General features: G+C 38.6%; 7 protein-coding genes across 9 annotated transcripts in view; 4 read left to right on the top strand and 3 right to left on the bottom strand.

The window, feature by feature from the left end:
- The window catches only part of LOC135430726 (uncharacterized), a 3,249-nt gene extending 1,647 nt beyond the window's left edge, over nt 1-1,602 (top strand). Inside the window, exons 3-4 of the mRNA XM_064685496.1 lie at nt 46-1,296; nt 1,367-1,602. Coding sequence (XP_064541566.1) covers nt 321-1,296; nt 1,367-1,530 — 1,140 coding nt within the window. The 5' untranslated portion in view covers nt 46-320 and the 3' untranslated portion in view covers nt 1,531-1,602. The remainder of the gene's footprint in view (nt 1-45; nt 1,297-1,366) is intronic.
- Nucleotides 1,603-18,522: 16,920 nt separating this feature from the next.
- LOC135430722 (abnormal spindle-like microcephaly-associated protein homolog) lies at nt 18,523-19,303 on the bottom strand. Its single transcript, XM_064685491.1, has one exon. The coding sequence runs from the start codon at nt 19,129-19,131 to the stop codon at nt 18,667-18,669; it is 465 nt and encodes a 154-aa protein (XP_064541561.1). The 5' UTR covers nt 19,132-19,303; the 3' UTR covers nt 18,523-18,666.
- Nucleotides 19,304-33,881: 14,578 nt separating this feature from the next.
- Mcm5 (Minichromosome maintenance 5) lies at nt 33,882-36,531 on the bottom strand. The gene is made up of 4 exons (XM_064685494.1): nt 36,298-36,531; nt 35,130-36,240; nt 34,153-34,974; nt 33,882-34,087 (listed from the first exon to the last, which is right to left on the bottom strand). The coding sequence occupies exons 1-4, from the start codon at nt 36,450-36,452 to the stop codon at nt 33,971-33,973; spliced, it is 2,205 nt and encodes a 734-aa protein (XP_064541564.1). The 5' UTR covers nt 36,453-36,531; the 3' UTR covers nt 33,882-33,970.
- Nucleotides 36,532-37,597: 1,066 nt separating this feature from the next.
- On the top strand, nt 37,598-39,569 carry Art1 (arginine methyltransferase 1). The gene is made up of 4 exons (XM_064685495.1): nt 37,598-37,740; nt 37,793-38,104; nt 38,373-38,602; nt 38,661-39,569. The coding sequence occupies exons 1-4, from the start codon at nt 37,738-37,740 to the stop codon at nt 39,280-39,282; spliced, it is 1,167 nt and encodes a 388-aa protein (XP_064541565.1). The 5' UTR covers nt 37,598-37,737; the 3' UTR covers nt 39,283-39,569.
- Nucleotides 39,570-42,021: 2,452 nt separating this feature from the next.
- Nucleotides 42,022-56,299, bottom strand: Rbp1 (RNA-binding protein 1). 3 transcript variants are annotated; one of them, XM_064685497.1, is made up of 3 exons: nt 56,163-56,295; nt 44,103-44,475; nt 42,022-42,221 (listed from the first exon to the last, which is right to left on the bottom strand). In XM_064685497.1, exons 2-3 carry the CDS (start codon nt 44,429-44,431, stop codon nt 42,128-42,130), a joined length of 423 nt encoding a protein of 140 aa, XP_064541567.1. In that variant the 5' UTR covers nt 44,432-44,475; nt 56,163-56,295; the 3' UTR covers nt 42,022-42,127. The 3 variants fall into 3 exon arrangements, with proteins under 3 accessions (XP_064541567.1, XP_064541568.1, XP_064541569.1); XM_064685498.1 differs by having other exon boundaries at nt 56,178-56,290; XM_064685499.1 differs by lacking the exon at nt 42,022-42,221 and adding an exon at nt 43,633-43,767 and having other exon boundaries at nt 56,163-56,299.
- Nucleotides 56,300-56,814: 515 nt separating this feature from the next.
- mRpL37 (mitochondrial ribosomal protein L37) lies at nt 56,815-58,359 on the top strand. Its single transcript, XM_064685490.1, has 4 exons — nt 56,815-57,005; nt 57,064-57,411; nt 57,542-57,822; nt 57,883-58,359. The coding sequence occupies exons 1-4, from the start codon at nt 56,830-56,832 to the stop codon at nt 58,305-58,307; spliced, it is 1,230 nt and encodes a 409-aa protein (XP_064541560.1). The 5' UTR covers nt 56,815-56,829; the 3' UTR covers nt 58,308-58,359.
- Nucleotides 58,360-67,039: 8,680 nt separating this feature from the next.
- Nucleotides 67,040-68,080, top strand: LOC135430723 (uncharacterized). Its single transcript, XM_064685493.1, has 3 exons — nt 67,040-67,433; nt 67,611-67,736; nt 67,803-68,080. The coding sequence occupies exons 1-3, from the start codon at nt 67,040-67,042 to the stop codon at nt 68,078-68,080; spliced, it is 798 nt and encodes a 265-aa protein (XP_064541563.1).
- Nucleotides 68,081-71,608: the final 3,528 nt, after the last annotated feature.

Genomic DNA, 71,608 nt, shown 5'->3' with positions numbered 1-71,608 from the left:
TATTCCTTTACAAAAACTGTAATATCTTATTTTTACTTTTAATAGAAGGTGCCCAGAAGAAGCTCTATTTTAAAAAAGAACGTACTTCCCATGTTCCAGTGCGACAAGATAATGGATCAGATGAGTTGCATGAAATCGAATATGTAAAAAAAACTGATTCACTTACTAATATTAATGAAATTAATGAAGATAGAGCAGATAATGAAACAGATACTAAAAAAGAACACAAGCTCCAACCTCAAAATGAAATTCAAAGTTATTTGGATACACTGGATAGTACAACTTTGAAATTATCGAGAGCAGATAAAATAATTGAGAAAATGTCACAACGACGCTCTTACAAAACTCGAGAGAGTCTAGAAAAAGAAGTTTTTCCTATTGCTGATGCAACATATGAAAAGCCTTTTGTTTCACCCACGAGCTCCTTGCAAGAACAAAATTCATTCGATATCGAGGATGGTGATATAATAGTATATAATCGCCTGCAGCGCGAAGAAACCCGTGAAAGCTCAGCTCAAAGTGAATCTGTTGTATTTGGAAATACTGATGACGACAAAGCTCTTACAAATGACGCTGAAATTGCCAGATCACACCTATCACGGTATTACACAATTGCCGGTGACGATCCACATAGTATTTTCAAATCAGTGACAATAGTTGATACAGTTAAATATATTGACGAGGGAAATGAAGACGGTATCAATGAGCCAAACAGCAGCAGCAGTTTATGTTTAGACGATGAAACCTCTGAAAACATTCGTAAAAAGATAATGGCGTACTCCCTGTCAGAAGCGGACTCTGATTACTACGATACTAACAAAATCATTCAAGATGATTATCATATAGACACTGCAATGACAGATGTTATAGACACATCCACAGAAACTGAATCGACTATTGTATCAGCAGCTGCTAAAATAAAGGCAGGAGCAGGAGGATTTTTATCTAGACGAAGGTTACGTGGTGCCAGTGCAGGTACAAAGTCATCGACCCAAGATACAAAGGCATCTTTTGGGAACGATGCTTTAAGCGAATCATTAGAACGGTTTATTGAAGAGGAAGCTGCTAAGAAAATCCAAATAGCATATCGCTTGTACATAAAAAAACCCAGGAAACAAACTAAAGGTTTCAAAAGTGTCAGTTTGGAAAACAGTTTGGCAGCCAAACGACAAACACTGCAACGTGGCGACGCACTGCAAAATGATTCAAATTCTACACCAGAGGATGAAAATACCGATATCACTACTGTCGACCAGCTGCCAATAAGTGTGCGGAAAAATGATGAGCTCAATAATGGTAAGCTACTAACATCATTTGAAATAGTAGACAATTTCAAAATTTTCTTGTCATACCCTTTTTACATTAGAAAGATGCACAAATAAGACCACCGATATGCGCGTAACCTGGCCTGCCTTAAGGCAAAACTCCATGCCCGTCCAAATTGAGTGTGAAGTTCTCAGAATTATTCCCAAACACAAGCGAAGACGCATAAAAAGTGCAGAGGCTGGAAAGCAAAATATTAAAAAATAAATTTTAATTAAGAATTCTAATACTGTTATATACAAAAACATAAAGCTGATCCGATAAAAGGAGCAGTGTAAACTATCACATAATTTATGTTATTTATTAAATGACAATCTATCTCTTTATATAAAACAGTTTGTACTGACTGACTGACTCACTGATTGGTAATCAACGCACAGCCCAAACCATAAGAGCCAAAAAGATGAAATTCTTACTATAGTTATCTTATGTAATCGACGTGCACGTTTTAAGAGGGTTTTGGGAAATTCAACCCGCAGAGCGAAAAATCGCGAAAATATCATTACTCCTGAAAATGGGGTTCAAAGAATTGGTGTGTGGGAATTCTACTGTTTTTTACAGAATGCAAGACTCCTCTTTGCACAATGCGATTCAAAGAGTTTTTGGGCGACGTTTTCACGCAGTCAATCAGCTGGTAAATTGCCTATGATTTGGCCTAACAGTCTTGACTTCTTTCAGTAGTAGTGTCCCTTAACATCTTTATTACATGCTTCTCGAGAATAAATAAATCAGATTTTCTGTCGTAAAAGCGAGTCCATAACCTTGATGCCGGCATGGTAATTCCTGAGGTGAAAGTTTGAAGAAAAAACTTCAGAATAAGAGATTTTGAAGACAGCAATATGAGAACTTGGCTTCATATGGAATGGATGCGTTTTTCTCTAATTGGACTACCTGCACCAACTTTTGAAAAGCCAGTTGCTGCTCCTGTGATGAGGAAACAGACTCGGGTCTTAATTTATTCGCTTGGAGAAAACGGTTGATGTATGCAATGATGCACAACAATTAAGTGAAAGAGGAGCATATTTCGATTAGAGTCGCGGTTTTATTAGACTAATACGACACAAAATCTTTTTGAACTCGGGCGATTGCATTCCAGAGATATTTTGAATTATTGAAGTTGCGGACATTCACTAGAGGCTTGTAGAAAAAATTCAGGACCAGTGCGGCAAACAAAACTATCCACATCCGTGCCCCTAGATACAATATCAGCTGGATTTGCTTCTGTAGCATATTACGCCTGCGAACACCAACAGAAAGTTCTTGTATTTCTGCTACTCTGTTGGCTGCGAAAGTTGATAATAAACTAGGGTCCATTTTAAGCCAATAAAGTACTCTCAAATTGTAACGAATAACATCAAGAAGCGGATCAAATGGGAGTCCGCGCTGGCATCGGCTGTCACTCGTCGGCATGAAGGTGGGATCTCTAACTCGAGTACTGAATGGGGAAGAGGGAGAGGAATGCGGGTTAGGGGATACAATAAGATTAGCAAAAAAAGGTAATGATAGGAAAGTTATAACAGGCACTACATATAATCGAACCACTAAAGATAGCCCTGTTTTGACTAAGTTACCTCCATTAAGTGATGCATGGTTAAAATAAAAAACAATTATTTACTCAGTCATTATAATAATTCATTCTAGGTTGACATTTAATAACAGAGGGCATGTGGGACAATGCTTGCAATTTAAGAGCCCACATTGCTAATCTCAAACTCACATTAGATTAAGGCATGTGCGATTTTAACGACGCATGATAGGTGTATATGCCGAATGCATGTCCTTCTACATATGTACGAAACTTCATTGCGCACATAACCGCTGCGCTTCATCTAACCACAGAAGCTTACTTCGCTGTATGAGTGTATTAGATATAGGTGCAGCAATACCGGCATAATTTTGAATAAATTTCTGATGCCAGCCTGTTGTTCCTAAGAATCGCCGAACTTGCGAAGCTGACTTGACTTACTAGAAAATTTTTGATTGCTGATTCAGAGTCTGTTTGGATGGTACCATGCCCTATTACATGTCCGAGATATTTGACTTCCTGCAGACAATACTTGCACTCTTCCACATTGATATTTAGGCCTGCTACTGATAGTCGGTTTGCAAATTGTTTCAGCACTGTTATATGTATTTCGAATGAATACGAGATGACTAATAGATCATAGATACAACTCTCATTACGTAGTTCATTAGTTTCGACATGATTTGGGGGGCATTTGGTAATCCTAATGGCATGACCGTGAATTGATATAATCGCCGTGCAGGGACCACGAAAGCGATTTTTTCTCGTGCTCTCACAGACAAGGGAATCTGCCGTCTTTCAGATCAATGCTTCTGATATACTCTGCCCGCGGTAATCTACTTAAAATGCCTTTTTGATCGTCACCTTATTTACTTTTCGGCTATTTAGACAAAGTGGAACTTTTCCTTGGTTTTTGTACTAAAACAACGGGTGAACGCCAGGACTATCGGACTCCTCAATAACTACTAACGCCAGCATCCTTTCTAGCTCCTCATACATAAGCTTCTTAGTTGCAGGCGACACTGCATAATATCGTTGTTTTATTGGCTTACACTCAATTATGTCAATATCATGAGTTAGCCATTTTGTCTTGCATAAGCCTTTTGAAAAAGACGGGAGCTGCTGAATAGTAGCTAATAATTCGGACTGATAAAGGTAGCTGCAGAAGGTCAGTAAGCTTTAAACATGCGACACTTTTTATATAGACAAGATAAATTAGCAGTGTTTGGCCAAGAAAATCGATAGACGTGCTAACTTTACCAATTATTTCTTGATTTTGGCCATCGGCAGTGCGCACAGTTAATTTAATGTGCTAACAGTGTGTTTTGCTTGAAGCTAATTCTCTTGCTAAATTGCCCCCTAAACTACTTATACTAGGGGCTGTGTCCACGAGGCCAGCTATAGACTTGCCCAGTATTATCACTTGAGCATAAGGTCTAAGATCGCTAGAGCTATTCACTACTGATGATATAATGGCCCTTCTACAATCTACAATCCTATGTGCTGATCTGCGCTTCTGATTTCTAGATGTGGGGGATGATACTGTTGGGCTGTGTGTCGAGACAGGTAGAGGATCGAGTGAACATGACGCATTGTCAGTTACTCCGAATTCGTAGCTTGGGAGACTAGCTTGGGTGCACTTGTCAGCGGTGCACGCAATCACCCCTTTCGGTTTGCACGGTGAGATTGCTGACATGGCGTCGCACCACAGTACATTGATTAATTGGAGTTGGTTGAGATATATTGTTTATTAATCTCTGACGCGTGGCACTATGTGCGGCAACTGGACAGTATTCAGAATATATACATGTAATATCTCGTGCTGAATCAATGTAGTAAATTGGCTCGTAGCACTTCTAGTATAGCCTGCTTGTTCATGGAGTGAAACAACCTATCTGCGAGTTCTACTATCGCCATCTTTAAAGTAGGCTTCTAACGGCTGCCTCGTAATTTAAGAACGTTTGACGAGGCAGATTAGGTGGAGATGGTCAGGATCATTTTCGCCTTGCTTCCGAATTGGCAATTGTAGATTGCAAAGCAATTCGCTGATAATCACTTTCCATTACATGAGACAAAATCTGTGTTTACTGAGCTACGTCAGCGGTCATTGCAATCGTTATTGCATGTTGCAAGTTGTATGTTATAAAATATTGTGCTACTGTTGATTGAAATTTTGACTGATTAGTTTCAGCTTGGGCGCTTGTACTTGGTGTGTGCATCTCTTCTTGCCTGCGACCTAGTTTCGGGTGCCTGATTAGGCATTGAAGTCTGCTTTGAATGAGAAGCATCCAATTATTCGGTCAAATTCAATACAGATTTAATGAGAGAAGTGCGACAGACTGGACACAGATCTTGTGCTCTGTTTGTGTATTAAGTAGTACGTTTCCAGATCGTGCGGCGCGAAGTAGCTCGAAGACACAAACGATATTTGTGCTATTGAACCGAAGTATGAACTTTGTGTTTGATGGTCGATGCAGTAGTTCCCAGTGTGTCAATTTTCAACAAAGCATCTGCTAAGTCCTGTGATATAAAGTTGATTTTGGGATCCATCTTCTAAAAAGGCTCTTGCATGCTGGAAGTGTCCAAATCTATCTTTTAACTTTACTCCAGCTGTGGCTAAGATAATGTGACTACGATTAATGACTGAACAATAGCTGCATTTATATACTGCCTTTTGATCACCTATGCTTCTCTGCTAATTATAAATGCTACAAATGGGTTTAAAATCGAACCAGGATGTACAAACCAGCCATCAACATCTAGTCTTCGCCCCACAAGACAAAGCATAACAAGTAAGATGTTTTAGTCCGGAGCTCCCGACTAGGGGAAACCGTGAACCCTCTTATTCCAACAGGCGATAGGTATAAAATGAAAGATACTTGATGTATATATACTACTCTAAAAGCTACATGTCAAGTTTGGTGACTCTAGCTCTTATTATTTGCCAAAATTGCGCAAAAACAGGATTTCGATATCGATTTTTATCGATTATTTGGAAATGGGGCAAGTTATCGAATATCGGAAGCAAACTCGATCTGCGCGGGGACTAGCAGGACCTACATTTCAAGTCCCTAGCTCCTTGAGATCCTGCGTTCATACATACGGACGGACGGACAGACGGACAGACAGACAGACGGACATGGCTAGATCGACTCGGCTATTAATGCTGATCAAGAATATATATACTTTATGGGGTCGGAAATGTTTCCTTCTGACTGTTACATACCTTTTAATGGGTTCAGAGTAAAAAAACGGTATAAAAACCAAATAAAGCCAGAAACGCAAACCAATTTATCCTCCTCCCAAATAAAAGCCTCTTCACTATGGAGACTTATGGAACGCGGATCGCCTAATCAGAAAAATGTACGAGTTAAGGACATTTCTCGACTTTCTCATGCGACTAACGGACACGCACATACACATGTGTTCCAAAATCGAAATCCCCGGATATACGGTATATATAACACATCATCCCTAAAACTAGAGGCGGCGTAGGCATTTTACTCCACCTTAATTACCAACCGCTTAAACTTGATTTTGTTCCAGACCAAAGCCAGCAGGAGTTAAAAATGCAATTTTGAGTTTCTGATAATAACCCTAGGACAAATGTTAATTGCTGGAGGGGACTCGAATGCCAAGCACAGGATATGGGGAAACTACAGAGCATGTACGCGAGGGTAGAAACTGCACGTAACCATGTATTTGCGTTGTCTGGGCAACCGTGATTCAACGCATTACGCATATCCGTCTTTACGCAAACCATGCGCCCTAGACTTGTTCGTCATGGTGGCCTAAGGCAAGACTTACCCTCCATCGATACTAACTATAAACACTTATCGGAACATTCCTATTACCTACCTACTTCTGGCAGTGAAAGACTACGAGCTTGGCAAGGACTACAAGCGCACTGGTGACTTTAGGTGATTTTCAGGTAGCGTACGATAAGCCGAAGCATTGAGAATCAAGCAACGATTTTTGATTCCAGGCCACCTGCTAATCGGTCTCTACTTTCGCTGCAAGCTCATATCTATAATTTTTTTCTATACTATATGTAAAACTACTGATTGGTGATAAACGCATAAGCTACGAAGCTGAAATTTTCACTGTAGTGAAGGTGCACGGTAAGGCGGAGATATTGGTAATCGCACCCGCAAGTGTGAAAAAATCGCGAAAAATATTTTTTTTTGCTTACTATCAGATTAGCCTAAATCTTATTTTCAAAGCACTTCATAAAATGCAAATAAATACGTGTTTATCTATTTTGGAAATTCCACCTGTTGTTTACCATCGGAACGGCATCAAACTCATTTTCAGAGATCTCTGTCAAAATTAATTTAATCTTGGATGGTAAATGCGGTAAATGCAACGAATGACCGTTTATCTTTCAGCTTCAAGATTCTCAGGAACTAACAGGGACAGAATCGATTCGAATTTATGATTCTATATTCAATGGGCTTCAAACATATATTTAAATAATTGAGTTAAATTTCCACGGGAGGAAACTGGGAGAAAATGTAATATATATAATTTTAAGCACAATGGGGTTGTAGATTTGTATGTTGGGTTGGTTGGGCAAGTACGCACTATTATAACTAATGCATAAAACATAAATATTTTTAATGGGGGCCAACCATTTAATGGACGATTAACGAGTCTTAGCGGACGCCTCGCTTACAACAACCTGTACCCACCATCCGAAATAGGATTCACATGGCTTGTCTGGCTTTATTAATATTTTTGTACTAAGGTTAAGCTTCATTTCAAAGGAAGAAATTATCATAATGTAAACGGTAAGGTAAGGATGTCTTCGGCACACCGAATATTCTATGCGCTTGTAGACGATTTCCTTTTGCACATATGTGAGAATAGGGCAGTTCGTCTGTCTTCCTGTTACAGATAGTTCATATATCGAAACCGGCCGGATCGAACCACTATTTCATGTAGCTTTCATAAGAATGATCGGATGAAAATTAGGTTGTTGCATTAAAAACTGTTTTGTTTATCAAGACATCTTAACCTAATTCGGTAGTTGTAAGTGTCACTAGTTTCAGTTTTCATATGTATACCGAATCGTATTAACAATATGCCATAGGAACGATCGGACGAAAAATAATTACCTGTATTTATTTTTATAAATTTCACCATGCTTCCTAGTATATCAAAATTTTTCCACATGTGCAAATGTATGTGACAAAGAGAAGGAAAGCATCTCCGACCCCTTTATGGGGTGTGTATTCTTGCTCAGCATCCATAGCTAAGTCGATCTAGCAACCGATAAATATCGATATCGAAATTTAATTAAATCTCTTAGTCTTTAAGACTAGAGTCACCCAACATGACATGTAGCTTCTAGAATATAAGCTCATGCTGTGTGTATATAGAGCTAGAAATTCAGAAACTTGTGTAAGTGTTCGTGCATGGCATGCCCAAAACGCTTTCATGAACGAGCTAACATGGTAAAATTTCGCATTGACGTGGCAAATCCTTACTTTAATTCATATTAGTGGCTCCTTCAAAAGAGAATAAATGCGATGGAAATTTGAAAAAGTGATGGTTAAGATGGTATTAAGAGCACTGAGAGTAAGCCATAGCAATTTCCAGTAGGGGGAGCGAAATAAATAGCGATACCGTTCTATCAGACAGAGCATATGGCTCTCTAACTCTCTTGCTCTGCACACGTCAAGCTTTGATCAACGAAATAGACAAGACATTACCTGAGTTTGATCCGACAGATGAAAATGCCATTTTAGTCAATCAGCTCATTGATCGTGTTAACAAAGAAGTTGAAGCATATCGGTGGGCCGAGAAATTTATATTGCTCGCAATATACTATCTACTCAAAGACTTAGCCAAATACTTCAAACGATATGGCACGACTTTGGAGATGCCCTTTGCGATTAATTTAGTGTTACACCACATGAAGTAGAGATTAACAAGGCCGTGGCAAAATCGAATATATGACCAAAAGAGGCAGTAAATATATTAATTTAATCTTAGTGAGCCAGCTGTAATATGATATACAAGATCAGGCCTTCAGCACCGTGAGCAGCAACAAAGTATCGCAGAGATGCGAGAAACGGGCAGTCAAAGACAATCCTGTACAGCAACGTTGAACTAAAGCCAGAAAAAGGTTCACAGACAATAAAACCAAAGGCAACACTCAAATGTTACAATTGCAATGAATTGGCAAATCAGTGCCCTATACAACAGAAATGTCATTGTTGTACCAATTGCAACAAGTTCCACCCGAGTAATGTCAAGTGCAGGTCCGCTGAATTATATATAGTCGTCTTGACGCTATATTTTATATTTTATAAATAGGAAATCGTCCAAAATCAAATGTATATAGCTTTTATTAATACTGGTAATCAAGTTATTTTTGTCCGCAAGTCGGTCACCCAATTTATTATTGCCGAACGTAAAATAAGCTCATTAAACACAAAAGGGAAGGATCGTTATCGTAAGTTTACATCGCAGATGATGAGCTTCTTTATATACCCTGAAAAGGGTATAATGTATTTGTGCAAATGTATGTTACAGACAGAAAAAAGTATCTCCGACCCCATAAAGTATATATATTCTTGATCAACATCAACAGCCGAGTCGATCAAGCCATGTCCGTCTGTCCGTCCGTCCGTCCGTCGGCCCGTCTGTCCGTATGTATGAACGCAAGGATCTCAGAATCTATAAAAGCTAGAGACTTGAAATTAGCTGTAGGTTCTCCTAGTGCCCGCGCAGATCGAGTTTGTTTCCGATATTCGATAGCTGGCCCCGTTTCCAAGTAATCGATAAAAATCGATATCGAAATCTTGTTTTTAAAGCAATTTTAGTAAATTATAAGAGCTAGAGTCACCAAACTTGACATGTAGCTTCTAGAATAGTATGTATATATCTAGTATCTTTCATTTTTTTTTACCTATCGCCACCTCCTCGCTGCCACCACATAGCCATAAATCATGTTAGTAAACCAACTTGTATTGCCTACCTATTTAATCCACAATTTAAACGCAATTGTCTCTTTGAGAATGCACTAATATTTTATAGTATTATACAATAAGATCTACTGCTGAATTTTATCAAGATCGGTTAAGAAACACAAAAGTTATGTGCAGCTAGCTCAAATTCCAAGAATTTCTGAATACATGACAACACACACATTCATGCGCGTCTGTTTTAGATTCTATCAACAGCATTGCAATTGCGATTGTTTTGTTTTCTTTTGTGCTATTTTAATTTGTTTTTTTCTCATTACGACTTAATTGTTTGTGTGGCAATTGAGTAAAGGCGGCGGAAAGTAGCGCCATCGAGTTCCCACCCTACCCAGGAAACTATTTTTTTGGCTGGGGTGGCTGTTTGTAGAGGCGGCAGCAAGTAATGCAGTCAGTTGCGAGTTCAAACCCTGTCAAGGGAATTTTTTTTAAATTTATTTTTATTGCTACTTAAGTAAACGAGCGCGTAGCGCGAGCTGCATTTGATGTCGGAAGAAGAGGGTTCAGGGTATCCCCTAGTCGGGAGCTGTTGAGTAGAGGCGGCAGCAAGTAATGCTTTTTTTTTTAATTTACCTTTATTTTTTTACTTTTATTTTTTTATTACTAAAGCAAACGAGCGCGTTGTGCGAGCTGCATTTGGTGTTTGAATAAGAGGGTTCAGGGTATCCCCTAGTCGGGAGCTCCCGACTAGAACCTCTTACTTGTTTTTATTTTTTAATTTCAATATATGTTTTATTGTGCGTTGGAATCGATTAGTGCCTTCTGATCTCTACCAATCGAATATATAATCGAAGAATGTATAGTTACTAGTATGTAACTTGTATGATATTAACAATGAAGTTTTTTACAATGATGGGGAAGGAGATGTTTAAATAATACGCCTCGTATTTAGGTCGTCGGGTGTAGCCTTCGCAGGCGCCTCTCCCTGGCGGCCGCGTTTGGGTGCTGCAGCAGTTTGTTGGCGTATCGGCTTCTGAAGAAGTTTAACTGATCTCCGACATTTGTTAGGCGGAAATCGCGTTCGATGGCGTCGGTTGACACGCATCATGGCAGGCCGGCAACCTTGCGTGCTGCCTTGGCTTGTGCCACTCTTATGCGAGCTGGTGTGCTGACGCCGTGCCCCAAACTTGGATACCATATGTCCAGTTAGGGGTTACCTTCGTTAACAACTAGCAGTGCCTTCGTGGAAACATGAAGTTTTTACAGGATGCTATAGTAGAAGACAATAACACGTTAACCTTTATAAATGGACAAACGGTTTTTAAGAGCAAAAGAGCAGTTTAACATACGGTAACAAGTAAATCCCATTTTGCTAAACTTATTAATTATTTTTGATCATGACGCTGATATAGTCGGGATGCATACATTATTTGAAAAATACACCGAAATGTTTTTAAGTGGTCTAGAGGGAATTGGCTATACAACCATCATGCAAGCCAGTATCAACCTTAAAAGAGGACACATTGTTTCTCAAGCATTATACCGCATACCCAAATCAAAGCAAGATATGGTGATTATGTGTAAATTATCGTCGTCTCAACAAGTTTATAAAAAAGGAAAACTTTTCAGTTCCCAACATCGAAAACGGTTTTTACAATCTAAATATTTTTATCATATGATATAAATAGCGGATATTATTAGCTTGAAATAGATAGTTTCAATTAGACGCATTCATGATTTTATATGCACATTATATTAAATGGACTTTTTAAATTCGAAAGCATGCCATTTGGATTGAAGAATTCGCTAGCTGTTTTTAACTGACTTAGGGCAGAAATTCAAAAACTTGTTCTTAAGGGAGATATGCTGTACTTTATGAATGTCATTCTTGTTGGAAGCAGTTCATTGCGCGCAATGCATGAAAAGCATGTGCGTGTTCTACTAGTTCTGTAAGAATGCGGTTTGACATTTGTAAGAACCGTCAGATTGACTGAGTGATCTTAGCTTATACAAACATCGGGAGTGTATACGATAGTTTGATCTTTATAATCTTTATCGCCTTCCTTCTTTACTTATTGGCTTGCTGCTTAGCTTCCCACTCTAGAGATGCTTAACTCGGTACTTGTTCGCCTAATTATCGGATCGCTGCCGGAACGAGGTTGCCAGACGCTCGCGAGATGTATTTGCTTGGTCATCAACGGAGTCATCATCCTCGTCGGGCTCCTCTGGCGGTAGCTGACACCATTGTTTGATTTTATCGGAATAATGCCTTTGTGTTCGCTCAGCATTCGTTATATCCTCAACAAGATATCGGTCCTTTGGCAAAACTTTGTTGATTATTTGCGGGGCGCGCTCGTGTCGCATGGTTCATTTTCGAGAAGAAAAAGATCTCCAGGCTTATAAACTGTCGCCTTGGCGTTTCTGGCGTCAAATCGTGTTTTAGCTCGATTATTATTGACGCGGTTGGCAGCGTCTCTTTATAGTTGTTGTAACTCGACATCTGTCAGAATAGTAGGATCCTGGTTTTGGAGCAAGTTCACTAAAGTGTTTTGTAGTATTTATTTATTTATTTATTAATGGTCGACAAGACGAGTGTCTTCCTTATTATTTAAAACACTATACATACATTATAAGAATTAAATGCTAAAAGCCTAGTTAGAATACACAATTTTCTAATAGCCTCACCGACCGATGGAGGTGTTTTATTTGCCCGTCCGGCCAGCTATTCCCCTTTTCACAGCTAAATTTGTCAGTAACGCTATTAGAGCCTACAGCTTAGAAGAAGGGTGTTAGTAGAGAAAATAGTGTTCTTAAGTTATATTAAAAATATTCTTAAATTACTTTATAATTTAAGAAAAAACAATAAATAGGGAAAAAGAAAAAAAGAAGTTATTAATAATGTAAAGAGATTTAAACAAGTTATATAGAATTTTAGGTAGATAGGATAGAGAGTGGGTGGGGGAAAATGTATAGCCTGTCCGGCAAGCTATGCCCCTGCTCATAGATGGGAATCGTCAATGGGGGAGAGAAAGTTCGGTAGAGAAAACGTGATGCAAACAATTGTTATTTTCCATCTAGGACCACTTGTAGACATATAAGTGAATAATCAATAATGCGTGCATCCGGGCTTTTTTAGCATAAACAGAAAAAAAACGAAGCAAATTCGGTTTTGCTCTACATCGAACACTTTATTTCGTAGCAAATGTGTACTCTGTTTGGGCTTTTGCTTGAGCAATGCCGCTGTTATGTCTAACAGTAAGATCTTAACAGGACATATTCGGTCGGTCGCACAGAATTGTGTGTTATTTGAAGAGCAAAATGAACAAAGTGGAAGCGAAAAAAAAAATTTCTTTACCAAACACGTCGCATTGCATTGAGAGTTCACAAAATATTATCACATTTCAATTGCTCTGACAAGTAAATTTGCTTGTATGCACAAAAAGGGATTTCCCCTTAATTTGTGATATGAACATATTTCGCATATGAACATATTTAAAATAGTGCTAAATGGTTCAAAATCGTGTAAAACATGTATTTTTTCTTTTTTTCAAACCGTGTTAAATCAAAACTGTGTAAATACAGAATTATGTGTACTTTAGAACAGGGTCGTTTTTGACTTTACATTGTCTACCTCGATTGGCAAAATCTCACATCTGTTTCATTGTTGAGTTGATTGCTGCGATACTCTGATGCAGCTCACGGTGCTGAAGGCTTGATCGTATATACCCTATTCCAGCTGCCTACCAAGTTTAAATCGAACTCCCAGGGCGGACATACGAAAACAATATTTCTTTATTGACTATTTTGGACGTCTAATCAGTTTTCATTTGTTGTGACACCGAGTTCGTCGCGGAAGGCGTCTGCAAAGTCGTGCAATGTCGTATCAAGTATTGGCGAAGTATCAGACCACATTGTGTTTGTGCCTTTTAGTGGATTGTAGATTGCGAGCAATAAAAACATCTCATCCCAATGATATACCTCAACTATGTTGACATGATCAATGAACTGATTTTACTGAATTAACATTCTCATTTGTCGGGCAAACTCAGGCAATGTGTTGGCAATTTCCTTGACCGAAGCTTGACGTGTGTTTGTACTTATCACCCACGTTGTTTTCTGCATCTTGCACTGGTTGCGAATTCATGTTCCACATGTCGACAATTTTCGCTCTCCCAAAAGTAATATTAGCTGATCAGCTTATGAATCTCCTATCCTTTGCATATTTTTAAATTTGTTATTTTCGCTTTCCAATTTCTTTAGGAAATGCTCATAGAAATTTTGCCTCCTCTTCTGTCAATTGCTTCTCTGCAACAAAAATCGCAAAATGAGCTCAAGTTGTGAAATTCAATGGTGAACTCCCCTTGTGAAATTCAACAACAAATGCGCGCATACAGGGCTTCTATCTGTACATATTCTCACAGACGCGGCAAGAAACGTATTCCAACTTAGGAAACAGTCTGACGCCAAGATCTAGAGAACATATCCCAGGTTGCAGTATCCGTTGTAGCTTAGACCTTTGGGCCCACTGCAAACTTCTCATCCAGACTTCTATTTGTTTCTTCTCTGCATGTGCTTGTTTACCAATGTAAGCGAACACGGTATGCATATAAATATCTCACTTTTGAACTGTAAGAACCGTCAGGTTGAATAAGTGATCTCAGCTTATAGAAACATCGGTAATGGATAGGATAGTTTATTGTCATTAAATAGTGGATTAGATATGTATATTCTTAAGTATCATCTTCCTTCTTTACTTATTGGTTTACAGCTAAGCTTCCCACTCTACTCGCGCGAATCCCGATGCAATGTACTGCATCCCACCTCCCGCCAAAGAGACCGATGGGCGACACGAGTCGCGAATTACAAACGAATGCAAACTACGACTATATGCTAAGACTATCTACTTGCTAAAAAGTTAAGGATAGAAGACTTTACACGAGGAAGATAAGACTCTGAGCAAAATACTCTATATTGTTTGTTATAATCATCACAGACAACCCTAAACGGTTCATGCAAGGCATAGTAGGTTGAACAAAATTGAAGCGATGAAGGTTTATAATTACGTGTTAGTCTAGTAAGCTTATGAGCTTATCACCCATAATAAGCTTATTAATAAATATTACACCAAGCATGGTTCTACGATTAAATAAGGAAGGAAGATTAATCATCAGAAGTCTAATGAAGTATGACGGTAAACGCACACGAGGATCCCAATCTAAGCCACGTAGACAAGCAACAAGAAATGTTTCTGAACAGATTCAATTCTGTCCTGATGGATAGAGTACTGTGGTGACCAGATTCATACGGCATACTCAAGTATAGGTCGTACCAAAGATATATGAAAGGTTTTTGGCGTACGGATCGTCAAACAAAACAATTCTGGCCTTATTGTGATCTTAACATGAGAGTCGAATTTAAGTTTATGATCAAGAATGACACCTTGATTATTAACTTCATTACAGGTACTGTTGACACGCTCAAGCGGCAAGCTATCAAGGACGTAAGAAACCAATTGAAGAGGGCTTCTATAGAAAGTCATTATCTTAAATTTAGAACAGTTTAAATTTAAAAGGTTGGCTAGTAAAAGGCATAATTTCACATCATCCGCATACATTAATACTCGAGAGTGAGACAATATCAAGGATAGGTCATTGATAAAAAGAGTAAAGAGTAGCGAGCCAAGATGACTACCTTGAGGAACACCGGAAGTCACAAGAAAACGTCTAGAAAACGAATTTCTGAAAAGAAACTTTTGCATAATTTATGAAGCAGTAAAAGGAGTGGTTAACAGGGTCAAAAGCCTTACTGAAATCAGTATAGATGACGTCAGTCTGCATTCTTTTCTTAAAACCATCAATTACTAGCGAAGTAAACTCAAGAAGGTTAGTGTTATGTAGAATGTAGTGAATGTTGCAGTTGAGATGTTATGATTCTCTCAAAAGCTTTAAGTACAGCGGATCATTTAGAAATACCTCTACAGTTTTCGACATCCAACTTACTCTCTTTCTTATGGAGAGGGATGATGTATGATTCTTTCCAACTGGTCGGAAAAAATAAAGTGTTTACAGACAATTCAGAAAGTTTTAAAACAGGTTTACATAGTGCTACAGCACAGTACCTGAGCACCCAGGCGGGAGCACCATCATGGCCCGGTGAGTATACCAGCTTGATTGTATTAAGGTCGCTAAGAAGCGAACTTTCCGTAATAATAGGATTTAAAATGCAGTTTGGCCTCTGTAACTGATAAGGATAAGATTGATTTTAATTATACCTAGGGTAGTAGTAGGTAGTTTGAAAAAAGTATGCGAACAGATCGGCGATGCCCTGATCAGTATTCGCGCTCTCACCTGCAAACCTAACCAAACTTGGAAAAATTGCTTAGGATTATGTGCAAACTAAAGACGACAACGGCGAAGGTGATCCTTATAGCATATGGAAAATCACATAACGGGGGAAATCAGAGCGGTTTCTCGTTTTCTTTTTTTAACACCTTGACTTCACATTTTTTAATCAGACCTCGCTGGCTGCTTAAGAGGGACGCAGATATCAAAGAGCGTGTAGAAGGTATCATTAAATAGTTAAATGGCAACATCAATATCTGCACAATTGTACAGTTGGGACCAATCGACTTGCAGAACAAGATCATGTAGCTTATGGAAGTAAGCCTTACGAAAACAACGGACACGATCAGCTAATTCCAATTCCATGATAGGCACTCGGACTGGCAGATCAACGACAATGTCCAGAGTTAGATTAAAACGGTGTTCAGGAAGTGTAAGCGGGTCAATCCTATGATCAACACTGTCGAACGAATCAAAACAAAAATCAGATTAAGAGATCTATTGCTTGAATTGCGAATCTAACACAAATCGATATCTGGGAGATTAAAGCCCCTTAGAACAACTAGGTGGTCTCTATCCGAAAGTAGGGAGGAGATAGATTTAATAGAGTTAAGATGGCTTTGATAAATAGACATTTTAGATAGTGGGGGAATATAGGAACATGAAATAAAGATACAGAAACTACTAAATACAACTTTTACAGCCACCAACTCAATCTCCGAAATGGGAAGTTCAATACGTTCCGACGAAAGAGCAAACTTAACAGCTATGAGTACTCCTCCTTCGATACAGGAAGCTCGATCCCATTTATAAGTGGTTTATTTGGAGGTAAATATTGAGGAATCTGGGATGTCTGGTTTCAGCCAGGTCTCAGTAAAAGCGAAGCGAAACAAGTTTAGATTTATGACCTCTCACGTTCTGATAGGCGTTCTTTAGAGATGCTTAACTCGATACTTTTTCATGAACTACATTCAGAAGGTATCAGTCCACGTGAAATAAATACCAACGCCACTTTCAAGCAACGTTACTGAGATAAGAAAATTCTTGGGTCTCAGCAATGATCTCTGAGCCATTGCGTATTCTACAAGTTCCATTGGTGGAAATTGGCCAGGTGCAGCCAATCGCTTACTTTAGTTGACGAACTTCTAAGAACGAGAGACACTTTCATAGCTATGAACTTGAAGCATTAGCTGTGGTCGAATCCTTGAAGCGCGTTAGGTTATACATTTGTGGAAAACAGATCAGGTTAATATAACGCGTTAAGAACTTCAATGGTAAATGGAACGACTTGCACGATATTCGCTGCGTATCCAAGTGTCCGAATTCAAAATAATTTATCGATCGCCGGATCTCAGTCGGAACATGGCGACGTCTTAAGCCGTGCACGCGAGATGAAAACAGCCAACTGAAAGATATCCGTTAAAAGATCCCCTAGTGACCGCGCAGTACCAGTTTGTTTCCGATATTCGATAGCACGCCCCTGTTCTTCGTATTTATCATTTGCATCCTAGCTATTAGATTCTTTTTTCTGAAGATGGACCAGAAACGAAAAAGAGCTAGCCACTTATTTTCCCTACGGATTTCTATTGAGAACCTGAAGAAAACAAAAGATGCCCTTTATCTTAGAGAGGAAGGAGTTAACACATATGGTCTATAGCCATTCGACGGCCATATAGAATAAGAACAATTTTGTCCATGGTCACCAGTCTAAGCGGATGCCTCGTGTGCGGATACAATAAAATAGCCGTGCATCGGAAAAAATATTATCGTTTACATGCACTGGCTATCCAAAATTTTATCAGCTTGGAGAAAGATCTGTTACAGCTAATATAAATCTCAGGACTTCCTTTGCTTTAAGAATATATTTATTATACTTAGGTTTAATTTGATTTGAATAGTAAGCCAAAACGCTAATTTATTTCATTTATTATTTTGTAGCATTGCACAAATTGGAAGATCTGAGAAAGTTTAACCTGCATATATTGTAATAAATGCGATCTTTTCGTGCACTAAGAGGATCTACGTTCTAGATTTCAAATCGCTCTATAAACGGATTAACGGACGAATAGACAGACACACATGACTAGATCAACTCCGTTGTTGGTGCTAATAATATATACTTTATGAGGTCAGAGTTCCTTTTTTCTCTGTGTTAATGTTAGCATTTGCAGATAACCATTATACCCGGTTTGTCCACTTACAATGAATTCAAGGTATTACATTATTTTCTTGGATTACTATGCTACACGCATGTATATTATAAAAGACGAAGATTGTAAGACATTAGCAATCCCATAATATATGTATGTATGTATGTAAACATATGTATAGTATATTTGGGTGACCACAAACACATAAAAGATTTTTAAATGTACTATATATAAGTACTATTACTTAACAAAAGTACGTTTAAATTTATTTTGTTTATCTCATGACAATAATCTACTTCTATATATGTACAATATGTATTTGCATGCTACAACACACAGAACTAGAATGTTTATAAATAAATTTAAATTATACACGTTACGAAGATTACTCTTCAAAACTACGGCTGCTTAAATTTTTCTGCATCCTTGCGTGCCTTGAATTCACGAAAGCTCGACTGTATTTTAACTGCTGCATCCGTCGCAATTTTCTGCTTCTTCCGCACAAGAAAGCCTCGAAAGCCGGCTTGAATTTTTGTAGCAGAACGGTTCTCCACCGAGCTTACGTCCGTCATGACGGGGGCCGGCTGGCCGTCAGCAGTTTTAGGCAACTGTTTTCGATTCTCATCCATGAAGTCGTTAATGTGGGGATGCTGTTGACGTTGCTGACGTCGAGCACTACTCGAATGTTGATTTGCGTAGCGCTGAGACAAGTGGCCGTTGGTACGAGAACTATTAGATTTGGATAAACGGTACAGCTGTTTGCGAACACGATAGCCACGAAAACCAGCTTGTATCTTAATGGCTGCACTTTCTTCGGATTGTAAAGTCACCTCTGATTCGGGCGAGCTTGGATATATGTACATGATATTAAACAGCACCAAACACAACTGTTTTAATTTCCAGGCAATTAGGTAAGGCAGGGGTCACATTTACAATCAGACAAATAGACAATAGGTTTTCTCTAATAGTTTTCTGATTTCCCTTAGTAGCTGTATGAACTGGCTCTTACGAGAGCTGCAAACGTACTGACGTATATATAACGGAATTGGCTGCTGTGTGCCGAGAATTTTCATTTAATTTTTCCATTCACAAAACAAAAGGCCCCACTCATCGTTTATGCTCTCGTACATAGTCACTTACCCCGCCGATGTATTACGTATTTGTATCTTTTATATTTGTGTACATTGTATACAAATACATTTATGAATATATGTATATGTATGTATATATGTATGTACATATACGTATGCCCACTCTTGTATGTTAATATTGAATTTACAAAAATGTATGTATATACACATATGTATGTATGTGTCGAACATGGTTTGTATATCTTTGTATCTTATTGTATTTGTGAGTTTACGTATTCAAATCTATGTCCTATGTAGCCTATGTAGTATGTATGCAACCAGATTTGTGTGTATCTTTTACTCTTTTGAAAAACTCGCGGATGTTCATGACGTTAATGATTGTACTCTGTTCCCAATGGAAATAAACAGTATATTGGAAGGCATATTCGTATTTAAGGTCGTATACAAAATTTGTAGTATGGAAGTATAACAGTTATTCCTAAAATAACAGAAAAATATTTTAAAATGTATTATACAATTTGAAAGCTCCTATACGTGCCAAAATTGGGTTTGGAATAATGTTGGACTGATATTACTTAGAGAACAGAGTAGTGTACAATTGATAACCTACAACTGTATCGTTCTTTATGTGTTTAATTGAAAAATATAATCAAAAATCCCGACAGTTATGTGAACTAGTCTTGCATGTTCTTGCAATTGCTGTGTCAATTATGTATTTACATACATTTGATTCGAAATGGCATATGGCATCCTTATCTGCTTACGCTAACCTCTTTACTTTTTAACTGGTTGGTGATCAGCACACAGCGTTACCCGCAGAAGCTTGGAAGCTAAAATTTGTATATCAACAGATTCACGCCTATTTTTTTATATTTCCAAATGTAAGACACGAAGATTTCTTAAATGAGCTTTCAGCTTTTTGGGAGAAAAACATAAATGTTGTAAACAAACCTTTTCCACCAGCTTTCTACAAAAGCAGAAGGAATTTACCAATTTAATTTTCGTGCCCTTACATCACATACAGCAACTTTATTAACAAATAGTCAGCTTCCTAACTGATCACCTATTAGACGGTAAAATAAAAGCATTAAATATATTTATTCGTAATTTAATTATTACGTTAAATCGTTCTGTATTTATGTTTCCTTAACCTATAAAATGTTGGCACTACATATAATAAAAAAATGTTCGGTACATGACAATTAATTTGTCAATTTTGTATACACTATCCCAATTGAAAATTTGTAAAGATACAGCTGCGTGCATGAAAACTGTTCTGTGGACGGTACCGTCACTAAGAGCCCCTGCAGTTGATTGCCGGCCGCTAACTTAAGTCCTATATGCTATCGGCTATTGAGTAACAAGTACATGGGGTGGGCAATTGGATCAAAAGAAAATACTTCGACAGGGTGCATATACAAATTGCAAACTAGACACCCAGCTGCCTACAGTTACATACTTATGTATATACTTCTGCTGTATCCTAAAATTCAGACAATTATTGGTGGAGCTACATATACTAATGCCCGTGTACAGTGTTCAATCAAAGTAAATTTCGCAGCCTGCCCGAAGCCCAGCCTATCATCTTCAAAATAAGTTATATTAGAAACAAAAACTATCAAAATTCAATAGAAACACCTCGAAATTGAAAACAGAAACAAATTTAATCTTTGCTAAGTAAATATATTCTTTGTTTATTTTATTATTTCTTATACCCTGAACCCATTAAAAATGGGTAAAAAGCGTATAATGTATTTGTGCAAATGTATGTAACAGGCAGAAGGAAGCATCTCCGACCCCATAAAGTATATATATCCTTGATCAGCATCAATAGCCGAGTCGATCTAGCCATGTCCGTCCGTCTGTCTGTCCGTTCGTCCGTCCGTCTGTCCGTCTGTCCGTCTGTCCGTATGTATGAACGCAAGGATCTCAGAACCTATAAGAACTGTAGGTGCTCCTAGTCCATGCGCAGATCGAGTTTGTGTCCGATATTCGATAACTTGCCCCGTTTCCAAGTAATCGATAAAAATCCATATCGAAATCCTGTTTTTCTCAGCAATTTTGGTAAATAATATGAGCTAGAGTCACCAAACTTGACGTGTAGCTTCTAGAATAGTATATATATATCAAATATATTTCATTTTATACCTATGACCACCTCCTCGCTACCACCACATAGCTATAAGACAGGTTAGTAAACCAACTTGTATTACCTACCTATTTAATCCACAATTTAAATGCAATTGTCATTTTGAGAATACACGAATATTTTATAGTATTAAACAATAAAATCTACTGCTGAATTTCATCAAGATCGGTTAAGAAACACAAAAGTTATGTGCGCACGTGTTAGCAGCAGCTAGCGCAAATTCCAAGAACTTCTGTATACATGTGCACACACACATTCATGCGAGTCTATCTATCAACAGCATTACAATTGCGATTGTATTGTTTTCTGTTCTGCTATTTTAATTGGTTTTTTCTCATGAAAACTCAATTATATGTGTGACTCTTAAGTAGAGGCGGCGGCAAGTGGTGCGGAATGTTGCGAGTTCCAACCCTGCCAAGGGAACAACTTTTTTCGGGAGCTCCCGGGTAGAACCTCTTTCTTGTTTTATTAATGGTCGACAAAACGAGAGTCTTCCTTTTATTCAATATATCATTGTAAAAATTAAATGCTGAAAGCCTTATTAGAATACACAATTTTCTAAAAGTATCACCGACCGATGGAGATGTTTTATTTGCCTGTCCAGCCAGCTATGCCCCTTTTCACAACTAATTTTGTCAGCGACTCTACTAGAGCCTACGGTTAAAAAGAAGGGTGTTAGTAGGGAAAAAAGTATTTTTAAGTAAAAATTAAAAACAATCGTAAATTGCTATATTATTTAAGAAAATACAATAAATAGGAATAAAGGAAGAAAGAAGTTATTTAAAAAAGCAGAGATATTTATAATAGATATATAGAACGTTAAGTAGATAGGATAAAGAGATAGTAATGGGAAATCACCGACTCGGTGAGGGAAAATTTATGGCCTGTCCGCTAATCTGTGCCCCCACTCATAGCTGGGAATGGTCAGTGAGTTCCCGAAGGTAACCTGAAAGTAACGATTTTATTAGGGGTAGAGAAAGTTCGATGGAGAAAACGTGATGCAAACTATTGTAATTTTTGTATAACACGCGAAAAGAATTCTACATAGCGTAATCTGTTGTGCACGTAGGTAGAAATAAGGGGCGTTAATTCCTGGTCGGTCTAGACGGAACTGAGAATTGAAGACGAGAAAAGAGAAATCAATGTCGCCAACAATCAACTTTTGCAGGAAGACAACACCGAGGATTGCCCTACGGTTGGTTAACGACGGAAGATCAAGAAGAAGAATTCTGCTTGGGTAGGATGGCAGCCGAAGGCAGGAATTGCTTCTGAGCAGATTCAATACGATCCTGGCTATTGTTATTCTGCGGAGACCAGATGCAAGAGCAGTATTCAAGAACATGGCGAACAAGAGAGAGGTATAGGACTTTCGTTATGAAAGGCTGATTAAATTCCTTAGACCAACGTTTAACGAATCCAAGTACACATTTGGCTTCATTAACGATGGTATGGTAGATTAAAGCAGAGTTTAAAATCAAAATGAACGCCTAGATCCTTAACTGTTAGTTTACGTGGGAGTATTGACAAGATAAGGTGTAGTACGATTAAAGTTCAAAGTACACTTTGAACAATTTAGATGCTATTGATTAGCCGAACACCAAAGTTGCATAGTGTTCAAATAGTGTTCTTTTAGACGAGAATAATGTAGGGAATTAGTGTATGAAAGAATAAGTTTCACATCGTCCGCATACATAAGTACACGGGCATGTGATATAACCGAGGAGAGATCTTTTATAAAAAGAGTAAAGAATAAAGGTCCAAGATGACCACCTTAAGGAGCATCAGAAGTAACGTGAACCTGTTTTAAGGTAGTCAGCCTCAGCATTATTCGTTTGTTCCCACCTTTTAGAAAAGAACAAATCCAAAGCAAAAGAGGCGGAGGAAAACCTAAAAGGTTAAGTTTAAGAAGTAAAATAGCATGGTGAACAGAGTCAAACGCGTTACTGAAATCAGTGTAAATGACATCATTCTTGCATTTTAGAAAGGAGAGCATAATTTACCAAGGAAGTAAATAAGACTTTATATGATAGAGATGATGAGAGGGCTGTGCGTTGATCACCAATCAGTCAGTCAGTCAGGACAAACCATTTTATGTATAATTATAGAAATATTAATTGTTTTTTGAGGTATTACACGTTTTTAAACCCTGAAGCCATTAAAAATGGGTAAAAAGGCTATAATGGATTTGATGAAATGTGTGTAACAGGCAGAAGGAAGCACCTCCGACCCCATAAAGTATATATATTCTTGATCAGCATAAATAGGCGAGTCGATCTGTCTGTCTGTCTGTCCGTATGTATGAACGCAAGGATCTCAGAACCTATAAGAGCTAGAGACTTTGAAATTTGGAACGTAGGACCTCCTAGTGCCCACGCAGTACAGGTTTGTTTCCGATAATCGATATCTTGCTACGTTTCCAAGTAATCGATACAAATCGATATTGAAATCTTGTTCTTCGAGCAAATCTCGTAAATTATAAGAGGTAGAGTCACCTCACTGGACATGTAGCTTCTAGAATAGCATATACATATCAAGTACCTATCGTTTTATAGCTATCGCCATCTCCCTGCTACCACCACATAGCCATAAATCAAGTAAGAAAACCAATTTGTATTGCCCATCAAGATCGGTTAAAAAACCCAGAAGTGATTAAAGAACAAGTAAGAGATCTTGATGAACTTTTCTACATCTTATTGTACTATAGAATATTCGTGTATTATCAAAAAGTCAATTTCATTTAAATTGTGGTTTATAGTGGTGGGCAGTGAAATTGGTGTTTTTACTTGATTTATACCTAAGGTAGTAGCGGGGAGGTGATGATAGCTATAAAATGAAAGATACTTGACATATATATACTAATAGCGGGTATAGCCCAGCCTTGCCCGTGGCACGTGTAAAGTAAATGTTCTCAAAAAGCTATGAAAATGATTTTGAAATTGATCGGATGGTCAACAAACAACTTTCATACAAATGATTTCCGCCAATTTACCACTGTTGCGGGTGAAGTTTCCCAAATCGCTTAAACACGTTTTCATAAAATTCTTATCCAAAGCTTTGAAAATAAGTTTGAAGCAAATCGGACAAAACTTAAAACTTCACGCAAAAAATCTTTGAATCTCATTTCTACCGAAGAAGTTTCAAATCTCAAATGAATTTTCATATAGATGTTTGGAAATGAATTTGAGGGCGAGACGTCACCCACCACGTTTTTGACCCTCATCCACCAAGGAGGGATGAATTTCCCAAAAAGTGCGAAAAGTTCCCAAAACCCTCTCGTAACGTGCACCTACATATCATAACGTACCACAGTGAAAATTTCAGCTTCTTAGCTCGTACGGCTTGAGCTGTGCGTTGATCACAAATCAGAGAATCCAGAAGCTACATGTCAAGTTTGGTGACTGTAGCTCTCATTATTTACTAAAATTGCTAAGAAACAGGATTTCGATATCGATTTTTATCGATTGCTTGGAAACGGAGTAAGTTATCGATTATCGGAAAAAACGTACTGCGCATGGACTAGGAGGACCTACAGCTAACATCCAGCCATGTCCGGTTGTCCGTCCGTAAGAATGATCGCAAAAATCTTGGAACCTATAAGAGCTAGAGAGCTGAATTTTTGAACGTAGGTCTTCCTAGTACCCGCGCAGTAAGAGTTTTTTTCCGATAATCGATAACTTACCCCGTTTCCAAGCAATATATAAAAATTGATATTAAAATCCCGCTTTAGATCAAATCTCTTTAGTTTTAAGAGCTAGAGTCACCAAACAAGTATCTTTCATTTTATACCTATCGTCACCCACCCGCCACCACTCCAAAGCTACAAATCAAACAAATAAATCAAATTGAACTACCCACTAATTGAGGTCATAATTTTAATGCAATTGTATTTTGGAGTACATACCAATATAGTATTACACAATAAGATCTACTGTTGAAAATTTCAAGTTCGGTTAAGAAACTCAGAAGTAATCAAAGGAAGTGTCTGCTTATATTTATTGACAGTGTTTTCGGAAGCTGGCGCATTTTTGTTAACACACATTCATGTGCTTCTTTATTTAATATTATCAACAGCGTTGCAATTGCAATTTTATTTTATTCTGTGCTGCCATGCAGATAATATGGCATTAAGCAAGTTACCAACAAATAAGCTCACACAGTTCCAAATAAGAACAACAGGAAGCATTGCAACACCTCATAAGAAGTGCATCAAAATGCTGATTTAGTGTCTGCCCCATTTCCTGCACGCGCCGATCGGCAACTGCAAAATTTCCAAGAAGAATTGCCCAACGGACCAACCTCATCGCCAGCGACGACGCTGCCAACGCCGCTGCCGTTAAGCCACAGGATTACTAGGAATATATTTGATTTAATTTCCCTCGGTAGGTCTCGAACTCGCAGCAGACCGCACTACCTGCCGCTGCCTATACCCAACAGCCACACCAATTATTAATTCTTAATGAGAAAACAATTAAAATAGCAGCATAGAAATCAATTCAATCGCAAGTGCAATGCTGTTGATAGAATTCAAAGAAGACGCGCATGAATTTGTGTAAATGTATATTTCGATATCGATTTTTAACGATTACTTGGAAACAGGGAAAGTTATCGATTATCGGAAACAAACTCGCTCTGCGCATGGACCAGGAGGACCTAAAGCTAAGATTTCAAGTCTCTAGCTCTTTTAGGTTCTGAGATCCTTGCGTTCATACATACGGACAGACGGACGGACATGGCTAGATCAATTCGGCTATTGATGCTGATCAAGAATATATATACTTTATGGGGTCGGAGATGCTTCCTTCTGCCTGTTACATACATTTGCACAAATACAATATACCCTGTTTACCCATTTTTAATGGGTTCAGGGTATAAAAATGGGTCGCTATTCAAATGAGCTAAAAATGTTGTACGTTTTTACGCAAGTTAATCAGAAGCGCCTATTAAAACTGTGGCGCATTCCCAAATAAGAAAATTTTTTTCCTGTTTTCGATAACTTGTTTCCGATATTCGAAAACTTGTCCCGTTTCCAAGTAATCGATAAAAATCGATATTGAAATCCTGTTTTTTGAGCATTTTTCGCAAATAATATGAGCTAGAGTCACCAAACTTGACATGTAGCACCTAGAATAGTATATATATATCAAGTATCTTTCATTTTATACCTATCGCCATCTCCCCGCTACCACCACGAAGCTATAAATCAAGTTAATTATCCAGCTTGTATTGCCCATCAATTTAAGCCACAATTTATATGCAATTGAATTTTTGAGAATACACAAATATCCTCTTTTCTATTCTACAATAAGCTAAACTGTCGAAAATTTCATTAAGATCGGTAAAGAAACACAAAAGTTATGTGCGCACGTGTGTCATGCGTGTTTGCTTTGAATTCTATCAACAGCATTGCAATTGCGATTGTATTGTTTTATGTGCTGCTATTTTAAATGGTTTTTTCTCATTAAAGCGCAATTATTGGCCCTTGAGTAGAGGCAGCGGTAAGTGGTGCGGTTAGTTGCAAGTTCGAACCCTGCCAAAGGAAGAATTTTTTTTTTTATTTTCATTTTTCTTTATTACTACTAAATCAAACGAGCGGATAGCGCGAACTGCATTTGGTGTTGGAAGAAGAGGGTTTAGGGTATTTCCTAGTCGGGAGCTCCCGACTAGAACCTCTTACTTGTTTTTTTTTTGCTGGTGTGGCTGTTGCGTAGAGGCGGCATCAAGTAATGCGGTCAGTTGCGAGTTCAAACCCCTGCTAAGGGAACTTTTTTTTTAATTTATCTTTATTATTACTAAAGCAAACGAGTGCGTAGCGCGAGCTGCATTTGATGTATACAAGAATAAGAGGGTTCAGGGTATCCCCTAGTAGGGAGCTCCCGACTAGAACCTCTTACTTGTTCATCTTCACTTTTCGTTCAGTTTCGAAAGCGATAAGTACACTAACTTGAAGAATTTCATTTGTTTGGGTTCATATTATTTAAATTAACCAAAAGTGGGACGTGCAAAACCATTAAACAATGAGGAAACAGGCAAAATCAAAGCTTTCAAGGAGTGCGGCCTTTCTATACATGAAATTGGAATAAAAATTAACAGATGTCAAAAAAGTCAAAGGCAATTCTGTACGGAATCCACATGGCTATGGAAATTAAATGAAGTTTTGATGTGTGCATCTAACTCGCATGGCTTTGCTGCTATATTAAAGGAAAAATCGAGTTTTATTGCCAGTGTTTCTACAGTTAAACGGTTTATTTGGAAGGCAGGACACCTAAAACCTTAAAAACTAAAAACAAGTAAGTGGTTCTAGTCGGGCGCTCCCGACTAGGGGATACCGTGAACCCTCTTCTTCCAACAGGCGATAGCTAAAAACAAAAAGATACTTGATATATGTATATATACTATTCTAGAAGCTACATGTCAAGTTTGGTGACTCTAGTTCTTATTGTTCACCAAAATTGCTCAAAAAACAGTATTTCGATATCGATTTTATCGATTACTTGGAAACGGGGCAAGTTATCGAATATCGGTAACAAACTCGATCTGCGAGGGGACTAGGAGGTCCTACAGCTAAAACAGAACAGCTGAACCCATCAAAAATGGGTAAAATGGGTATTATGTATTTGTGCAAATGTATGTAACAGGCAGAAGGAAGCATCTGCGAACCCATTAAGTATAAATATTCTTAATTAGCATCAATAGCCGAGTCGATCTAACTATGTCCGTCTGTCTGTCCGTCCGTCCTACTGTCCGTCCGTCCGTATGTATGAACGTAAGGATCTCAGAACCTATAAGAGCTAGAGACTTGAAAGCTGTAGGTCCTCAGGTCAACCTCAGTACACAACATGCGTTCATATGTGAATACAAATTTGGGATAGGTCGTGCATAATCAGCGCTAGAAAATTAACAAAATTTATTTCTTAGCCAGCCAAAGCTAGAGCAGTGAATAACAACACATTAATACATACTCTGATGTAGCTATGCATGCCTAATTCACACATACAAACATAGGTGCTTGCACGCCATTGGCTGAGACAAGAACTTCTCTCGAGCATACACTGTCCAAAAACAAAAGTAAAATCAATCTATGTGTGCTATTTTCTTAACATAGTTATTGCAGATGATGCGCTTTGTAAAAAAATTATTTTGTTCTTAAATTGTACTGTAAAATAAATCGTTAGTATCTAGGGTACTGTATCATTTAAATAAGCATGCAATTCATGGATAAAGCAGAAGTACTTTGCGTCGATCGTAAGTTTAAAAGTTTTCGGTCAATGTACTTCGAAAACGAAGCGACACAAAGCTCCTTCGACCAGCTTTGCTGAAGGCAGGCTGGCGACTAACTCCGTTGCTCGTGTCAGCGCATCAGCAAGCTGCGACTTCGGCATTCGTTCGTCTGAACGAACAGCCGTCGGCAGGCATGTCGTGCAAAGCCTCAAAGACCAGATGAAACGCCAGCCTAGAAATTTTGCGTCGCATGCAAATGTATGGGCGTTACTCATCGTAGTGTTTAGGGTATCTCCTAGTCGGGAGCTCCCGACTAGTACCTCTTGCTTGTTTAAATATTGTTTTCAGTAAACTATCGTTTTTATTTTCTGTTATTTGGTGAATATTTAATTATAATTAAAAAAAAAATTAAATGAAACTTGAAAGCTATTTTTTTATAGAAAAATATTGAAAATATTGAAATATATAGAGGTGCTTTCAAGTGAGCGGCAGTGTATGCCTCGAAAAAGCATTAGACACCTTTGTAAAAGGATTGAAAGGATATTTACCACGGATCCTCGGAATAAAGGAACCAGTAGATCTTCCTTCGGCTCTTCCCTATTCCCAAACGCCAGAAAACCAAATAAAAATTTATAGAGGTGCTTTCAAGTGAGCGGCAGTGTATGCCTCGAAAAAGCATTAGACACCTTTGTAAAAGGATTGAAAGGATATTTACCACGGATCCTCGGAATAAAGGAACCAGTAGATCTTCCTTCGGCTCTTCCCTATTCCCAAACGCCAGAAAACCAAATAAAAATTTACCACCACCTGTACTGCCACCCCGAACTGCTCAGCCTTCTTTCACCTAAAATTTTATGGGCACCACCTTCAAGTTTCAGGCCCCAACTCTCAGTTCGGACACCTTGGCCGACCAACACAGACTGTGAACCGCATGCGTAAAGCAATACGGGACCGGGACCGGGACCGGGACAAGTACACGTGCTGCCTAGACCTTTGGCACCAAAACCCCAACCACGTCCTGAACCAATGGAAGTGGACCCAAGCATCCGCACAAGGATGGTTAATTACATGAACAGACCCAATTTCGAAGCAGGGAAAATACCTTCACCACTAACGAACCCCTTTACAAAAAACGGAGAAATTTTAACATAAAAACAGGAGAAGACGTTCCCGAGACCGAAAACAGTGACTGCTGAGTGACAGTGATTGCTTGGTTCTAAACTACACCCGACAAGTAGAATAAGCACATGCCGAACAGCACAACCAGTACGAACATTCAGACATCAACTTTTTAGAATAAATAGCTTCTCTTTTTTTTTGTAGAATATAAGATGGGGAGCGGAAAATTACTTAAAATATTGATAGATACAGGATCAAATAGAAATTATGTCCAACCCAATTACGTGTACGAACCTATTCCAAACGAAAACCAATTTGAAGCCGTCACAGTCGGCGGAAACATTAAAATCACACACCACATCTTCGCTTACCTTTTTAATAAAAAATATATGAGGGTAAAATTCGTTATTTTATCCACACTAAAACATTTGACGCCATATTAAGCAACGATAGCCTAAAAAGTCAGGTCAGGTCGAAAGGTTTCATTCAACGCTATCAGATATTATGAGATGCAATAAGAAACAAGTAAGAGGTTCTAGTCGGGAGCTCCCGACTAGGGAATACCTTGAACCCTCTTATTCCAACACCACATACAGCACGCGCTACGCGCTCGTTTGCTTTAGTAATAATAAAGACAAATTTAAAAAAAGAAAATTGTTTCCACAGTAGGGTTCGAACTCGCAACATACCGCGCTACCTGCCGCTGCCTCTTCCCAACAGCCACAACAATAATTGAATCTTAATGAGTAAAAAACGAATTAAAATAGCAGCACAGCAAAACAATACAATCGCAATTGCAATGCTGTTGATAGAATTCGCAGACGCGCATGAATGTGTGTGTGTACATGTATTCAGAAATTCTTGAAATTTGCGCTTGCTTCCGCTGATACAAGGAAAGTCAAAACATATTTTCTTTAATAATTGTGTTTCTTAACCGATCTAATCGAAATTTTCGATAGTAAGTCTCATTGTTATAGAATATTTGTGTATTCTCAAAAAGTCAATTGCATATAAATTGTGGCTTAAATTAGTGGGCAATACAAGTTGGATTATTAACTTGATTTATAGCTATGAGGTAGTGGCGGGGAGCTGGTGATAGCTATAAAATGAAAGATACTTGATATATATTCTAGAAGCTACATGTCAAGTTTGGTGACTCTAGGGTTATTATTTGCCAAAATTGCTCAAAAAACAGAATTTCGATATCGATTTTTATCGATTACTTGGAAACGGGGCAAGTTATCGAATATCGGAAACAAACTCGATCTGCGCATGGACTAGGAAGACCTATAGTTAAAATCAAGTCTCTTGCGTTCAAACATACATACGGAAAGATGGACGGACGGACAGACAGACAGACAGACGGACATGGCTAAATCGACTCGGCTGTTGATGCTGATCAAGAATGTATATACTTTATGGGGTCGGAGATGCTTCCTTCTGCCTGTTAAATACATTTGCACAAATACATAAATCCCTTTTTACCCATTTTCAATGGGTTCAGGCTATAAACACTTAGAATTCAACGAACTATTTCATTGTAATAAAACAATTTATTGCCTAAACGACATTTGTAAAAGATATCATAATATTACAATTTTTAATAGATCAAAAATTGTAAGCTCTGCCACAATGTGTGTTCTCTAACTAGGCTTTTACCATTTAATTTTCATAATTGTATATATTTTATTGAATAATTAGGAAGACACTCGTTTTGTCAACCACAAATAAATAAATAAAAAAATAAACAACTAACTGAATACCTAAGTTATTCAGTGGAGGACAAGCGCTGTGCGCCGCTGTCGACTTGGTGAACGACTTCAACGGCACATTTAAATTGCGAGACACGCGTAAGGTAGCACCTACATGATACATTTCTGGAATGAAACCTTGTTCATCAACAAACAAGAGTTTAGCAATATAGAGGTCACAGTCATGACATCAGGAAATCCCACAATACAGATAACACCAATGGAAAGCAAACGAATTAAGATTCTTTCTCTAGAAGCGCTTGAAGAGTTGCATATCAACAAATTAGAGGCTCTAGTCGGGAGTACCCGACTAGGAGATCCCCTGAACCCTCTTCTACCAACACCAAATGCAGATCGCGCTACAAGCTCGTTTGCCTTATCAGTAAAAAAATAATCTGACAAAAAATTAATTTTTTTCCTTCCATAGGACTCGAACTCGTAATATACAGCACTACTTGCAACCGCCTCCACTCAAGCCACACACCAATATTTGAGTCTTAATGAAAAAAAAACGTGAAGACACGCAGGAATGTATGTGTGTATATGTATACAGAAATTCTTTAAATTTGCGCATGCTGCCCCAAACTCGTGGCCAGCCAAAACACGTCTTTATTAATAACTTTTGTGTTTCTTAACCGGTCTTGATGAAATTTTCTACAGTACCTATATCTTATTGTGCTATAAGATATTTGTATATTCTCAAAAAGTCAATTGCATTTAAATTGTGGCTCAAATTGGTGGGCAATACAGGTTGGTTTATTATCTTGATTTATAGCTATGTGGTGGTAGCGGGGAGATGGCGATAGCTATAAAATGAAAGATACTTGAGATATATATACTATTCTAGAAGCTAAATGTCAAGTTTGCGGACTCTAGCTCAAAAAAACCTAAGGGAATTTCTCAAAAAATAGGATTTCGATATCGATTTGTATCGATTACTTGGAAACGGGGCAAATTATCGACTATCGGAAACAAACTCGTACTGTGCGGGCACTAGGAGCACCTTCAAGTCTCTTGCTCTTATAGGTTCTGAGAACCTTGCGTTCATATATACGGGCGGACGGACACACGGATATGGAGATGCTTCCTTCTGCCTTTTACATACATTTGCACAAATACATTATACCCCTTTTTACCAATTTTTAATGAATTCAGGGTATAAAAACCAGGTAGTGTGCTCTAGTTGGGGTTGAGGGTTGAGCTTCATTAAGAAACATCTTAGATTCTTCTTTACGTCAAACATTAATATTTGATCTAGATTTCGTTAAAGCAAATGTAAATCAGTTTTCGGGACGAGCATTTTCCTCACTGGTTTGATTTCGTGAACAGTCGGAACAGCTAATTAACTGGCGCAAAACTAAACAAAGGCGTGACTACGACTATTCAAAATAATTGTCTGCTTGCAGATTATGTATTTTTTTTAATAAGCTACGAATTTTCCAGCTTCTTTTCTATCACCATCTTCCTTAACTTTTTTCATGCATTAAATAAATAATTACTGCATTGGTAACACTTTCTGGGCACACTCCAAATTTTGAATGCAGTAGCTTTCAACAGGTGATCTACAAAATTTAAATCAGTTTCAGGAATTTGTTATACAATTTTTTTTTGTTTTTGAAGAGAATGAGGGAGGTATCCAAAATTTTTTAAATATGAACATATATACTATATGCGAACCTACATTCCAAATTTGCTGTATCTAGCTCATATGAGCTTCGATTTACGCTTAAAAAAACTAAACTAGAATATATTTCAGATTCCAAGCCTTTAGTTTTTGCATTTTCATAAATCCACGAATTCACACAATTGACTAAGAATATATGTACATTTAATGGGGTCGGATATGAATCCTTCCGACTGTCACACCCATTTGCAGAGTAAAATTATACATTTTTTTAACCGTTCTCAATGGGTTCAGGGTATATCTTACTCCGATTAAATAAATAGTAAATTTAGGTAAAATCCGCTATATAATTCACCAATACACAAGAGAGAGGTTTTAATGGTCCTCATTTTATTGAACATCTACATCTATTTTAATCACAGCAATGATTTTGGCTGCAAACAGGGTTTAAAACATTTTGGAAATTCGAATTTTTACCAATGTTATTATAATGTTCGTGAAATACCTAGTCATCCTGATATACTTATTAAAAGTTCAGCATAATTTAATCAAGGGTGAAAATTTAAGAGATTGAGGATATAATTATAATACAAAAATTACCCGCTGAAATTAAAATGTCCAATTTATTGAGTATACCTGGTATTAATTTCTTTTAAAAATGTTATTTGTTGATAAGAATATTTTTTTAATAAGTTGATTAAAAATTTTTATTTTGTTTCAATATTAATAATATGAAAGATTTGTATTTGTTCAGCAAATGCGATACAGCATCTTGCGTTGCATTCTATGTTGAAGCTCTCCGCGGCGAATCATCGTATGAATGACTTTCATTACAGTTCGCTCCTCGTATTTTTGACGCAAGAAATCCTAAAATGCAAAAAATATATTTGATAAATTGATATTTTATGGTGTACTGCTGTACTGCTAATTACCTGCATAATATTTTGTTCAGAAACTTGCGATCCGATAGCAAAGCGCCTTTTAAGTTGCTTTTCTATGCGGTTTAAAGTTTCCTGGTCTTCCTCAGTGGTAAAACCCTCAGCACCAGCCAGGCTGCCTGTCATGGCAGCATCAAGAGTAGACACTTGAAACAGACGAAGCGCTTCATTTACATGGTCATCCATAACAAATGGAAGTAAACGCATTTTCGCCAATGACTCAGAAATACGAATGACAGCTTCCAACTGACGCACTGTAATTGGAATACAATGACGTTTATCTGCCGACTTTTCCTGCTGGCCAGCACCACATCGCATCAAAACGTAACGGCTTTTAAGTTTTTCACCAGCAGCTTCGCTTAGACGCGGACCGCAACGAGTGCGACAATAATGGATGTACTTTTTAAACATAGGCAAAGAAATTTCACCTTCTTCTGGCTCAAAGGGCGCCGACTTGTTTGAGCTCAGATGAACGTTTATTATGTGCTTGGCTAAAGTGATGTCTCGAGTCTCGTCGTGCACATCTTTTACAATAAAGATCATGTCAAAACGTGAAAGAATTGTCGGCATGAAGTCAATGTTCTCTTCGCCCTTTGTATCATCCCAACGACCGAATATAGAGTTGGCAGCTGCAAGCACTGAGCAACGGGAGTTCAATGTGGTTGTAATACCAGCTTTCGCAATCGAAATCGTTTGCTGCTCCATGGCTTCATGAATGGCAACACGGTCGTCCTCACGCATTTTGTCGAATTCATCAATGCAAACTACGCCACCATCAGCTAGAACCATAGCTCCACCTTCCATAACGAAATTACGCTGAGGGTGAAAGAATAATCTTGAATGATTATTTACTACAGTTGAGATTGAGTATATAAGTATTAATATCTATTATGGTAATTAGTAGCTGATTACAAAGTATGTAAATATGTTTATATTTAATTTTAATATAAATCATATGTACTAATACTCACAGTGTGCGGATCCTTCATAACAGATGCCGTAAGACCAGCTGCGCTTGAGCCCTTTCCAGAAGTGTATACCCCAATGGGGGCTACTTTTTCAACAAACTTAAGAAGCTGCGACTTAGCGGTACCTGGATCGCCCAAAAGTAACACATTAATATCGCCTCGACGACAAAGTCCGTCTGGGAGACGTTTTCGTGAGCCCCCAAATAACATGCAAGTTATTGCCTTCTTAATGTCGTCGGAACCAAATATGCTCGGTGCCAAGGATTTTGAAAGACGATCATAAATATCTGATGAAGCGGCAATACGCCGGAAGTTCTCCTCCTCTTCATTGGATATGTTAGTATAACGCGAAACAGCGCCTGCTCCTTCTGCATCAACGGTTATGCCAACCACGCGCATATATGGCGCACGCACTCCGAGAACAGCCTTTTCGCGACCATCTTGTCGCGACGGCTTACCAATCTTACGTATTGAATAAATGCCTTGTATAAGCACTCGATTGCCGGGAACAACACGTTCGCAAAGTGAACGATCACAAAACAATTGCAAATGGCGTGGAATCTCTCCTTGCGGCACGAAATCTGGCAGCTCTTGAAGCTTGAGAGTTTGAAAATCAACGCACTTACATTTGTCCGGCATTATGAAGAAGGGATCCAAAGGACATTTGGGCCTGCCGGCCTGTTCGGTAGTACACTTTCGTGGCAGAGCATACCCTTCAAGTCCAGGATTGACTTTCAGGTTCGGTATAACAGTACTACATGAACGACACATAATCGACATTCGCGTTGCCTTTGCCTGAATGCCTGAAGCGGCCACTATTATACCGGCAATTTTAACCAAACGCGATACACTATCTGATTTTAATTCACGTATATTTGTGGGATTCGCACTTGACATAAGCAATATTTGAACGTCGTGCATCTGCTCTTCATGCTCGGGACGGGGTGCTGTAATTTCATCAGCTACTTCACGCGCAGCCTCTTCAAAGATTTGCAAGTGCTCAGTAGGCTGTTTATTTAATTTGTCGGCAAGCGTTTCATCAAAACCCACCACATCCTCCATTTCAATCTCCAAAAAGTAGCGTCCATTAAGATAGTTACGCTTTAAATTGTCGCTATATAGATATAAAGCTTGATAATAATAATTTTCCAAAACATAAGGCGAAACTTACCGATATTTATAATAAAAATTGTCTTCATTAAAAGTACGAATGAATTCCTTGTATTTTTTTTTCACGGCTTGTAAGTTTATTTGGGCGCCATCTGGGGTTTGATCATTTCCAAAATTGTCTGAGAAAAATACGCCAGCGTCATCGAAGCCTTCCATTATGATAATGTACCAGTTCAAATATATAGATTACAAAAATTGATTACTTCCACAAACGCCGCCTTAAACACAATGTGAAACAAGAACTGGCCGCCAAAAATATGTATGCAATCGATATATTAAAACCGATTTAACAATATGGCACAGCATTGCTTTTCCGATATTTAATTTCATTAACAACAGTGGGCTTACTGCAATTAAATAAAATCGTAGTTCCAACATGATCACACATTAGTCTCAATTCGTTTAGATTTTACAAAATAATTAGAAAAATAATATTCGTCAAATCGTTGTTATATATATATATTGGGGCCCTAGCTCCAGACTTTATACATATATATATATATATATGTATAAAGTCTGGAGCTAGGGCCCCAAATTCAATGCATAGACTTCTTATAACCTCTACAATAAGAGCCAGAAAGTTGCGGCCACGCCAAAACCGCCTATGACAACTTTAAAGTCACTACCTTACAGCTAGTCTGAAAGTCACTAAGTTATTAATCAAAAAGACTATTTTCGATTGATTGACTCGGTAATTACGCTATGAGCCGATCATTGCGATGGCAGTTATACCAGACTGCATCCTTGTTATTTGTTTTTAACCTAGCTAAGAGAACGATAATTTGTCACGGAATGTGTGCGACGTAGAAGATGACAGCGACCTCATTACGACTACATATACTGTATTAACAGTCTTCGATAGCTTAAAAATAGCTCGCTTTTGTTAGTTATAATTGTTTGCCAACTAACTACATTTTATCCCACAGTTTTATTGTTTTTTTCACAAAATAAGTCAGTTTATTTACTGATTGCTTCCTTAAAAGATGGAGCCAAAAATATTTTGTCTTGCCGACTTCCGTTTCCACAAATCGCATAAATCGATATAATGTCGCAGTTTGTAAATTACTGCCTTACTTACAGGAACACTGCGCATCTATTTTACATATCTCTCTTAAAAATTAAATTGAACAAATAAGTATTGTTGTATATGTATATCACAAATAATATTTAGAAATAAAATCAAACTGCGTTTAGCATAGTGAGACTACTCCCATTAAATACTTATTTTTTAATAATTGAGCATTCTTATCGATATTTTCAGTAATTTTATAATTCATATCGTAAATTTAATTTTCAAATATCGATATGCACTCACCATCCCTAGTAGTGGACTGCTTGGTAGCACTTTTTCGCGTGTGTTTGGAGGGAAGCAGACTGGTATCTTATACATTGCTTAATTTCTTTCAGTTGTCGCAAGTCACGCCAAGTAAAATTAAAAAATATGGTAAGTATGTCTTATTGAGTTGCGGAATGATGACTGAATTGAATTTTTGCAGTCGTCAACAGATATAGCAATGGAGTCGAGTGTTGAGCTCGAGAGCGCGACCGCGACCGGCCTCATACCAATCGGAATTGCTAACTCGAACAATGTATTAAAAAAACTTACCCACGCCAACGCCAGTGGCGGTGGCACGGCATCTCCTAGCCCTGGCGATGCAAGTGGTAATGCAGACGAGATGACTTCGAGGGACTATTATTTCGACTCGTACGCTCATTTCGGCATCCACGAAGAAATGCTTAAAGACGAGGTCCGGACCGTCACATACCGTAACGCAATGTACCATAACAAGCATCTGTTCCAGGGAAAGGTAAACTATTTTAATTGGAGTATGACACAAGTTGGTATGTTGAGTAATTTACCAAAGAATAATGTACCAAAAATGGATGTTTTCCCTAATCCAATATTGATATTTTTTTTAAAGAAAAATACATATTTCTGGTTGTTCACCTTGCGAAAAACCAACAAGTTATTTGAATTGTTACAATTTTGCATATTAAATACAACATCCAACAGGTCTCATAACCACATTAAGAATGAAATAAATTTAGACGAGCTATACATTAAATTGTTTGCAGACTGTTTTAGATGTTGGATGCGGTACTGGAATACTATCCATGTTTGCTGCTAAGGCCGGAGCCGCCAAAGTTATTGCTGTTGACTGCTCCAATATAATAGAGTTTGCTCGACAAGTGATTATTGACAACAATTTGCAAGACGTAATTACAGTAGTCAAAGGGAAAATCGAGGAGATTGAACTTCCAAATGGTGTCGAAAAAGTGGACATTATTATTTCAGAATGGATGGGGTATGTGATTGTTAATAATAAACTAATATTAACTAAAATTACTCCATCAAAACTTTAGGTACTGCCTATTTTATGAGTCAATGTTGGACACGGTGTTGTATGCGCGTGATAGATGGCTAAAGCCGAATGGTATGATGTTTCCTGACAGGGGCACACTTTACATCACAGCTATTGAAGATCGCCAGTATAAAGACGAAAAAATTAATTGGTGGGATGATGTGTATGGCTTTGATATGAGTTGTATACGTAAGGTGGCGGTTACCGAACCACTCGTTGATGTTGTGGACCCAAAGCAAGTGGTTTCCACGGCGTGCATGGTAAAGGAGGTAGATTTGTACACAGTGCAAAAAGCCGATTTAAACTTCTCTTCAAAATTTAATCTTACTATCAAGCGTAATGATTTTGTGCAAGCTTTGGTCACATACTTTAACATTGAATTCACTAAGTGTCACAAACGTCTTGGATTCAGCACTTCCCCTGATTCCACATATACACATTGGAAGCAAACTGTCTTCTATTTGGATGATCACATAACTGCCAAGAAAAATGAAGAAATTAATGGAACGTTTCAAATGAAGCCAAATGAACGCAACAATCGAGACTTAGATTTTGTCATCGATATAAATTTCAAGGGCGAGTTATCTGAAATTCAAGAATCAAATACATACCGCATGCGCTAGAGTAACGCCATTTTACCAATGTGGCCTTAAGGCTACTTGCCTTCTTTAGACAGAGGGAATTTAATGATGACTAGACGTAAGATATAATCCAGTGCGAAATATGCAACGAATTTGTGTTGCGTCTTCAACTAAGTTTAAAGTGTACCTTTTTAGTATACATTATATTTTTACAAGTGTGCGCCTGTTTAAATTATGATTCAAGAATACTTCTAAGAAAATTGTACAGTGGCACATTAAGTCTCACATAAACAAAATAAAGTGTGCGCCAAGCACACAATTTTACTGGATTTTAAGCGCCTTCGCTGTTTAAATGTTTTAATTGCTTAAAGATAAATTGTGTGCATATTCATACCCTGAACCCATTTCGTTTGTATTTATAATGGCGTCGCTCTTGAAACGCTTGTGAGCTAGAGCCTTGAAACTTTGAACGTATATAGTTTGTGGAATCGGAGATGCTTCCTTTGGGCGGTTACATACATTTCCACAAAACATACCCACGATAAATTTGCTTACGCATCGTCTCATACCTTACAGAATAATTCAGTTTCGACGAAAAAAAATAGAAAGATACTTGATTTGTGTATACTATTCTAGAAGCTACATGTCATACTAGGTGACTCTTGTTCTTAAAACCAAAGATATTTGATCAAAAAACAGGACTTCGATATCGATTTTTATCGATTGCTTGAAAAAGGGACAAGTCATCATTATCAGAAACAAGCATACTGCGCGGGCACTAGGAGGACATACGTTCAAGTCACTAGCTCTTATGTTGACTAACTGACTAAATAGCGACAACACTCAGCCCAAGCCGTACAAGCTGACTAATTGGCAGTCAAGGCACAGCCCAAGCCGTATAAGCTGGGATTATGATATTTTTACTTTAGTTATCTTATGTGACAGAGGAGCACGCTGATTCGGGGCTCTCGCCATTTCCACTCGCAAGTGTGAACAAATCGCTTGAAACAGTTGCTTGCAATTTTTTGTTTGCCGTCATATCGAACTCACTTTCAAAGATCATTGTTCAAATTAATGTGAGAGGTATTTCCCACTTTTCAGAAATTCCACCCTGTGCAGGAAATTATTTAGGGAGAGTTGTACAGAATGTCATTCCTATGCATTTATAACAGTGAAGATTTGACACCATTCTTATAATAGATGACAGGAAGTCACATACGATATGCAAGGCACAACTTCACATTATCGACAGACTTTAGTACACGAGGGAAGGTCATTTAAGAACATATTGCAGAGTATTGGTTGGAGATGACTGCTTTGGGGAATCCCAGAAATCAGCTGGCTACATTTAGAATATGCATTTCGTAAAAGAACCCTTTGAGCTCTGTTACTCAAGTACTTTAAAACCCAGCTAAGAAGAAGGAAGGCATAATATGAATAGTAACAAGGAGTGCTAAACTGCATCGATGCCCTTACTTAAATCAGCATAGATGACGTCAGTCTGCATTCTTTCCTAAAACTTATACAAAGGAATACAAGAAAATAAAAAATCCCTCTACAGATCTATTGCCTTTTTAATGAAAATCCCAAAAAAACCTTTGTATGTAACTTTTTTGTTTACCATCCGATCGGCCTCAAATTTATTTTCAAAGGTCTTTGTTCAAATTCATTTGAGGGGTGTTTCGCACTTTTTGGAAAATGCATCCCTCCTTGGTGGAAATGGGGGTCAAAAATTTGGTGGGTGACGTTTCGCCCTCAAATTTATTTCCAAGTATCTATATGAAAATTCATTTGAGACGTGTTTTTCACTTTTCGCAGAATTCAAACTTCTTCGGGGGGAATGCGATTCAAAGATTTTTTGGGCGAAGCTTTAAGTTGTGTCCGATTTGCTTCAAACTTATTTTCAAAGCTCTACATAAGAATGTAATGAATACGTATTTCAGCGATTTGGGAAATTCCACCCGCAACAGTGGTATATTGGCGGAAAACGGTTGTATGAAAGTTTTTTGTTAACGATCCGATGGGCCTCAAACTTATTTTCAAAGATCTTTGTTCAAATTCATTTGAGGGGTGTTTCACACTTTTCGAAAAATTCGTTCCTCCTTGGTGGAAATGGAGGTCAAAGATTTGGTGGGTGACGTTTCGCGCTCAAATTCGTTTCCAAAGATCTATAAGAAAAATCGTTTGAGACGTGTTTCACACTTTTCGCAGAATCCAAACTTTTTCGGGTGGATTGCGACTCAAAGATATTTTGTGCGAAGTTTTAAGTTGTGTCCGATTTGCTTTAAGCTTATTTTCAAAGCTCTCCATAAGAACTTAATGAATACGTATTTCATCGAATTGCGAAATTCCATCTGCAACAGTGGCAAATTGGCGGAAAACGGTTGTATGAAAGTTTTTTGTTTACCATCCGATCGGCCCCAAACTCATTTTCAAAGATCTATGTTCAAACTCATTTGAGGGGTGTTTCACACTTTTTGAAAAATCCATCCCTCCTTGGTGCGAAGATTTGGTGGATGACGTTTTGTGTTCAAATTTATTTGCAAAGATCTATAAGAAAAATCATTTGAGACGTGTTTCACATTTTTCGCAAAATCTAAACTCCTTCGGTGGAAAATGCATTTCAAAGTTTTTTTTTGTGAATTTTAAGTTTGTTTGATTCCCGTCCGATCAGTTTCAAAATCATTTTCAAAGCTTTTTGAAAACATTGATTTTATAACATACGTGCCACGGGCAAGACCGGGTAATAGCCGCTAGTATTAAATATAATAGATGTTTAAATGCATGGAAAAATGTTTACTTAATTCAATTACTTAAGGTTACTTAGTTCAAATAAATGCTTGTTTTGATCCATTAAACACAATTTTGATTAAAACTAAATTGTTAGTTAATGTTTTTTATATCGATCACGTGAATTGGAACGACTTCTATTATCTCTAGAGAAGCTTCGTGGTGTCCGAGAACGCCTTGGTGAACGGGATCTGAAAGAGTATGTGCAGGAAAACAGTATTATTAGAACACCAATTAATATATTTAAAGTAGGTGCCGTTGCTGGAAACAATTAAATCTGTATACCCTGAACCCATTAAAAATGGGAAAAAAGGGTATAATGTATTTATGCAAATGTATGTAACAGGCAGAAGAAAGCATCTCCGACCCCATAAAGTATATATATTCTTGATCAGCATCAATAGCCAAGTCGATGTAGCCGTCTGTGCTTATGTATGAACGCAAGGATATCAGAACCTATAAGAGCTAGAGACTTTAAAGCTGTAAGCTGTAGGTCCTCCTAGTGCCCACGCAGATCGAGATTGTTTCCGATATTCGATAACTTGCCCCGTCACCTAGTAATCGATAAAAATTGATATCGAAATCCTGTTTATTGGACAATTTCGGTAAATAATATGAGCTAGAGTCACAATTTATATGCAATTGACTTTTTGAGAATACACAAATATTCTATATTCTATTCTACAATACGATGTAGTGTCGAAAATTTCCATAAAATCGGTTAAGTTATTTGCGCACGTGTAAGCAGCAGCTAGCGCAAGTTCCATGAATTTCTGTATACGTGTACACACACACACATTCATGCGCGTCTGCTTTAAAGTCTATCAACAGCATTGCAATTGCGATTGTATTGTTTTCTGTGCTGTTATTTTATTTGCCTTTTTTCTCATTAAAGCTCAGTTATTGGTGTGGCCCTTGAGTAGAGGCAACGGCAAGTGGTGCGGTTAGTTGCGAGTTTTTTTTTCTTTTCATTTTTATTTATTACTATTAAATCAAACGAACGCGTAGCGCGATCTGCATTTGGTGTTGGAAGAAGAGGGTTCAGGGTATCCCCTAGTCGGGAGCTCCCCGCATTAAAATACTGCCAAAAAACTTTCAGTACATTTTTAATAGTTCTTTCAACATGTATTTTTAAATATTTTTGTCAAATATAAACCTTATCGGATGAAAATTATATAATTTATTGGTGCGTCCAGCTCGACATATTGGTTTGAGGTTTGAGATAATTGCGTTTGAAAGTTTATATTTTAAATGTCGCGTGCCGAGAAGCCTTGCACAAAACTTCTAAAATAAACTATTCTTATCGCACATTGTCCTTCAACATGTTATTATTCAGACCCTAAAGCACCATATTAAGCAAACAGATCGATTTTTTTGTAAAGCTTAGTTGTCATAGCGCCTTAAAGTCAAACAAATAGAATCTTATTGAGTATGATGTGGTGATTCCATGTACCCAAAACTGGATATTTATTTATCTATTTGTTAACACCTTCATGTCGAAATAGGCTGATTTTAAAAAGTATTTTATATACGTTTTTATACATCGAAAGACCTAAATCATTGAATTAAAGTTATCAGTGTTTAATTAAATTAAATGCTACATTCTTAATTTAAATTTTATTACTGTAAAAGGTTTTGCCTTTATCACAAGGTATATTCTTGTTGTGGTCATGGTTGCAGTGCTGCAATTAATTAGTGACGCTTAGTTTTTTTTTATTAATCTTGTCATCTACAGATCTGGAGGGGCGAGATTTGTAATATTATATTATTATAAGTAGTGTTTAAATTTGAGCCATAAAAATGTCGGTTTTGTCAACAGTTTAACAACTACTTAACCTTACAACTATAGCCAAATAACTGTCTACACACCAAAATATATTTTTAGATGCAAAAATAATGAAAAGGAACTGATTTAAGTAATCTAGATCATTTACATAAAATGTTTGCATTTCCGAAGTGTACACTTCTCTGATCGCATCTTTTAACAATCATTTTTAATCGTCGGACAGACATGGATGTCAATCGATAGCAGTAATATTTTTATTAAAATAAACATGACTTTATAAAATTACCTAAATCGTCCATTGCCGCGCCCACCACTATTGCCGCATCCTTCGGCAACGCCACGAAGAGCTCTGTCGCGAGAGCATCCTGAAGACATTACTACACGGATTGCAGTGCCACAGCAGCGTGTTCCATCAAGTGCTCGGGTGGCATCTTCAGCATCGCGCCGATCTTCGAACTCAACGAATGCAAAGCCAGGCGGATTGCGTGCTATCCATACGTTACGTAAAGGTCCATATTTATTGAATGCAGTTTCAATCTCAAATTTTGATGCTGATGATCCCAAGTTTCCAACATATACTTTGCAGGCCAAGTCCCATTCCCGATAGCGTGACATACTGGCCAAGTGTTGATATCTTTTTATTTTTGACTATGTACACCCTTAAAAGGGAAATGAACACACCAAGGCAGTTAAGAAGTAGTAGAAGGTTTAATACTCTTGTAGATACATGGCTTATAGTTGTTCAGAATGGTGGAACTTGTGAATGTTTAGTTTGGTGAAACACAAAATATGTTGCCATTAAATGCTAATTTTTCGACAGATTCCTTTAAAGTTTTGCGATTTTGCTAAGATTTTTCGGACGTTGCTCCCGCTAAATGCGTAAAGGTATTATAAAAAAATATATACATATATATTTCTATTCCAGCGTCGCGCTCGCATCCACCGAGCGAACTACTTGCCATCGAATCATACATTACAGCCATGCGAAGAATTTTAATGAGAAAACAACTGATCTAAATTAGCAGCACATTCACACAGCACAGCATACAATACAATTCGATTGTTTGTATGTAGACTTTATTGCGCTTTGCGCTAGCTGCCATATGGCTTGACAACGGTCTTATTGCGCCCTAGAATATTCGCAGATTCACAAAAAGACAACAGCTTTGAAATTGTCGGTTAATTTTTTGTGTATTACTTTTATTGGTTGATTTTGGCCAACTAGCCAAAATAGTGACCCTGAACGTCAAAGAGAAACATTACATGGAAAACGAGCACTACTTTCTGAAGTCCAAGTCCATAAGGCGCACATTTCCTGACTCTGACGAGTTTTTGTAGCGACAACCATGGCGACGCAAGATAGCGATCTTAATGAAGAGCTTCAAGAATTAATGGCGCAATATTGTCGCTGACCATCGCAAGTGCAACTTGGTGTCGATACACTTAGAGAAGGGTCTAGCCCTCACCATCGAAGATCTCATCACACATTCACCTCTGAATAACAGATACGGTGTATTGAAGAAACGGGTGTTCAAAACAATTGCGGATTCAGAGGACTCAAAACTAAAGAGGCTTCTGCAGAGTCGCGACATGACAGGCATGAAGCCGTCGGAAATCCTTACACACATGCCTCGTTTAGCACCCGCTAGTAGCTGTGATGCCGTTGTATGCACTCTATTTATCGCCCAGATTCCAATATCGGTTCGACCGATAATTTCTGTCGGCGAGGAAACTTACCTTAATAAGCTGGCAAAAATAGCAGACAAGATGCTGGAAACTAGTGTAGTGGAAACAACTTACGTAATGTTGACACAAACTGCAACTGCTGAGCAAACCCAGCAGAATCTTGACGCGGTCAGTAACCATAGCCCCAATTTAGCCCCATAAAGTCGATAACAGGACGAATCCCGTAGATAAAAACAGTCATATGCACCACGCCCACCAAAGTCCGAAAACGAGGAGAAGGATGGAGACAAAATATCGCTCTGCTTCTACCACAGTAGTTTGTTGATCGCTCCCGTAAATGCCAACCGAGCTGCCCAAGTTAAAAACAGTTAAACTAGAGCGGCTGCCGTTTACTCAGCTGAGGGGCGGCAGCATTTCTACGACCAGTCACCATTCAGCACATGCAACGGGGGGCAAGACCACCGGCAGTTCAATCAGCTCTCAGCATTTCAAAGCTGTAAATAATGCACAAGAACCACACAGCCGTAGTCGTAGCGGTCAACGCGACCATCAAATTATGCGAAAATCCTTTATCACATGCAGTTCGCCACTACAGCTGGATCACCAGTAGCAGATCGTCCACCGCGACTGACGGGTGAGAAACTGGCATCTGCAAAAGCATAAATCCATCAACTGATCGACGAAGGAATCTGTCCCTATTCCAAAAGTCCATAGCGTAGTAAAGACCATGGTAGCATGGTAGTACATGGCGAGCATGTGGCGATTACAGGAATCTAATCGCGATAACAAGTCCTGAACATTATCCGATACCGCAGATACTCGAAAAAAAAACCGTTTACATGGTAAACACATTCTCCCGACTTTGGTCTTAGAACGTGCATACTATCGAATACCGATGGCACCAGAACACATCGAAAAAACATACAGTTTGATTTGATTGAATTTGTTTACATGCCGTATGGATTCAAAAATGCAAGGCATGGACCAATTTTTCCGATGTGTCGACTATGTGGTATGCTACATAGATGATACCCTGATCATGTTAGTTGAGGAGCACAAGCAACACGTGAACAATGTCCTACTAATCCTGCCAGCAAACTGCCTCAGTATTAACGACAAAAAATTCAATTTTCAACAGACTGAGGTTTTATTTAAAAGCTATACAGTAAATGGCAACCGTGTTAAACCTCCAGATGAACACATCCGATGAATCGGAGAGTCAATTGGGCTTTATATTGCAGTACTCTACAACTATCCTACATGTAAGCGGCAGCGACAACGCCCTCTCCAGGTTCAATGCCATAACGATGAAAATTAATATCGATACAAAAAGCATTGAAGCGGCCAAGCAACGGACAGCGAGCTGACAAGTATTTTAAATGAAGTCACATCGTTACAACTACAGTCAATGCAAGTCAACAAAAAAACCTTTCTGTATTGCGACGTATTGATAGGAACTTCTAGATTATATATTCCACTTCCGTTGAGATACGCCGCATTTTCAAATGTTCACCAACTCTCCCAAATCACGGTTTGGGGTTCCTTTGAAATTCACCACCGATCAAGGACCCTATTCGAATCTGCACTCTTCAAATCACTGGCCAATTTACTGGGAAGTGGACACATCCACACGACAACATACCACCCTCCGTAAAGCGGCATAGTCGAACGTTAACATATGTCTATGAAAGCCGCTTTAATGTGCAACCCGCAGACCCCGTCGACCCAACTACTGCCAACTTTAATGCTTGGTCTCCGAACGTGTTTCAAGGAAGATCTTCAAGCATTAACTGCTGAAATATTTCACGGGTGCTTCGCCTTTCCAACCAATATTTTTGTGGGCTGAACGCACCCTCGAATCCATGTCAGTCAGTTGCGCACCAAAATTCAGGCAACACTTTCTGGACAAAGCCATACCTGAATGGTCACATGCATTCGTCAGACGCGGTAAATCAGCTGTTGTGGCCTCCATACTCAGGACCTTATGAGGTGTTATCCAAGCCATCAGATCTGGTCTTCGTCGTGCGCATTAATGACATAGAATCACCGTTGTGGAAAACAACCTGCATTTATAGCAATTAGAAAGGCTGACGAAGCCGTCCCCACGAATGGCAAAACTGGTTCCGCCGATTACGGAGCTTTACAAATCAACGTTCCATCACTTCACCCTTATGAGAAGCAGCATAGTACTGGCCCTTACAATCTACGACTTGTCTAGGGGGGAGTACTATGGCAGCCCTAGCTAAGATCTATGGGTCACTATATATCGGGCCTGCCTCTGAGCTGCCCATCACTGTGGAGGACTGGAGTCCTGGAGCGCATCACATTATTTCACAATTGTTATCGTTTAATGAAATAACTAATAATACAACTATTCATTACCCAACTAGCCAAAGGTCTACTACATTGAAACAATCCGCAAAAATCGAGTTCTTGTATGAAAAACTTTTTTGATTGTCATGACCAAGCTCGGCATTTTTAGTTTCACTACGCTCCTTCCATATGAGCGAAATCTTATGAAAAGTAGTATCTTGAACTCCACGTCAATCTAAAAATATGTTTAAAATCCATTGAATACGAAACCAAATGTTGGGATCAATGATTTCCGTCCGTGTCTTGTGGTGAGAATCTCGAAGCCGAAAAATAAAATTTTGTTTTTTAAGCCTTTGACCCGCATTTCCCATTCAAGACCGGTAGATTTTGCAAAAGAACTAAGCACAAAATATTTGCAAATTTTGCTTATCAAATTTGATAATAAACAAAACGAGAAGGAGGAGCTATCTTCGGCACGCCGAAGATTTAATACCCTTGCAGACCCAACCCTTTCATAATGCTCATAGTGCTTTGCCCGTATCTAAGAAGCACAAGGAAAATAGTTAATGGCAGTTAATTAACCGAGTAAGGTTAAAATGTCTTAAAAATCAAAAAAGTTTTCCATACAACAACTTAATTTCGACCTATCGTTCCTATGGCAGCTATATGATATAGTTGTCCGATCTTAATAGGATTTTGCATATATATGAGGAGCATAGTAAAACTAATAAATGCCGAGTTTGATCAAGATATCTTTAAAAACATAAAAATTTTCCATACAACAACTTAACTTTCGACCGATCGTTCCTATGGCAGCTATATGATATAGTGGTCCGATCTTAATAGGATTTTGCATATATATGGGGAGCATAGTAAAACTAATAAATGCCGAGTTTGGTCAAGATACCTTGAAAAACAATACAATTTTCCATATAACTTAATTTTCTACCGATCGTTCCTATGGCATCTATATGATATAGTTGTCCGATCTAAATAGGATTTTGCATATATATGTGGAACATAGAAAACCAAATAAATACCTCTAAAATTTCAAGCCTCTAGCTCTTATAGGTTCTGAGATTCTTGCGTTCATACATACGGACGGATGGACGGACATGGCTAGATCGACTCGGCTATTGATGCTGATCAAGAATATATATACTTTATGGGGTCGGAGATGCTTCCTTCTGCATGTTACATACATTTGCCCCTTTTATCCATTTTTAATGGGTTGAGGGTATAAAAACCAACTACATATATCGTTGCATAGACCAAAATTAGTATGTTGTTCATGCGAATGGTAATTAATCATTTAGCAATAAAAGACTTGTAAGACTTATCAGGAAAATTTGAGCTATGACACAGATTTGAATTGTAGTCGCCGCTATATTTATGCCTTTAAATTTATATCTGCGATATAGTTATCAATAGAACAGGATCCTTTGTGGTTAATAGCCGGGATTTGACGTCTGTCTAGAAATCAGGTCTTTGTATTGATTGTATTGCATTGATCTCCAAGGGGAGTGGAATGATGTCGGGTACCGCACAGAAAAAGGAGTGAAAGTCTAGAACTTGTCATGTGGGTGGCAAAGCAAAACAGCATAAATTGTTTGAATTTTAATTAAAAAAGATATTACAAATAAACGAGAGTCAAATAATAATGATGAGTTCCCTGATCCAGGTAGTTTTTGGTGGACAAGGGAATAATTAGCTGGCGGATTTATCTTATATCTTATATCTACAAAGACAAGCATCATGAAAAGTCTCAAACGGAACTTAGATAGGACAGAAAGACCCGTAAAAAGTTGAATATTCTGAATTACAAATTCCCAACTATCCGTGAGAGAAAGTTAAAAAAAATTAATCAAATTCAAATCATCAAAATTTAAAGAATTTAACACTTGTGCAAGAATTGATTGTTGAATTGCAAGTACAGTTTAGACTATAGTACGCGCGCTGTTAAAAGCATTCTAAGAAGGACTTAAATGTATTCTTGCAGGAATTAGCAGACATTCACATCCCCGTATGGAGGATTCGAGATAAGAATGATTGTACCAAACTGCGAATTCATTTATACGATGTTTGTAGAAGGTGAATTTTGAGATACCGTATGTCTTGATATGCATGATTAAATACATTGTGAAAAGGTAATGGTATGCATTAGTGTACATCCAAAGATGAATGAGGGCTATAGCCTTATACAAGTTATTACAAGAATCCCGATAAAGCAATTAGTGGTTTCAAAATACTACCGGAGTATTCCTTGGTTACCAATTTGCTGGTCCAACCAATTTGGTAACAGATAAAGGGTGTATGCTGGACATATCTATATGTGGTACATCTCCAAGACAGTCTTGGTATGGATAAATCCGCTCATCGGGCGGATGAAATATTGGAAGTCTTAACAATGAACGATTGGAATTGGGTGCCTAGAAAGGAGAATCTCGCGAATTTTATACTGTAAAACGTTGCACAAAATTGGGATTGGAGATTGTGTGCACTGATGGCAGCCCGCCTACAACCTCAGCAAGGTGATGGCTAGAAACAGATATTTCTTAAAAAAATCTGGCTAATGTAGCATAGCACCCTACGTGAAACATAAAATTACCACTAAAAAGCAACCAAAACCAGTAAGAGGTTCTAGTCGGGAGCGCCCGACTAGGGGATACCCTGAACCCTCTTCTTCCAACACCAAATGCAGCTCGCGCTACACGCTCGTTTGCTTTAGTAGTAATAAAGAACAAAATCTTATTGTAGAATAGTATAAAGAATATTTGTGTATTCTCAAAAATTCAATTGCATATAAATTATGGCTTAAATTGATGGGCAATACAAGTTGGATAATTAACTTGATTTATAGCCTTGACGTGGACGCAGGGAGGTGGCGATAGATATAAAATGAAAGATACTTGATATATATATACTATTCTTGAAGCTATATGTCAAGTTTGGTGACTCTAGCTCATATTATTGCCGAAATTGCTCAAAAAACAGGATTTCGATATCGATTTTTATCGATTACTTGGAAACGGGACAAGTTATCGAATATCGGCAACAAACTCGATCTGCGCATGGACTATGAAGACCTACAGTTAAAATTTTAGGTCTCTAGCTCTTATAGGTTCTGAGACTCTTGCGTTCATACATACGGACAGACGGATGTACGGACAGACAGACGGACATGGCTAAATCGACTCGGCTGTTGATGCTGATCAAGAATATATATACTTTATGGGGTTGGAGATGCTTCCTTTTGCCTGTTACATACATTTGCACAAATACATTATACCCTTTTTACCAATTTTCAATGGGTTCAGGGTATAAAAATACTGTATTGCCTCGAAAACGGAAATAAAACGAAGATTAACGAGCTTTTACCCGAAATCCGATTAACTGTTAAGTTTTCATATAAAAGCCTCATATATACACATGTCTTAACGGAAGGCACGCTACACATTGCCAAGGATGAATTCCTCGAGCCTTTGGAATGGCTGTTAGGCGATTATTACGTGGAAATTGGAAGGTAAGGAATCTTTGGACAAGGGCTGGCTTTCTTAGCTTCCGTCGTATATCCTTTATCGCCAGACTCAGCCAACTACTACAGGGCAACTCACCGTCCCCTATAATATTAGCAAACAATGGAATCATATTTTGCGCTCCAAATACCCGAATTCGGCGGGTGCTTACGGTAGATCACTTAGAGAGATGTGAAGTGGCACAAAACCAAAGAACACTGCTGAAGAGGAAAAGCATCTCTTTAGCAAAAACACCAAATGCAGATCGATTTGATTTAGTAGTAATAAATAAAAATGAAAAGAAAAAAAAAATTGTTCCCTTGGCAGGATTCGAACTCGCAACTAACCGCACCACTTGCCGTTGCCTCTACTCAAGGGCCACACCAATAACTGAGTTTTAATGAGAACAAAACCAATTAAAATAACAGCACAGAAAACAATACAATCGCAATTGCATTGCTGTTGATAGAGTTCAAAGAAGGCGCGCATGAATGTGTGTGTGTGTACATGTATACAGAAATTCATGGAATTTGCGCAGCAGCTATGCTGCTAACACGTGCGCACATAACTTTAGTGTTTCTTAACCGATCTTAATGAAATTTTCGACAGTACATATTTTTGTAGAATATAATAAAGAATATTTGTGTATTCTCAATAATGCAATTGCATATAAATCGTGGCTTAAATTGATGGGCAATACAAGTTGGATAATTAACTTGATTTATAGCTTTGCGGTGGTAGCGGGGAGGTGGAGATAGGTATAAAATGAAAGATACTTGATATATATATACTATTCTAGAAGCTATATATCAAGTTTGGTGACTCTAGCTCTTATTATTTGCCGAAATTGCTCAAAAAACAAGATTTCGATATCGATTTTTATCGATTACTTGGAAACGGGACAAGTTATCGAATATCGGAAACAAACTCGATCTGCGCGGGCATTAGGAGGACGTACAGCTAAAATTTCAGCTAGCTCTTATAGGTTCTGATATCCTTGCGTTCATATATACGGACAGACGGACGGACATGGCTAGATCGACTCGGCTATTGATGCTGATAAAGAATATATACACTTTATGGGGTCGGAGATGCTTCCTTCTGCCTGTTACGTACATTTGCATAAATACAATATACCCTGATTACCCATTTTTAATGGGTTCAGGGTATAAAAATAGGGAATATGAATGGCACGCGGGTTGTTGTATGGAGCAACTCGACCTCCAATATACGGATATTTTATTAATCTACGCAGGAAACGAAATATTAACTGGACTTAAAAAGCCATTTTATATAAAAAAAAAAAAAGACAATGAATGACAAAAGTATGCATAACAGGTGCATGATGTAATGATGCACTACACTGAATAACTCACTAGACGCCATCCAAAACATCCAACCTCTAAAAAAATGTAGCAAGGAGCTTGTCATTTTTGCAGCTACTTACCTCAATGACTTCAGTTACTGGAGGAAATAAATAGGAATGCCCGACTAGGGGATCTTCTACCAAAATATCGCTTGGTCAAGCTTAACACATTTTATACACAGAACCAATTGAAAATGGGTAAAATGGGTATAATGTTTTTATGCAAATGTATGACCCCTCAAAGTATATATAAGTTAACGAAAGTAAACACAAACGATTACATTTGACACTGTTCACTATTATACAATGTATTGGTGCTGGCCATTCTGCCTTTGGTCACTGATGGTCGCGATCGTCGCGGAAGCGCAATATAAGACTTGCCGGCGTAGACTAGGGCTATCTAGTAATAATCATATACTTGTCAAATTAGTTTTTAACATATCCTGAGCTGACACAGTCACTGCAGCCGAGTATAATAAAGTTAGCTTATTAAAATAACAATCGCGTTATTTTTTGGCAAGGCAAGCCGACTGTCATCAATCAATTAATTTTTATTAATCAACCAACTAAATACTCGCCAAGAGTCTGGCCATAACTTATATTATTGGTCATTATAAATAGCCAACTAGTCAATCATGTTCGACTGACTTTCCCTCCGTCCGACTTGTCGTATGTGTTGATCTCAGAATCCATTAGAGTTAGACTTAGACGACTTTGATTGAGGTCCTAGTGCCCGCGCAGCACGAGTTTGTTACCGATGTCCGATAACTTGCCCCGTTTCTAAGCAATCTATAAATATATATATATGGAAATCCTGTTTTCGAGGAAACCTTTTCACCTAGAAACCTAGAGTCACCTTATTTGAAATGTAGCTTCTAGAATAGTATATACAATTGAAGTATCTTTCTTTTTTATACCCTTGCAGAGGGTATTATAATTTTGTCGTGAAATGTCTAACGCATAGAAGGAGACATCTCCGACCCCATAAAGTATATATATTCTTGATCAGTATCAACAGCCGAGTTGATATAGCCATGTCCGTCTGTCCGTCTATCTGTTTCTATGCGAACTAGTCTCTCAGTTTTAAAGCTATCTTTATGAAACTTTGCAAAATTCCCTCTTTCTGTTGCACGCAGTTCATATGTCAAAACCAGCTGGATCGGACCACTGTATCATATAGCTCCCATAGGAACGATCGGTCGAAAAGTAGGTTCTTGTATGAAAAACATTTTTGTTTATAAAGTTATCTTGACTAAACTCGGTATTTATTAGTTTTACTACGCTCCCCATATATATGCAAAATCCTATTAAGAGCGGACCACTATATCATATAGCTGCCATAGGAACGATCGGTCGAAAATTAAGTTTTTGTATGGAAAATTTTTATGTTTTTTAAGATATCTTGACCAAACTCGGTACTTATTAGTTTTACTAAGCTCCCGATATATATGCAAAATTCTATTAAGATCGGGCAACTATATCATATAGCTGCCATAGGAACGATCGGTCGAAAATTAAGTTTTTGTATGGAAAATTTTTATGTATTTCAAGATATCTTGACCAAACTCGGTATTTATTATTTTTACTACGCTCCCCATATATATGCAAAATCCTATTAAGATCGGACAGCTATATCATATTGCTGCCATAGGAACGATCGGTCGAAAATTATGCTGCTGTATGAATTTTTTTTGTTTTTCAAGATATCTTGACCAAACTCGGCATTTATTAGTTTTACTATGCTCCCTCTACTTATGCAAAATCTTATTCACATCGGGCTACTATATCATATAGCTGCCATAGGAACGATCGGTCGAAAATTAAGTTGTTGTATGGAAACCTGTTTTGTTTTTCAAGATATCTTAACCATACTCGGCATTAACTATTTTCCCTGTGCTTCTTAGATACGGGCAAAGCACTATGAGCATTTTGAAAAGGTTGGGTCTGCAAGGGTATTAAATCTTCGGCGTGCCGAAGATGGAACTTTTTTCTCGATTTTCCCTCGAAACAGAATTCTTCGTATGGCTGTGAGGTTTAAGGCGGTGGTAAAGTTGAATGGAGTTCAATTCGACTCAGATACAGGAGTCTATTTTTGATTTTTAACCAAGCGAGCTCGTAATGCGAGCTGTATTTGGTGTTGGTAGAGAAAGGTTTACGCTTACTGATTATTATTATTATTAAACATTGAACTCAAAAAAGCATTTATTTTGTTTATGTGAGACTTCGTGTGCCACTGTACAATTTGCTTTGAAGTATTCGTGAATCATAATTTTAACATGTTTACTTTAAAATTACTTTAAGACGCAGCACAAATTTGTATACCCCAGAACCCAATGCAGATGGGTAAAAAGGGTATAATGTATTTGTGCAAATGTATATAACAGGCAGAAGGAAACATCTCCGATCGTATTGTTGATCAGCATCAATAGCCGTCTGTTTGTCCGTCTGTCCGCCCGCCCGTTTGTATGATTGCAAGCAGCTCAGAGCTTGTAAGAACTAGAGACTTGAAATTAACGTATTTCTCCTAGTGCCCGCGCAGTAGGAGTTCATTTCCCGTTTCCGAATACTTGTCCCGTTTCTAAGCAATCGATAAGAATCGATATCGAAATCCTGTTATTTGAGCAAATGTCCCCCAATTTGACAAGTAGCTTCCAGAATAGAATAAATATACATATGTATTGGAACTACCCACCAATTTTAATGCAACTGTCTTTTAGAGAAATACGAAAACTCCAAAAATGTTCATCCAGATTGGTTAAGAAATAAAGAAGATACCAAGAAGCCGTATGCTTATACTGATATTGACAAGCCAAGTGTTTGTGTCAGCTAGCGCAAGCTGCAAGAATTTGTGTGAACATGTACAAACGTACATTCCAGATGTGCGTCTTTATTGAATTCTATAAACAGCATTGCAGTTGTGATTTTACTAAATCCTGTGCTGTGTTCTGCTATTTAAATTTGTGTTATATTGTTATTAAAAACAAATTATTTATTTATATGGCTGTCGAATAGAAACATTAGCAAGTAGTTCGGTCGGTAACGGGTTTAAGTCCAATTGAGGTTACTTATTTTTTTTCTGCACAAAACTAAAATACTCGGTTTACTAATGATGTTAAAAACTGTATCCCATAGAACAGACATTGTAATACATGCTTTTACCTAGATTCGACTGTAGTTTTTTTTAAACTCAAGTTGTCCTCAGTAAGTTACTTTTTAATAAAATCCAATGCATAAGCATACACACATGTAGCTCTACCCGTAGAACATATCGATGTTCTTATATTAGTGGTATAACGATATGTACATAAACATATTATACATAAGTTACAAGACTTTTAAGCGTTTTTTTTAAGAATAGCCTAAGCACACACTTCATTTTTGTGTCTCATACATATATGTACCTATATATATTATATTGAATGCAATTCGTATCAATGTATCAAAATTTGATTGAGGGACAACTTACAATATATGTACATACTTCTTTAAATCTGTTGCAACGACCCAGTATTAAAAACAAACAATATTAAATTACAATTGCAGCAAAGATGCCAGACTGTATCAATAAGTGTGACCGTAGTTTGAAAAAAATGAGTCCTTTTTAAAAATATGATGGGTGTTCCTTTCATTAGATTATTAAAAACAAATATTTTCGGATTTGAATGCATGTTGGTGTAATTTTTAAATAACATAAAGAAAACTTATTTCGATGTAACAAATTGCATATATTGTAAATATAACTTTAAGCTTAATGTAATAATTTTTTTGTACTAGCACTGCGTTTGCATCCACAACTATGAACAGTGCCTATTAGTTCAAAACATATTAAAATGGCTAGGGTGTTAGAATTGGCGAACGCAGACATTTGAAATTAGTCCAGACTTTAACCTGTCTATTTTTGCAATGTATTCAATGAACGGGTAAACAAACAGCAGTCGATTGGATGTAGAAGTGTATGCATCTAGAGTAGAAACGCTTTATGAAAGAAAAATATTAATAACATTCGATTGCAGAATAATTTTTTGTGGAAAGCCTATCGATAGAATCAGTAAATTTTTATTGATAAAATCAGCTGATATAATTTCATAACCCTACGCTGTGAAACTTGTATATTTAGAATTAAAAAAATTGAAATGCGTCTTACAAATAAATTATATGCACAACATATTGGATGGCATTTTAAGAAACACTGGCAGGTTCAAGGAAGGCGTGTGCCGAAGGAGACAGGTGCTGCCGCTGAGCTACTGAAAACGGGAATTCAACTAAAAACCCCGGAGGAAGTGTTGAATCCACCAATAGAGATCCAGTCGTAAGAATAGTCAATTTAATCAAAAAACAATTTTAATTTACCATGTTTGAACGTGCAGTGTTGACATTGTTGGAGCAGCTCGGAAGCCGATTTCTGAAGACCAATCTCATCCAAACTGGCATTCAACCGCGTGCCATCTCTTTGGGGATAACATTGTGCTACTTGGTGGATTGCCGCAAGCCCAAGTGCTGACTAATACGATTGAAATAAATAGTTTTCCACAAAAAATAGAGGATGCTATATTAAGTGGACAGTATTCAAAGGCCGTTGATCGAAATGTTCAAAATGCTATATTTTCATCCCATTTGCTGGATGCGCAACAAGTAAAATTGCCAAAGAGACGACTAATTGATCGACCAGCATATATTTTACCGCGCCTTTATGGAGTCTCCCACGAAAGACGCAAGTATGTTTAGCAATATTTGGAGATAAATAAATATACCCTCTACAATGGTATTAAAATATGCCGAAATACTTAAATTTTTCGTGTACTGTATTAGTGTCTGTTTTTATTTTAATAATGATTTATTTTTCAGTCGCCTCGTAATAAACAAGCTTATGTTTGAAATCGAGAAATTATGTGGCCGCTCTGCGACTTTGAGTCGGAAGCTTACTGATTATGTCACATTTCAAACTTCATTATCTAAGGACAGTGATTTACTCGCATTTACAATTACTGGAGATAAATTAATAAGCTCTTCCCGTGCTTTGAATGCTGTCAAGGGTAAATTTAATGGGGAATTACCAGATTTGTATCCGGTCAAATGCACAGTTTCAATGCAAAAGCAGCACATATACACGGAAAATAATTTCTATCGTAAGTTAACTTTTCGGTTATGTTGAAAACTATAAAATAATATTATACTTCAAATTTTAGCAATTCGCACTGAAATAAGCTGCTCCCATCCACATACAATTATAACGTTTTTTGATAAAACAATTGTGAATAACGTACACGGTGCTGATGTAACAAAAAGTCAATTTTATGGACGTACTATGCTGAAGGCTTTTATTGCAGCTGTAGCCCGCGCTAAACAGTTGTATGGTGGTTCTGCCAAAGGGGATCTTCAGAAACCAATTGTTGTACAATGCGTTCAGACGGACGGAAGAGTCTTTCATTTTGGGGTGTTCCAACTTAACACTCTTAATCTAAACTCTAACAGCACAACAAAAAACTATTGGTTCCATCGACAGAGTGTAGAATTGTTTGCGGAATGTTGTTATAAATCTGGAAGACCACACATAGAGGGGTACAACAGCGAACCTTTTTATATATTAAATGCGTTTTATCATAACTTTTAAGTATAAACCTAAACTTCCTTTCAAACATAAATATCGTTTTGTTATTATATAATGTGGTCGTGTCTTATTTAATCAAGAAAGAAGGGCTATCTTCGGCACGCCGAATATTTAATACCCTTGCAGACCCAACCTTTTCGTGATGCTCATAGTGCTTTGCCCGTACCTGAGAAGCATAGGGAAAATAGTTAATGCCGAGCAAGGTTAAGATATCTTAAAAAACAAAAAGATTTTTATTTAACTTAATTTTCGACCGATCGTTCCTATGGAAGCTATATGATGTAGTAGACCGATGTACATTGTTTTACATAAAAGTAGGGAACAAGTGAAACTTATAAATGACGAGTTTGGTCAAGATATCTTGAAAGATAAAAAAGCTTACCACCGATCGTTCCTATGGCAGCTATATGATATAGTGGTCCAATGTTGATAGGATTTTGCTTATATAAGAGGACCATAGTAAAACTAATAAATGCCGAGTTTGATAAACTAAAAAGCTTTTCATACTACTTTTCGACCGATTGTTCTTTATGGCAGCTATATGATATAGTGGTCCGATCTAGACGGTTCCGACATATGTACTGCGTGCAATAGAAAGAGAAGCTTCTGCAAAGTTATATGACGATAACTTTAAAACTTAGAGACTAGTTCGCATAGAAACATACTACAACCTTAATGTGAAAGAGATAGCAAGTGACCCTTACACCCTGTTCTCATTTCGGACCCTCATTACTTTAGACTGTGACTTGTCTCAAACGATTTGCTGCTACCCGGAGCAAGTGGGGCTCTTTTGATTTGCCATAACCTGTCTCCTATCAGGATGTTTGTAGGAGTTTGTACAGCAAGGGAAGGGGTGATTTCTCTCCAAAGTGTCCGCAGATCATTCCTCAGGTGCTATGGCCCCATCTTCCTTCTCGTCGATGACCGCGACGGCGCGTGTTCTCGCGGAACCCCGAGAAGTTCCTCGGCCTGTCGGAATAAACTTAGGCTGGTCCAGGCGACTAGTAACCCTTCAACAAACAACAAAGGGGCGCATTACCCTGCTCTATATGTTAGCAGTGTAAATTCCGTAAGGTATTTCCCGTAAAAATCCAAATTTCCAATTATTTGACCAATTTAAATTATGGTTTTTTCTTGGGTTTTTTCCTCATTGCCGATGTCTTAAATAGCAAATAAAACGAAAAACATTTCTGTGCTTTTTAATTTATTACATCTAACCACTGCCAGAGCTCAAAAACAATTGATGCTTAAAAACAGATCACGGGAGAGGCTTAATCAAATTGTCGCTGCTAAATACATATAAGCAAACGAAAAGAGCAACGAATGAGAGAGTGGGGGTATTCTTCAGCGTTCGCATTTACTACTCCATAGCAGCAAGAGCTACAAAAATATTGCTATGCTCTCACTATCGCTTTCTCTTTGAACAGAGCCGTAGCAGAGCCAGAGCCGAAAAATTAAAAAGCATTTGCTGTGCTCTGCTTGTAGCTTTGTCGCGTCATTGGCTATAACAATAGGAATAGCAAACAAGTAAGAGGTTCTAGCCGGGAGCTCCCGACTAGAGAATACCCTGAACCCTATTATTTTTATATACACATCAAATGCAGCACGCGCTACGCGGTCGTTTCCTTTATTACACACCAGCAAAAAAAAACGAGAAGGAAGGGCTATCTTCGGCACGCCGAAGATTTATAATTTTCATAATTCTAATAGTGCTTTGCCCGTAGCTATGATGCACAGGGAAAATAGTTAATTAACCGAGTATGGTTAAGATGTGTTGAAAAATAAAAAAGTTTTCCATACAACAACTTAATTTTCGACTGATCGTTCCTATGGCAGCTATATGATATAGTTGTCCGATCTTAATAGGATTTTGCGTATATATGAGGAGCATAAGAAGAAGAAGAAGTTCGAACTCGTAACTGACCGCGCTACTTTCCGCCTCCTGTACTCAATAGCCACACCAATAATTAAGCCTTGACGAGAAAAATACCAAGTGAAATAGCAGCACAGAAAACAATACAATCGCAACTGCAATGCTGTTGATAGAATTGAAAGAAGACGCGCATGAATGTATTTGCACAGCTGCTGCTAAGAACAATTGCGCAGCTGTCTAATACACATAGCTTTTGTTGGTCTCTTTAATCGATCTTAATGAAGTTTTCTAGAGTAGCGCTTTGGAATATTTGTGTATTCTCAAAAAGTCAATTGCATTAAAATTGTAGCTTAAATTGGTGGACAATACAAGTTGGGTTTGTCAATTTGATTTATACCCTTTGTGACGGCAGGGTTCGAACTCGTATAACTGATCATCACGCTACTTTCCGCCGCCTCTACTCAATAGCCACACCAACAATTAAGTCTTAATGTGAAAAAAACGAATTCAAATAGCAGCACAGAAAACAATACAATCGCAATTGTAATGCTGTTGATAGAATTCAAAGAAGACGCGCATGAATGTGCGCAGCAGCTATGCTGCTAACACGTGCGACATAACTTTTGTGTTTCTTAACCGATCGTAATGAAATTTTCGACAGTACATCTTATTGTAGAATATTACTTATAAAGAATATTTGTGTATTCTCAAAAATGCAATTGCATATAAATCGTGGCTTAAATTGATGGGCAATACAAGTTGGATAATTGACTTGATTTATAGCTTTGCGGTGGTAGCGGGGAGGTGGAGATAGGTATAAAATGAAAGATACTTGATATATATATACTATTCTGGAAGCTATATGTCAAGTTTGGTGACTCTAGCTCTTATTATTTGCCGAAATTGCTCAAAAAACAAGATTTCGATATCGATTCTTATCGATTTCTTGGAAACGGGACAAGTTATCGAATATCGGAAACAAACTCGATCTGCGCGGGCATTAGGAGGACCTTCAGCTAAAATTTCAAGTCTCTAGTTCTTATAGGTTCTGATATCCTTGCGTTCATACATACGGACGGACTAACGGATTGACGGACAGACGGACAGACAGACAGACGGACATGGCTTGATCGACTCGGCTATTGATGCTGATCAAGAATATATATACTTTATGGGGTCGGAGATGCTTCCTTCTGCCTGTTACATACATTTGCACAAATATAATATACCCTGATTATCCATTTTTATTGGGTTCAGGGCATAAAAATGAAATGATGTGCTCTGCGTAGCCGTAGCGGTAGCTGAAAACTGATAGCGAGATGAGAGCAGAAGAATGAAATTGTTTCATTTAATACGGCTCTTATGCGCTTTGGAAGAATTCCGTCATCTTTATTTTATTTATTCATACGTTAACAAATTGAAAAATGAAATACATATTTTTATTAATCCTCGTCTTCAAATAAATTTAAATTGTCGATCCCACTTCTTCTCCGGTGCCATGTTTACGCATTAAATCAATACTTGAAAGTGCAAAAAAAATTTGCTAAAATGCATTGTAGCAAGCAACAAGCCTAAAACAACGGTGCATTACGAACCGGCGACGAAAAAAACGATCACGGAATTCTAGCAAAAGCAAAAGCGCACAAGAGCCGTAGTAAATGAAACAATTTCATTTGCTCTGCTCTCATCTCGCCATCAGTTTTCAGCTACCGCTACGGCTACGCAGAGCACATCATTTCATTTTTTGCTATTGCTATTGCTATAACCAATGACGCTACAAAGCTACAAGCAGAGCACAGTAAATGCTTTTTCAAAGAGAGAGCGATAGCGAGAGAAAAACGAAATACTACGGAGTAGCGTAGAATTTTCAAACGCTGGTATTCTTACTTATTTTTCATTTAATTATATTATAATTTAAACTGCTCTAACATTCCGGCCCCGTTGAAGGTCTAAGGGCTTAAACTATTGGTAACACTACCACCTTGTGTATTGGGTATTGCGGTCGGCGTGCGGATCTCCGCCACGCGTACTTTAAAGTCTTCGCCGATTTTTAGGTGGTATATTGTCCTCGTTTAACAGAACGAGGCATCCTGTTTCCAAGTCGGGCCAGTCCTTGGACCATTGTGTGTGGTGCTGCAGAGTGGCCAGGTAGTCACTGGACCAAGACCGCCAAAACCGTTTTAAATTCGCGAAGCTCGCCGTGCTGTTGGTTTCGTCTAGACCAGATACGCGCGGCAGCGAAAAAAGAGGCTGGCCGAATAGCACGTGGCTTGGGGTCAGGGCCTCCCCGTCGTTGGGGTCGTTGCCTGGGGAAGCAATAAGGCGCGAGTTGAGTAGCGTCTCGACTTCTACCATGTGCGTGTGTTAGTCTGGCGTTGCCAGTTCCTTGTACCAGACGATGCTTGGTGGCCCTTCGAAATGGATCGCCCTCGGTGGAATGAATATCCATTCGACGCCTCACCCAGCGGCGTATGCCTGTAATCGATGCTTCTGCCCGGTGTAAGCTACCTGGAGATGCTTCAGGACGTTCGCTGCTCCCACGAAGTTGGTTGCGTTATTGTTGTACACCTTCTGAGACCCCGTCTGCCGATTTTAAATACAGACAGGAAACAGTCAGGGGAAAAACATGCAACAAGATCCAGGTGAACCACCTTAGACACAAAACAAACAAACACATCTACTTAGGGATCCCCATTGAATCTTAAGGCTCACATAATGGGCCACAGAAATCTGCGCTTCAAAGTCGATCAGCTGGTAAATCGCCCATGAAAATATAAACTTTCTGAGTTATATTGAATCCACACCATCACCTGACAATTCCGATCCTCCTTAGCATTTTGAGATGTCGGCTGTCAAAGCATACTTATGCAACCGAAATCGTGCATGGGTTAAATATACCACCCTTTTAATAGTTGAACCTACCATCAAAGTCTTGTTTTGTGAGATTGACGTTGACGTTTTTCTTGACGCATCGAAAACTAGCCCGAATGTGTGGTCACTATCACACACAGGACGCATTGATGGGAAATGTAATAATGCAGTTCTGGAGGAGTTGATGTAAGCGTTGTCATATGTCCAAGGTCACGAGATTCAACCATAAAATCGTTGTACATATTTCGTAGTACGAAATCCTTTTCAAGTCGGCGTTCTAAAGCTAAGAACCAAAGGTTGCAATCTCAAAGAATAAGCCCATTACTTTTGGACTCGATTTAAATGGCTATTTGACACAATTCATCCTAACAGTGTCGAAAAACTTTTTAGTACCATTTTAGACACAGACACAATAGAAAGGGTATATAACATTGGACTACAAGTAAAACATAATGATACGGAAAAGTTCATACAGTTCCTCGAAGCGACTTATGTAAAAGGAAGGGCGAGAAGACCAGATGGGCCTTAGGTTAAATGAGAAATAAAAATAACAGTGGACAAAGCGAAAGTATTTAATTGTTCGCCATGGCGATTGTCATACCCGGAAAAAGGAAATTGCAAGAAATATTAGAGGAATATTTGAGGGCTTGTACCATTCAGCCCAGCAGTTCTGAATATGCATAATCGATTGTGTTAGTTAAGAAAAAAACTGGAGATTTAAGAATGTGCATAGATTTTAGAAGATTAAATAAAGAATTGATTAAAGATAACTTTCCACTGCCGAAATAGATGATTTGTTGAACAGACTCGTGGAGAAAACGGTATTTACCAAGCTAGATTAAAAAAATGGATATTTTCATGCTTTTGTTAACAAGGAATCCATAATGTAACTCGTTTGGGACAATTTGAGTTTTTAAGGATGCCAATGGGATCAAAAAAATGTTCTCAAGTATTTTAAAGATTTATCAAGAGTATATTTTTAGATATGATTTGAGATAATAAAGTCGTTGTATATATGGACGACATTATGATAGCAAGAAAGTAACGATAAAGGGCTGGAGGCGGTAAAGAACTTTCCCATTCCGGATGAAACTCAAGCGGTACAAAGTTTTCTTAGACTTTGTTCTATAATCGAGAAACCAATGTATGATTTACTAAGAAATGATAGAGCATTTAAATTCGAAGTAAAAGAGCTAAAAGAGCTAAATTGTTTTTGGTACTTGAAACAAAAACTGTAAGAAGCGCCGGTGTTATCAATTTATGACTATAAGGATGACATTGAGCTGCATTTTAATGCAAGCGCTTTAGGATGTTACCTTACCGCCCCCCAAAGAGCTCTTTAGGCAGGGTAAGGTGGAGTTAAGATATTTAATATATCACATACCTGGTTCATGACTGATTATCGTGGCATACCCAATTATAGGATTATTTGCGTGGGTACCTTGTTCCCACTGGAGCAACGATTACCTTAAAATTGCCTCCTTTCATTTTTTCGCGGCGACTGGCAATAACCTTTGGCCGTACCTTCGTCACCCGTTCAGTTCAATGTTGTTAAAAAAAATGAATTCTGTAAAAAAATGAACTTTTAGTAATTATTGTCCATTGTTATAACTATACGATGGTGCACATAATTATACGCACCTGTTGAAGTGAGAGAGATGTACATTAGCATGACATTATATAAAGAAGGTTCGAGATGTCATGTAAAAAGATAATAAAATAAGCTATAAGATCAATAGTCAATAATTATAAGATGATGCAAATAATTATACGCATCTGTTAAAGTGAGAGAAATGTCAGCCTACACGGAATCATAAATGGCAGAGTAAAGATATCCTGTAATGACAGGTGAAATAAGAGATATTCATTGTTAATAACTATAAGAAATGCAACCACTTATGCGCACATACTGAAGTAAAGCAATGTCCTGCTAATTATCCATTGTCACAGCTATTTATGTTGTTGTTTATTTGTTAGAAGTTCCAGCTGTTTAATGTTTATCGATTATGAAGTTCGTTTTGGATATTGTTGTGTAGGTCTGATTTTCTACAGAAATTGTAGCTTGTTGATATCGATAGTGCGGACTGTGGGCCAGGGATGGGAGTACACCCAGAGAACCGATGAGCCAGACGGCGCGGCCCAAAAAGAAAAAAGTAGTAACAATATGGCGCTCAAATTGAAGAAGTACCCGGCTTCTTTGAAGTCGGGGCGGAAATCAAAAAAGTAAATAAAATATCAATGCAGGGACAGAGTTTCCCTTGGCTTTAGGATCCAATCCGCTGATGTCTTATGTGGCACGAGTAGGTGGCCCATAATCGCACAGCGTGTAGTGGAATCCGAGAAGCACGACGGAGGCAGATATCATCAGATTATCCATGAGTATGAGACGTTTTTCTTGTCGTGTTTGATGGCGGTAAGTCACGTTCGCATGTTGGCGAAACGCTTTCGACCGTTCATCGTAGCCTGGTGGTAGCCGCAATGACAAAGGCATCTTGTGATAAAAATGTGATATTCGGGTAGTTTTGTCAGATGTTATTTATTCATTTATTAGTTTGTTTGTCTCATTTTGTGTTAATGTTGGATGTGTGCTGACCGTAGTTATAAGAGCTTCGGAGACAGGTGACCCAGGACGATGTAGAATCGAGCCTGCACCTCTTCTTCACCCAGCATACCCCAAGAATGGCCAGAAGAGCGACGGAGGCGGATCTTACATGCTGTCCATTAACATAAGGAGTTTTCTTAATATAATATAATATAATGATGAAGCTTTTGCGACTTTCCATCATAGCCTGGTGGTAGCCGCCATGACAAAATAACCTGTCATAAAATGTGATATTAGGGTAGGTTTTGTTAGAGTTTGTTTAATTTTTACTATTTGTTTTGTCTCACTCTGTGTTTACGTTTGGTTTGTGCTGGCCGTAGTTATATGAGCTTCGGAGCCAGCTATAGATTAGATCCTGCGCCGCACCTGTAACACAGCATGCCCCAAGGGTGCCTAGAAGTCTGACAGAAGCCAAACAGACTTCAATATAGCGGTCCTTGAATGCCTTTCGTCAGTCAGACTGACGTACTAAGCATTTGACGAATGCTTAAGTATTCACTGTCCAGATTATGAGTAGAGAAGTAAGCATGAATTAGGATTTGTCTTCTCTTCCCCAAAGTATATGTAATTGATTTTAAAAAATATATAAAAATTATTTTTGTGAGTTATTTGTGTGGTCGATGTTTATTTATTTATAACTCATTATACCATGAATCCATTGAAAATTGGTAAAAAGGGTATTATGTATTTGTGCAAATGTATGTAGCAGGCAGAAGGAAGCATCTCCGACCCTATAAAGTATATATATTCTTAATCACCATCAATAGCCAAGTCGATCTAGTAATGTCCGTCCATCTGTCCGTCCGTTCGTCCGTCCGTCCGTCCGTCCGTCCGTCCGTCCGTATGTATGAGCGCAAGGATCTCAGAACCTATAAGAGATAGAGACTTGAAATTCTAGCTACAGGTCCACGCGCAGATCGAGTTTGTTTCCGATATTCGATAACTTGCCCCGTTTTCAAGTAATCGATAAAAATCGATCTCGAAATCCTGTTTTTTGCGCTATTTTGGTTAATAATAAGAGCTAGAGTCGCCAAACTTGACATATAGCTTCTAGAAGGCTAGTGCGCGTTTCCGCTAGAGCCACGCGTATTCGCCGAAGCGGAGGTCGCTAGGATCAAAATGAGAGGGTTGTAAGACACAGGAGCCTCCGTCAGCCTGCTGGGAAAAGGATGTCGAGGGTTGGTCGAGGAATTAAGGGTTACGGTACAACCTTACGTTTCAGTAGTCACAACCGCTTGAGGAGAGGATAAATCAATTATAGGTAGGGTAGAACTCCCAATCTCGTACAGGGAACAACAAAAAAATCATTTTATCTGCCCCTACCTGAAACATCGAGCCTATTTTGGGATTGATTTCATTGTGGGCCCCGAGAAGCTAATCGACTTGTCGATGACGCACTATGCGGAAGAAGAGGAAGAACTCGCAAGTGAGCCGGATTCATGGGAGTTGTCTAGGGAAGAAAGGATAGAGTTGGAGGCGCTCCAGCGGGCGTTTTTGTCTTTTGAACGTAGCGGATTAGGAACGACAGACTTAGAGAAGAACACCATCGACTTAGTGGAAGGTGCCCAACCATTCAAAGATAGGTCCTACCCGTTATCGCCATCGATGCAGAAAGTAGTGGATGATGAAGTGGACAAATTGTTGAGTTTGGGCGTTATAGAAGAGTGCAACAGCCCATGGAGTAACCGCACAACAGTAGTGCGAACGCCGGGTAAAACCCGTTTTTGCCTCGATGCACGCAAGGTCAACAATCTGACAGTGAAAGACGCGTATCCACAACCCTGTATAGAAGGCATCCTATCTAGGAAAGACCAGACCTATTAAATCTCCAGTGTGAATCTGAAGTTCGCGTATTGGCAAGTCGAACTCGACGACAAAAGCAAGCCCTATACCGCATTTATCGTACCAGGTAGGCCCTTATACCAGTTTTGAGTCATGCCATTTGGTCTATGCAATACAGGCCAACGTCTGGTTCGTCTGATGGACAAGGTGATTCCCACCGAGCTACGATCCAACGTCTTTGTGTATTTGGACGACTTACTAGTTATTTCCAGATTTTCAGACGCACTGAAGATATCTGCGACAAGTAGGCAAATGCTTAAGGGAAGCGAACCTCTCAATCGGACTGAACTAATCCAAATTTTGTTTATAGATAGAATCCCTTTTACATGCATCACTGCCCACGCCAGCTTAAAATGGTTGATGTCCATGAAGGACCTAAACGGGAGATTAGCTCGTTGGTCGTTGCAGCTGCAAGGCTACGACTTTACCATCGAGTACCGTAAAGACAGGCTCTATTGCGTAGTGTCGAAGCAGTGGGCAAGGTTCCAGAAGATCTTCTCGAATTTGAGACCCCCGAGTTCGAGTCAGCGGAATATCAGGTGTTGCTCGAACAAGTACGTCTTAATCAGGACAAACTGCCAAACCTGAAGGTTGTGGGGGTGTCGTGAAAACACTGGAGACCCTGCGTCGGCAGTTTTGCTGGCCCGGCATGGCTAGGCAGGTAAGGGATTGGGAAAGACAGTGCGTGACATGCAAGGAAATCAAGGCACCGAACCTCCTCATGCAAGTGGGTCTGGGAAAAAAGGTAGTGACCGAGTCACCATTCCAAAAACTGTATATCGACTTTCTGGGAAAATATCCACGTTCGAAGCAGGGGCACGCTTGGATCTTCGTGGTAGTCGACCATTTTTCAAAAACCACGTTTTTAAAAACGATGCGAAAGGCTACGGCTCTTAAAGTAGTGGACTTTTTGGTCAGCGATGTTTATATGGAATATCCGAGGTTATTCTACTTTCCAAACCATGATCGCAGTTTTTGGCATTTCGCATATGCGCACTGCAGTCTACACGCCACAGGGCAATGCAAGCGAGCGAGTTAATCGTGCCGTGTTGTCGGCAATCAGGGCGTATGTGGAGCAAGATCACTGCGAGTGGGATCTCTGCCTTCCAGAAATAGAAGTTTTTTTACGCAATGCCATAAACAGGGAAAGTTACAAATTGGCTCGTAGGTTGGGGTCTCCGGGTGATCATGAGATTTCTCATTTGCACCCAGCAGACAAAATACACCTTATTAGCCAGCCACACCAGGCTAACGAAAGAAGTCGTCGGCAGTATAACGCTCGAGCCCGAGTGTTCCAGGCGGAAGAGTCCAAGAAGACGCAAGCGATTTTGGGAAGGCTTTTAACGCCAAATTTGCTAGGAAATTCTTAAAGGCCTGAGTAGTGCGTCGAGTAGGAAATAACTCGTATTTGCTAGAGGACCGCAAGGGAAGCCCCTAGGAGTGTTTCATGCAAAGGATATACGTGTGTAGACCAAGGTCGTGGTGTGCCTCACGTTAGGTTAAGGAAAGGGGTAGGCAGGCCAGGTTGGGTCCAGACAGACAAAATCAGACTTCGAACCCATTGCTTCCGTTAGCGACATTGCGTCGTTGGGAATCCTTGGGTGATGTTGCATGGGGAGGGCCCTAGCACCTTAGAGCGCCCCAAATTTCGCAAGGGTGGCAACGCCCGACTTGCAATCCACGGCGCCGAAAGGGGAACGAAAAGGGGCGATTGCTATTGGCCACTTGATTTGCTACTAAAGAGATTAGAAGGAGAGAAGATCGCATGCCCTTGGAAATGCCCTTGGCCTGCAGATGTGCATATGGGCAGCAATGGTAACCACCGTTAAATGTATTCGTGTGCCGAATTTCGGCACTTATGATGTTGCTACCCAAATGTACAGCAGGGGGTCGATTTTAAGTTAACCGCAGCGTTTTATAGTTTCCGGCCAATCGAAACGAAAATTAAGGCTATAATTTTTATATCTGTCGAGACCTGCTAAAAAACGTCTGGATAAGTTCACCAAAATAATACGACTTTTATCGTATATATATAATACACACGAAGGATAATCGGGTGGTGGAACATTAAAAAAACAACTTCGTTTCGTGCACCAAATATTTATTAGTATATTTAGTGCTCAGCCCAGCCTCAAAATTAAACTACAATAACAAAATAAATTCCCCGTGTAAAATACACAAAGACGTTGGATCGTAGCTCGGTGGGAATCACCTTGTCCATCAGACGAACCAGACGTTGGCCTGTATTGCATAGACCAAATGGCATGACTCAAAACTGGTATAAGGGCCTACCTGGTACGATAAATGCGGTATAGGGCTTGCTTTTGTCGTCGAGTTCGACTTGCCAATACGCGAACTTCAGATTCACACTGGAGATTTAATAGGTCTGGTCTTTCCTAGATAGGATGCCTTCTATACAGGGTTGTGGATACGCGTCTTTCACTGTCAGATTGTTGACCTTGCGTGCATCGAGGCAAAAACGGGTTTTACCCGGCGTTCGCACTACTGTTGTGCGGTTACTCCATGGGCTGTTGCACTCTTCTATAACGCCCAAACTCAACAATTTGTCCACTTCATCATCCACTACTTTCTGCATCGATGGCGATAACGGGTAGGACCTATCTTTGAATGGTTGGGCACCTTCCACTAAGTCGATGGTGTTCTTCTCTAAGTCTGTCGTTCCTAATCCGCTACGTTCAAAAGACAAAAACGCCCGCTGGAGCGCCTCCAACTCTATCCTTTCTTCCCTAGACAACTCCCAGTGAATCCGGCTCCACTGGCGAGTTCTTCCTCTTCTGCCGCATACGCGCGTCATCGACAAAAGCCGATTAGCTTCTCGGGGCCCACAATGAAATCAATCCCAAAACAGGCTCGATGTTCCAGGCAGGGGCAGATAAACGGGTAAAAATTTGTTGGTCCCTGGACGAGATTGGCAGTTCTACCCTGACCTATAATTGATTTATCCTCTCCTCAAGCGGTTGTGACTACTGAAACGTAAGGTTGTACCGTAACCCTTAATTCCTCGACCAACCCTCGACATCCTTTTCCCAGCAGGCTGACGGAGGCTCCTGTGTCTTACAACCCTCTCATTTTGATCCTAGCGACCTCCGCTTCGGCGAATACGCGTGGCTCTAGCGGAAACGCGCACTAGCCTTCTAGAAGCTATATGTCAAGTTTGGCGACTCTAGCTCTTATTATTAACCAAAATAGCGCAAAAAACAGGATTTCGAGATCGATTTTTATCGATTACTTGAAAGCGGGGCAAGTTATCGAATATCGGAAACAAACTCGATCTGCGCGTGGACCTGTAGCTAGAATTTCAAGTCTCTATCTCTTATAGGTTCTGAGATCCTTGCGCTCATACATACGGACGGACGGACGGACGGACGGACGGACGGACGAACGGACGGACAGATGGACGGACATTACTAGATCGACTTGGCTATTGATGGTGATTAAGAATATATATACTTTATAGGGTCGGAGATGCTTCCTTCTGCCTGCTACATACATTTGCACAAATACATAATACCCTTTTTACCAATTTTCAATGGATTCATGGTATAATGAGTTATAAATAAATAAACATCGACCACACAAATAACTCACAAAAATAATTTTTATATATTTTTTAAAATCAATTACATATACTTTGGGGAAGAGAAGACAAATCCTAATTCATGCTTACTTCTCTACTCATAATCTGGACAGTGAATACTTAAGCATTCGTCAAATGCTTAGTACGTCAGTCTGACTGACGAAAGGCATTCAAGGACCGCTATATTGAAGTCTGTTTGGCTTCTGTCAGACTTCTAGGCACCCTTGGGGCATGCTGTGTTACAGGTGCGGCGCAGGATCTAATCTATAGCTGGCTCCGAAGCTCATATAACTACGGCCAGCACAAACCAAACGTAAACACAGAGTGAGACAAAACAAATAGTAAAAATTAAACAAACTCTAACAAAACCTACCCTAATATCACATTTTATGACAGGTTATTTTGTCATGGCGGCTACCACCAGGCTATGATGGAAAGTCGCAAAAGCTTCATCATTATATTATATTATATTAAGAAAACTCCTTATGTTAATGGACAGCATGTAAGATCCGCCTCCG

The sequence above is a fragment of the Drosophila montana genome, unplaced genomic scaffold, assembly GCF_035044405.1.
Source record: "Drosophila montana isolate Dmon_TW-CO22-7 unplaced genomic scaffold, ASM3504440v1 contig_3068_1, whole genome shotgun sequence".
NCBI lineage: Eukaryota > Metazoa > Arthropoda > Insecta > Diptera > Drosophilidae > Drosophila > Drosophila montana.
The sequence above is the reverse complement of the archived record's forward strand: the minus strand, read 5'-3'. Positions and strand labels throughout refer to the sequence as shown.

What these genes read in the sequence shown, in the direction of transcription:
- Rbp1 (XM_064685497.1), bottom strand. Translation starts at nt 44,431, where the DNA reads ATGTCACGCTATCGGGAATGGGACTTGGCCTGCAAAGTATATGTTGGA. An exon ending in CGCGGCAATGGACGATTTAG is followed by an intron (nt 42,222 to 44,102) that starts GTAATTTTATAA and finishes ATACTCTTTCAG; the next exon opens with ATCCCGTTCACCAAGGCGTT.
- LOC135430722 (XM_064685491.1), bottom strand. Translation starts at nt 19,131, where the DNA reads ATGTACATATATCCAAGCTCGCCCGAATCAGAGGTGACTTTACAATCC.
- mRpL37 (XM_064685490.1), top strand. Translation starts at nt 56,830, where the DNA reads ATGCGTCTTACAAATAAATTATATGCACAACATATTGGATGGCATTTT. An exon ending in CCACCAATAGAGATCCAGTC is followed by an intron (nt 57,006 to 57,063) that starts GTAAGAATAGTC and finishes TTGAACGTGCAG; the next exon opens with TGTTGACATTGTTGGAGCAG. An exon ending in CACGGAAAATAATTTCTATC is followed by an intron (nt 57,823 to 57,882) that starts GTAAGTTAACTT and finishes TTCAAATTTTAG; the next exon opens with CAATTCGCACTGAAATAAGC.
- Mcm5 (XM_064685494.1), bottom strand. Translation starts at nt 36,452, where the DNA reads ATGGAAGGCTTCGATGACGCTGGCGTATTTTTCTCAGACAATTTTGGA. An exon ending in AATTTTTATTATAAATATCG is followed by an intron (nt 36,241 to 36,297) that starts GTAAGTTTCGCC and finishes ATATCTATATAG; the next exon opens with CGACAATTTAAAGCGTAACT. An exon ending in TTATGAAGGATCCGCACACT is followed by an intron (nt 34,975 to 35,129) that starts GTGAGTATTAGT and finishes TTTCACCCTCAG; the next exon opens with CGTAATTTCGTTATGGAAGG.
- Art1 (XM_064685495.1), top strand. An exon ending in AGCATCTGTTCCAGGGAAAG is followed by an intron (nt 38,105 to 38,372) that starts GTAAACTATTTT and finishes AATTGTTTGCAG; the next exon opens with ACTGTTTTAGATGTTGGATG. An exon ending in ATTATTTCAGAATGGATGGG is followed by an intron (nt 38,603 to 38,660) that starts GTATGTGATTGT and finishes TCAAAACTTTAG; the next exon opens with GTACTGCCTATTTTATGAGT.
- LOC135430723 (XM_064685493.1), top strand. Translation starts at nt 67,040, where the DNA reads ATGACGCACTATGCGGAAGAAGAGGAAGAACTCGCAAGTGAGCCGGAT. An exon ending in AGACGCGTATCCACAACCCT is followed by an intron (nt 67,434 to 67,610) that starts GTATAGAAGGCA and finishes TATGCAATACAG; the next exon opens with GCCAACGTCTGGTTCGTCTG. An exon ending in ACTGAAGATATCTGCGACAA is followed by an intron (nt 67,737 to 67,802) that starts GTAGGCAAATGC and finishes TTTTGTTTATAG; the next exon opens with ATAGAATCCCTTTTACATGC.